This window comes from Salvelinus namaycush, chromosome 4, assembly GCF_016432855.1.
Source record: "Salvelinus namaycush isolate Seneca chromosome 4, SaNama_1.0, whole genome shotgun sequence".
Lineage (NCBI taxonomy): Eukaryota > Metazoa > Chordata > Actinopteri > Salmoniformes > Salmonidae > Salvelinus > Salvelinus namaycush.
In genome coordinates, this window is record NC_052310.1 from 27,300,637 (window position 1) to 27,372,725 (window position 72,089).

Sequence of the window (72,089 nt, forward strand, 5' to 3'; positions counted from 1 at the left end):
AAAAAGTAAAGTGACACTGCGTGAACATTTGTTAAAGTGGCAGGCAACAGAGTCATTTTCATCATTACGCCTTATGCTCACTAATTATTTGCTTAAGGCGCCTATAGGTCTTCCCAACATACAACATATCACATGGGTAACATAAGATGTAAATAACATGCATAGTGTTACATGTAATAAAACCTTGAATGTTAAACCTTTTACCAGAACAAAGTCAGAGCTTTTTACTGTAATATTACACTGTGCTTAATTGACACAGGGATGATTGCCATCTCTGAGAGGCGCAAGGAGGGTTTGTTTGGGACCAGAATTAAGGTCGCTCTAACAAGTTTTTTGTGGAAGTTCGGACCTTGTTTATAAAAAAAAAGGGGGGTCTTTAAATAGCTGGCTCAGCGTAGGATGCTAGTAGATGCTAGTGCTGCATCACATAATTATTTTATCAATCAGTGTCACGACCTCCGCCGAAGTCAATCCATCTCCTTGTTCGGGCGGTGTTCGGCGGTCGACTTCACCTATGTTCTAGCCATCGCTGATCCATTTTTCATTTTCCATTGGTTTTGTCTTGTCTTACATCACACCTGGTTCCAATCTCATCAATTACATGTTGTGTATTTAACCCTCTCTCTTTCACAAAGGCTGGGAGTTTGTGAACTAAAGGCTTAATTCAATTATCAACAAAATTAGACAAAGGCTCCAATAAAGCATCATTGCCAGCAACAATGGGTCTACCCTTAGGTTTGTTTAGGCTTTTGTTAATCTTAGGGAGTGTCTGAAAACAGGAATTTGCAATTGAGATAAAGAAATTCATGCTTGGATATCCAGTTTAGTTCAAGGGCAGATGTTAAATAATTAACAATCTTAGTCTGAAAATCACGGATAGGGTCGGCCTTAAGTTTCCTATAGAAATATGAATCATACAGCTGGCGATAGGCTTCTGTCTCATAGTCTGATAGATTCTGGATGACAATAGCGCCGCCTTTATAGGCAGGTTTAATCACAATTTGGTTATGCTTGGAAAGTTAATCAATAGCTTTCATCATTGCTGAGACTGTGAGGTACACTACACTATGATTCCATATGTGTTATTTCATAGTTTTGATGTCTTCACTATTATTCTACAATGTAGAAAATAGTAAAAATTAAGAAAAACCCTTGAATGAGTAGGTGTATCCAAACCTTTGACTGGTTCTGTAAATATTTACACCCCTGAGTCAATACTTTAAGGAAGCACCTTTGGCAGCGATTACAGCTGTGAGTATTTCTGGGTAAGTCTCTAAGAGCTTTCCACATCTGGATTGTGCAGCATTTGCCCATTTATTATTTAAAAAATTCTTGAAGCTCTGTCAAGTTGGTTGCTGATCATTGCTAGACAACCAATTTCAGGTCTTGCCATAGATTTTCAAGCAGATTTAAGTCAAAACTGTAACTCGGCCACACATTCACTGTCTTCTTGGTAAGCAACTCCAGTTTAGATTTGGACTTGTGTTTTAGGTTATTGTCCTGCTGAAAGGTGAATTCATCTCCCAGTGCCTGGTGGAAACAGACTGAACCAGGTTTTCCTCTAGGATTCTGTTTCTTTTTTATCCTGGAAAAATTCCCCATTACATTAACAATTACAAGCATACCCATCACCTGATGCAGCCACCACTATGCTTGAAAATATGGAGAGTGGTACTCAGTAATGTGTTGTTTTGGATTTTCCCAAAACATAACCCTTTGGGTAACAATTTACTTCACTCCTAGCGTCATAACACGTTATGCCACAGTTATAACTATGTCAAAATATGTCATAACAGCTGACATAACTTGTCATAACCTGGCATAATATGGTCATAACACTGTCATGACTTATATATTTAGACCTGTTGTGAGACATATTGCGTTATTTTACGGCTGGTTATGACACCTACATAAGAGTGTCAAAACACGTAAAACCTACCACAGGAGGCAAAACATTCCATTACATTATAGCCTACATTATAGCCTACTTGTCAACAGTATTTTTATTATATAACATTTTATGAAATTGACCATATTAAATTATCATTATCATTTTCTTAGTCCCAGCAAAGTGACACACGATGGTCATAATGCTTTATGACAGTGTCACGGAGTGTATTTTCAAGAGGTTATTCAAAATTAAATGAAAAAAAACCGACTGTAAAGAATTAATTACTTCAAAATCAAAGGATTTAAGAAACAAATGTTCAAACTAAAGGAAACTTCCTGGCAGATTTGAATAAATGTGGGTTTTGACATTCTTATGTAGGCATCATAACCAGACATAAAACAACACAATATACAGTATGTCACAACAAGTGTAAATATATGGGTCATGACAGTGTTATGTTCATATTATGACAGGTTATGACAAATTATGTCAGCTGTTATGACATATTATGACAGCGCTATAGCGAATTATGAAGCTACACTATACATACGAAAGTTTGTGGACACTTGCTGACAGGTGTATAAAATCGAGCACACAGCCATGCAATCTCCAGAGACAAACATTGGCAGAAGAATGGCCTTACTGAAGAGATCAGTTACTTTCAACCTGGCACCGTCGTAGGATGGAACTCAATTCTTCAAATTTTTGCCCTGCTAGAGCTGCCCCGGTCAACTATAAGTGCTGTTATTGTGAGCCTCAAAGTGGTAGGCCACACGAGCTCACAGAACAGGATCGCCGAGTGTTGAAGCGCATAAAAGTTGCCTGTCCTTGGTTGCAACACTCATGATCGAGTTTCAAACTGCCTTTGGAAGCAACGTCAGCACAAGAACTGTTCGTCGGCAGCTTCATGAAATGGGTTTCCATGACCGAACAGCCACACAAAAGCCAAAGATCAGTAAGCGCAACGCCAAGTGTCGGCTGGAGTGATGTGGAGCAGTGGAAATGCGTTCTCTGGAGTGATGAATCACGCTTCACCATCTGGCAGTCCGACAGATAAATCTGGGTTTGGCTGATGCCAGGAGAACGCTACCTGCCTCAATGCATAGTGTCCACTATAAAGTTCGGTGGAGGAGGAATAATGGTTTGGGGCTTTTTTTCTGGCTAAGCTCCTTAGTTCCAGTGAAGGAAAATCTTAATGCTACAGCATACAATGACATTCTAGATGATTCTTTGCTTCCAACTTTGTGGCAACAGATCTGAGAAGGCCCTTTCCTGTTTCAGCAAGACATTACCCCCGTGCAAAAAGCGAGGTCCATACAGAAATGGTTTGTCGAGATTGGTGTGGAAGAAATTGACTGGCCTGCACAGAGCCCTAACCTCAACCCCATCGAACACCTTTGGGATGAATTGGAATGTCGACTGCAAGCCAGGCCTAATCGCCCAACATCAGTGCCCGACCGCGCTAATGCTCTTGTGGCTGACTGAAAGCAAGTCCCCAGCACAATGTTCCAACATTTAGTAAAAAGCCTTCCCAAAAGAGTGGAGGCTGTTATAGCAGCATAGTGGTGGCCAACTCCATATTAATGCCCATGATTTTGGAATTAAATGTTTGACGAGCAGGTGTATACTTTTGGTGATGTAATGTAGGTGTCAAGTAAACCACATTTTGTATTCAGGACAAAAAGTTAATTGCTTTGACGCATTTTTTGCAGTTGTACTTTAGTGCCTTGTTGCAAACAGGATGCATGTTTTGGAATATTTTTATTCTGTACAGACTTCCTTCTTAGTATTTTGGAGTAACTGCAATATTGTTGATCCATCCTCAGTTTTCTTCTATAACTGTTTTAAAGTCACCATTGGCCTCTGGTGAAATCCCTGAGCGGTTTCCTTCCTCTCCGGCAACTGAGTTAAGAATGACTCCTGTATCTTTGTAGTGACTGAGTGTATTTTATATTTTTACCAATAGGTGCCCTTCTCTGCGAGGCAGTGGAAATCCTCCCTGGTCTTTGTGGTTGAATCTGTGTTCGACTGAGGGACTTTACAGATACTTGTATAAGTGCCGAATAGTTGAAGGCACTGTGTAAAACAGGTATATTTTCCAATCCTGGCCCCATGGCTGGACTGATAATTCAGGATCAGTTTTAGCTTTTACAGTGCCTTCAGAAAGTATTCACTGACTTTTTCCACATTTTGTTGTGTTACAGCCTGAATTAGACATTTATTAAATGTAGATGTTTTTGTCACTGGCCTACACACAATATCAGTGAAATTATGTTTTTCACATTTTTACAAATTGATAAAAAATGTAAAGCTGCATTGTCTTGAGTCAACTATTCAATCACTTTGTTATGGCAAGCCTACATAAGTTCAATAGTAAAATTAACAAAGTTTTGACCCTTAGGTCTTCATCAGGCATCCATATCCCAGGTGGGGGTGGAAGGTCCTATATATAGGGGCAGTACTCAGTGACATCACTTCCTGAAACAGGAGGTAAAAAAATGTATAACATGGTTTCACAATATTAACATTCAACGTATCAAAATGTATGATCATACACAGGGAATGTGATCAATATTTACAGTAATATACATACAATATTCAATTTCGATGGAAAACCCCCCCACAATTTAGACATATTGAAACTATAAAAACAGTTCCAAGTCAAACTCCTCATTAAGGCCAAGAGGAGACAGTGTGTTGAGCCTGTGGATCCAGAAAGATTCCCTTTGAAGAAGTTTCCTCTCAATGTCCCCTCCCCTGTGTGACATCTTGACAATTTCTATTCCAATTTATCTCAGAGAGCTAATAGGATGTCCAGCTTGTACAAAATGAGTAGCAACTGGATTTTTGTCTCACCTGTCCGTATATTGCTGCGGTGCTCACTGATCCGTGTCTTAAGGCTTCTATGGGTTTTCCCTATGTAAGACAGACCAAAAGGACATTTCAATATGTAAATAACATTGGTGGACATGCAGGTAATCAGGCCCTTGATCTTAAATCTTTGTCCTGTGTGGGGGGGGGGTAAATTAATTGCATTTGTACGTAAAGCTGCGTTGAGTACATTGGCCACATTTGTAATTACCCTCCGGAACCTTGTCCAAAAAGGTTTCCCTTTTCTCTGGTGGGTAATCAGATTAAACCACAATATCTCTCACGTTTGGGGGTCTTTTAAAACCCATACGTGGGGGATATTTAAAAATGGGTTTCAATTGAGGGTCAGAATCAATAATGTACCAGTGCTTTCTGATACTGTCACTAAATGCCTTCCAGAATGGTGAGTATTGGGTAAAGCATGATGGGACTTGTTCTGATTTTTCTTTGACTTTTGGTTGAAGGCTTTCCAACTGTAGTAAACATTCAAAAAGACAAACAAGCGGAAAAAGTTTGAGCGTGATACTGCTGACTACAAGGAGCAGAAGGTATATTTCTGGAGGGATGGCCGGAGGCAGCCAATTGGCACTCCCCCACGAGCAAGCTGGAAGGGTATACGCCAGCCCAGCCATAATCCTAGAGGGCCACTAATGTTGCGATCAACCATCTCCCTCACATCTGACTCCAGTGACCAATCCAGAGCCGGGGAATCCCGATGGACAACGTCATCGAATAGGCCGTCATCACGACCATCGCCCACCCTGTGTCCCCGCAAGAAATGCAGGAGAGGACTACGTACGAAGACGGTAACACTTCGAAATCCCCGCACCACACACGGAGCAAGACACGCACCTGTTGGACAGGTTTATTACCATATCTGATACATGTTCATCTGCCCTAGGTAAGGGACTATCATTTTCCCAACATCTCAGGCCAAGAACTTTGATACAGTTATAGACTTTCAAAAGTTTCCGCAGTTTGAGATTGACTGAGTTTTTTGGTAATGGGGTTCCTCCCTATGCACCTGCCAATGTTAATCTATTGAACTATATTAGTAACCAGACAGGAACCAATGCTAATGTTTTTCCCATTGATAACCTGAATGACAATGAACCTGACTCTCGCCCTGAGGACATGACAAGGGAAAATACATATTTTAAGAGGAAAAGCACATTTTTACCACCTAAAAGAAAACCCCCTGAGAAAGATGTACATAATCTCCTGGCTAAGAAAAAAAAGAAGGTATTCCACAATATGTCCAAAGCAGAGAAAGAATCTCTTATGGAACTGAAAAATAACTCCAGTATCATTATAAAACCTATCAACAAAGGAGGTGCAATAGTGATATTAAATGCAGCAGGCTATGAAAAAGACATTCTGAGACAACTTAGTGATGAGGAATTTTACAAAAAACTCAAAGGACCCAACTAATCAATTCAAGTCTCTGACAAATTTTTGAATGAAGGGGAAATTACAAAGACCAAATGAGTTTATGAAAGTTGACTGCCCAACCACACCTGTATTAATACGCTCTACCCAAAATTCACAAGAGCATGATAACACCTATACCAGGCAGGCCCATTGTGAGTAGTAATAGATCTTTGACAAAGAATATCTCTACCTTTGTAGACCATTTTGTGAAACCCTGGGCGATCTCCCTCCTCACATATACTAGAGACTATTGATTTGATACATTTTTGGAAATCTGTGGACCATATACCTGAAAATTATATTCTGTGTACTTTTGATGTTACCAGTCTATATACTAACATCCCTCATCAGGGCGGCCTAGAGGCCCTCATGTTCTACCTCAACGAACGTCCCCCTAATGCTCTACCCAGCACCAATTGTACCGTGGACATGGCTGAACTGGTACTAACCTCCAACTATTTACTTTTCAGGGGAGACTTTTTCCTCCAGACCAAAGGGACAGCAATGGGGAGCACTATGGCTCCTAATTATGCTCTCCTATATCTAGGAATGTTTGAAAAACAGGTGGTGCTGAATCCAGACCCCAATATTATCCTAATTCAGAGATATTTGGATGACATTTGTGATCTATACAGGCACCCAGGAAGAACTTTTGGAATTCCCAGATGCAGACCACATCAAATAAACAATAGTTTAATATTCCAACAGGGGCAGGCAATAGACAGGTCAAGGCGGGCAGGGGTCAGTAAACCAGAGGTGGGGCAACAGTACTTGGCGGCAGGCAGACTCAGCGTCAGGCAGAGGTCGGTAATCCAGAGGTGAGCAATGGTACAGGTCGGCAGGCAGGCTCAGGGGCAGGCAGAGTGGTCAGGCAGGCAGGCTCAGAGTCAGGACAGCAGACGGAACGTACAGACTCCCAGCTGGACACTGAGGGGGAGCGGGCTCTGCATGTGACGCCCGCTCAATGTCCGCGTCCAGCTCCCACACTACCGGCGCCACCAGGCAGGAGGCCGGGAGTATGGGAGTGGGATCCATGAGCCGATCCTCTGTGTCATACAGCCGGGACAATGTGTCTGCCTTAACATTTTGGGAGCCTGGTCTGTAAGAAAGAGTGAAAACAAAACGGGTGAAAAACATGGCCCACCGTGCCTGGCGAAAGTTCAGTCTCCTCGCCGCCCGGATGTATTCCAGATTGCGGTGGTCAGTCCAGATGAGAAAAGGGTGTTTATCCCCCTCAAGCCAATGTCTCCACGCCTTCAAAGCCTTGACAACAGCCAACAATTCCCGGTCCCCCCCGTTATAGTTTCGCTCCGCCGGGCTGAGCTTCCTCGAGAAGAAAGCACAGGGGCTTCGGTGGCGTACCCGAGCGCTGAGAGAGCACAGCTCCTATCCCAGCCTCGGACGCGTCCACCTCCACTATGAACGCCAAAGAGGGATCCGGATGAGCCAGCATGGGAGCCGAGGTAAACAGAGCCCTCAGGTGACTAAAAGCGCTGTCCGCCTCAACTGTCCTCTGCAAGCGCACCGGGCCCCCCTTCAGCAGTGAGGTAATGGGAGCCGCTACCTGACCAAAACCTCGGATAAACCTCTGGTAGTAGTTGGCAAACCCTAAGAACCACTGCACCTTCTTTACCGTGGTGGGAGTCGGCCAATTACACACGGCTGCAATGCGGTCACTCTCCATCTCCACCCCTGAGGTGGAAATGCGATACCCTAGAAAGGAGACGGACTGTTGAAAGAACAGGCATTTCTCAGCCTTGGCGTACAAGTCATGCTCCAACAGTCGACCAAGCACCTTGCGCACCAAGGACACATGCTTGGCGCGTGTAGCGGAGTATATCAGAATGTCATCAATGTACACCACTACACCCTGCCCGTGCAGGTCCCTGAAAATCTCGTCTACAAAGGCTTGGAAGACTGATGGAGCATTCATCAACCCGTACGGCATGACGAGGTACTCATAGTGCCCAGAGGTGGTACTGAAAGCCGTCTTCCACTCATCTCCCTCCCGGATACGCACCAGGTTATAAGCGCTCCTGAGATCTAGTTTGGTGAAGAAGCGTGCCCCGTGCATTGACTCTATCGCTCTGGCTATGAGCGGTAGCGGGTAACTATACCTCACAGTGATCTGATTCAGACCCCGATAGTCAATACACGGGTGCAGACCTCCCTCCTTCTTCTTCACAAAAAAGAAACTCGAGGAGGCGGGTGAAGTGGAGGACCGACTGTACCCCTGACGCAGGGATTCTGAGACATATGTTTCCATAGCCTCCATCTCCCCCTGTGAGAGGGGATACACGTGACTCCTGGGAAGTGCAGCGCCTACCAGGAGATCTATCGCACAATCGCCCCGTCGATGAGGTGGTAATTGAGTCGCCTTTTTTTTTAGAGAAGGCGAGAGCCAAATCGGCATATTCAGGGGGAATGCACGGTGGAGACCTGGTCTGGACTCTCCACCGTAGTGGCACCAACAGAAACCCCGAAACACTTACCTGAGCACTCTCGCGACCACCCTGTGAGAGCCCTCTGTGGCCAAGAAACAGTCGGGTTATGACAAGTTAACCAGCGTAGGCCCAGTACCACGGGAAACGCAGGAGAGTCAATAATAAAGAGACTAATTCTCTCCGTATGACCCCCCTGCGTCACCATGCCCAAAGGAGCGGTGACCTCCCTAATCAACCCTGACCCTAATGGTCGACTATCTAAGGCGTGAACGGGGAAGGGCACATCCACGGGAACGATGGGGATCCCTAAACTATGGGCAAATGATCTATCAAGGAAATTCCCAGCTGCGCCTGAATCGTCGAGCGCCTTATGCTGGGAATGCGGGGAAAACTCCGGAAAAGTAACAAACAAAAACATGTGTGCAACAGAGGGCTCTGGGTGAGAATGGTGCCTTCTCACCTGGGGTGACGCCAGAGTGCCCTGCCTGCGGCCTCGAACCCTAGAGGAGCCAACACGACACCGACCAGCAGTGTGGCCTCTGCGGCCACAGATGAAAGCCCCTCCTCCGGTCTCCCTGTGCGCAGCACCTCCCAGCTCCATAGGCACCGGAGCAGTGGTGCTGGGAAATGGAATCGACAGAGCCCTCTCTGGACGTCCGCGGGTGACCAGCAGGTTATCCAGCCGAATGGACATGTCCATCAGCTGGTCGAAGGTAAGAGTGGTATCCCTGCAGGCCAGCTCCCGACGGACATCCTTGCGCAGGCTGCAACGGTAGTGATCGATGAGGGCCCTGTCGCTCCATCCCGCTCCAAGGTATGAAATTCCAGTGCGAACTCCTGGGCGCTCCTCGTCCCCTGCCTCAGGTGGAACAGACGTTCACCCAACGCTCTACCCTCGTGTGGATGGTTGAAGACTGCCCGGAAGCGGCGGGTGAATTCCGTGAAGTCATCCAACGCCGCATCTCCTTCTCCCCACACGGCGTTGGCCCACTCCAGAGCTCTCCCTGAGAGGCACGAGACGAGGGTGGACACCCTCTCCCTTCCCGAAGGAGCTGGATAAACGGTGCCCAGGTAGAGGTCCAGCTGTAGCAGGAAGCCTTGGCACCGTGCTGCCGTCCCATCATACTCTCCGGGAAGGGCGAGACGCATCCCACTGGAACCGGGTACAGGAGGGACGGGTAGTAGGACCCCTGTTGTGCTGGAGGAGGTACTGGAGGACCTCCCTGTTTCTCCCAGCGATCCATCGTCTGACAGACGCGATCCATGGCGGTGCCGAGATGGTGAATCAACGCCGTGTGCTCCTGGACGCGCTCCTCGACTCCGCTACCATAGGTACCTGCTCCTGCTGACTTCATAATGGGTGTGGTATTCTGTCAGGTATGCGTAAATGGCTGTAAGAGAGTCAGGTGCAGGAGAGCAGATATTGGGTTGCCAACAGAGCCTTTTATTTAGGCGAATCAAAAGCACACGGCAAAATAACACGAAATAACAATTGGGGTTAACATAACCCAGCGCAACAGACTAACGTGCGCATAACATGAAACAGAATAAACAATACCACACAAAGACATGGGGGAAACAGAGGGTTAAATACACAACCCATAATGGGGGAAATGAGAACCAGGTGTGTGGGAAAACAAGTCAAGACAAATGGAAAATGAAAAATGGATCGGATGCTAACATTGAATGCTAATATTGTGAAAATATATATTTTTAAGAATTTACCTCCTGTTTCAGGAAGCGATGTCACTGAGTACTGCCCCTATAGATATATAGGACCTTCCACACCCACCGGGGATATGGATGCCTGATGAAGACCCAAGGGTCGAAACGTTGTTAATAAATATCACCTGGGAGCATGAGCAGCGGTGTTTTCCTTTCTGTTTTCCATGAGTTTGCCTACAAATCCAGCTCCTGCGGAAAGTACCTGGATGTGCGTATGTTCTTATTAAATACACTTTGGATGGTGTATCAATACACCCAGTCACTGCAAAGATACAGGCGTCCTTCCTAACTCAGTTGTCGGAGAGGAAGGAAACCGCCCAGGGATTTCGCTGTGAGGCCAATGGTGACTTTAAAACAGTTAGAGTTTAATGCCTGTGATAGGAAAAAACTGAGGATGGATCCACAACTTTGTAGTTACTCCACAATACTAACCTAATTGACTGAGTCAAAAGAAGGAAGCCTGTACAAATCACAATTATTCCGCAACATGCATCCTGTTTGTAACAAGGCACTAAAGTAATACTACACATTGTTTTGCAAAACAATAAACATTTTGTCCTGAATACAAAGTGTTATGTTTGGGGCAAATCCAATACAACACATTACTGAGTGCCACTCTCCATATTTTCAAGTATAGTGGTGCCTGCATCATGTTATGGGTATGCTTGTAATCGTTTTTCAGGATAAAAAAGAAACGGAATGGATTTGAGCACGGGCAAAATCCTAGAGGAAAATCTGGTTCAGTCTGCTTTCCACCAGACACTGGAAGATTAGTTCACCTTTCAGCAGGACAATAACTTAAAACACAAGGCCAAATCTACACTGGAGTTGCTTACCAAGAAGACAGTGATTGTTCCTGAGTGACCAAGTTACAGTTTTGACCTAAATCTGCTTGAAATCTATGGCAAGACCTGAAAATGGTTGTCTAGCATTGATCAACAACCAAATTTGACAGAGCTTGAAGAATTTTGAAAAGAATAATGAGCAAATGTTGCACAATCCAGGTGTAGAAATCTCTAAGACTCACTGCTGTATTCACCGTCAAAAGTGATTCTAACATGTATTGACTCATGAATGCTTATCTAACATGAATACTTATCTAATGAAGATATACTGTATAAGTGTTTTTTACAAATGTTAATGTTGTTAGTATTTTGTGTAGATCGTTGACAAAAAATGACAATTAAATCCATTTTAATCCCACTTTGTAACACAACAAAATGTGGAAACTTACACTGAATCGCTTGATTACGTACAACCCCAGGACTGAGTTGGAAAACACAAAGTGGTTAGATGGAAAAAGGATCAGATGTCATCAAAGACTAAGTACCACAACTGAATATATCCGCAAGGTCAATATCATGATTTGTGTCTATTTCCTGACTATAACAACTGTTTCTTTCCCCCTCCAGCCCTATGACTGTGCGAAAGGGAAACAAGCGCCTGACCATCTCCATCCAGGAACACATGGCCATTGACGTCTGTCCCGGGCCAATCCGCCCCATACGACAGATCTCTGCCTACTTTCCCCGCCTCTCGCCCACTTCCTCCGTCTCTGAGTTGAATCCAGCCAATCCATCTGGGTTTCCCGCCACACTCAGCCCCAGCAGCGGAGGAGGGGCAGTAGGTGGAGGAGGAGGGGGCAGCGGTGGCCTGTTGTCCCCACTGTTGGCGGGGGCAACAGGAGACGGCGGAGGGGGCACGTTGTCGGCCATGAGTAGCATGGACACATCAATCGAGATTGACAGCTGTGACAGCGATGACAGCAGTGAGTGGAAGGGTTGTGGAGTGGAGTATCAGAGTGGATTAACAGGGTAGAGTAAGACAGTACATACCCAGGGTGGAGTAAGTGGGTCGCACAGGGTGGAGTAAGTTGGTGTAGAAGCACAGTGGAGTAACAGAGTGGAGTAAGAGGGTAGAGTAATTGAGTGGAGTAATGGGGTGGACTAACAGGGTGACGTAACAGAGGGGAATAACAGAGGGAAGTAATAGGGGGGGAGTAATAAGGTAAAGTAACAGAGTGGAATAACGGGGTGATGTGACAGGGTGGAGTAACAGAGTGGAATAAAGGGGTGGAGTAACATGATGGAGTTAACAGGGCGAAATGACAGAGTGGAGTAACAGAGTGAAGTGACAGAGTAGAGTAACACAGGTGGAATAACACGGTGGCGTAACGGAGTAACAAGGATAAAGTATCAGGGTGTAAAAAAGTGAAGTAACGTGGTTGAGTAATGAAGTGAAGTAATGGGGTGGAGACCAGAACCATCACATAGATTTGTGGGATAAAGGAATCATACATGAACGTCTTATTTCTGTTACTGTCTTTCAGCCGCCTTGGGGACATTGGAGTTTGACCTGCTGTATGAGCGAGCCACCAGCTCCTTACACTGCACCGTAATCAAAGCCAAGGTAGCTACACTCAAACCCCCAGTCTCAGAGAAATTGTTCTCTCCAAGCTTCTCTCTCTCTATCCTCCACCTGCCACTAGTGGTGGAAAAAGTACCCAATTGTCATACTTGAGTAAAAGTAAAGATACCTGAATAGAAAATGACTCAAGTGAATTGAAAGTCACCCAGTAAAATACTACTGGAGTAAAAGTCTAAAAGTATTTGGTTTTAAATATACTTACTGTAAGTATCAAAAGTAAATGTAATTGCTCAAATATACTTAAGTATTATTCCAACCTCATAGCGTGGAAATATGTATAAACACAGGTAAATCAAGTTTTTGAATATACGAGCCTTTCATCTAACATGTTCAAGCAGGAATGCATGATTCCAGGTATTTTTATTTGAAACTTTAAACAGTGATCGTCATGAATGTTGGGTTTGACGATATTAGGCAAATGGTGCTACGATTTTATTATCGAAACAGGGTTCCAGACTTTTCTTATTTTTTAATTCACTAGATTAGTGTCTACATCTCTTTGGACACTAATATTCCATAGGTTGATTCATTTGGGGGCTAATTCACCACCTGAGGAAGTGGTTAGTTAGATAATATAGCCTAGCCCAGCTTTTCCCAAACCTGGTCCTGAAGACCCCGAAGGGGTGTACATTTAGTTTTTTGCCCTTAGCACTACATAGCTGATTAAAATAATCAAAGCTTTATGATGAGTTTATTATTTGTTTCAGCTGTGAAGAGTTAGGGACAAAAAAAACTTTGGGGTCACCAGGACATAGTTTGGGAAACGCTAGCCTAATATTTAGGCTACTAATAGTTAGCCGTGTAATTGATATCTGTAACGATTTTCTTCCTCTTCTGACGAGGAATATGAAGAATCGGACCAAAATGCAGCATGGTACGTGTCCATGTTAAATTTATTAAACTGAACACTGAAAATACAAAATAAAAAAACGAAACAGTCCTATCATGTGACACAACACAGAACAGGAAACAACTACCCACAAACACAGGTGGGAACAGGCTACCTAAGTATGGTTCTCAATCAGAGACAACGATTGACAGCTGCCTCTGATTGGGAACCATACCAGGCCAAACACAGAAATACAAAACATAGAAACAAAACATAGAATGCCCACCCCAACTCACGCCCTGACCAAACCAAAATAGAGACATAAAAAAGGAACTAAGGTCAGAACGTGACAATATCAGTAAATTTAATGAATAGGCCTATGCCCTCACTCACCTTGAATGGCTGACGTGAGTACCCTTTGCTCAATATTAAGAGTTGATCAATCAAATTCTGACCAAAAGAAAGCGGGGACCCTCTTCTCTTTTACAGTAACAACAGTTGTCGCTTTCAAGACCTTGCGCAATAAATAAATCGCAAGGAAAAACAATCACAACAAAAATGATCCCGCAACGGAGCACACGAAGGAGAGAGAGAGAGAGAGAGAGAGAGAGAGAGAGAGAGAGAGAGAGAGAGAGAGAGAGAGAGAGAGAGAGAGAGAGAGTGAAAGTGGACTGCTACAAAGCAGTCTGATTGACCAGAAGGCCAGGTGTAAATGTTTTGGAAGTCTTGCCTATTCATTCAACCCGTTTGAATACAAGAGAAGCCATCCACCATTGATGGGCAATCAGCAGAACACTATAATATTTGAGAGCATGTGAGAATCTTGAGGGTGCTCTAAATGACAGCAATGCTGACAAAGTTTGATCAATTTTCCCTCTTTGATACGAAGTAATCCCAAATGCAATCAGCTGTTTTTAAGAATGTAACTGTAATCAGATTTATTTTGTAACTGCGCTGATTACAGTTCCTTCAAATTTGTATTCTGATTACGCAATCCCCGTTACATGTAATCCTGCATTACCCTGTCCCCTCTACCATTATTATCCTCTACTATAGTAAGATAGATTTTTGGAGAGGTTTTATAATAAATTGTTCATATGCCCACCCGTGTAGGGCTTCGACTGTGCACAATCGATGTTGTCAGTTGGACTTGATATTCTCTCTCTCCTCCCCACCACATGCTCTATCCCCCTCTTTCTCCCTCTCTCTATCCTCTTTTTTTTCTTTCCCCATCCCCCTTCTACCTCCAAGGGTCTGAAGCCAATGGATTTCAATGGCCTGGCCGATCCTTACGTCAAGCTGCACCTGCTCCCAGGCGCCTGCAAGGTCCACTTTTGTTATTAGCACACATTACATACAGTATATTGATATAGCCTTATCATCAAAAGTCTCATTTATTTTGCACCTATAACGAGTTTTACACATAACCGTTGTTGGAGTCGGGAAATCCCTTGCCACTGGTTATTTATTATTGACAAGGTTATCCTGTGCCATGAAATGTTTCCCAAATAGGTTGGTACTTTGCCCGTTAGGGCCAATGTAAATCGGTATGGGTTTGCTGTTACTGTTTTAACCCTGCTTTGTTGTGATCTTCAACACTCCCAGGCGAACAAACTGAAGACCAAGATCGTGCACAACACCCTGAACCCTGTGTGGAATGAAAGACTCACCTACCTGGGCATCACAGAGGAGGACATGTACAGAAAGACACTCAGGTAAGTATTATACTTGGGAAGGGTTGAAAGTAGATTTCATTTATTTCTGGTACGGGACCTCCTATGTGTGCACACGCTTGCGCATGTACCAAAATAATGTAGGGGCCTAATCATGAAATTACATATAGAATCAATGCATTTAGTTGTCCAACTGACTAGGTATCCCCTTTCCCTTTCCCTATTAATTCAATAGGATCTCTGTGGGCCTAGTCGTAAAGATTTGTCATTTCACTTAGAAAGTGTTTTACCTTTTATTGTGGCAAAAACACAGCCAGTCATGATATTTTCATCTGATTGTCAAACAATCACTTCAAAGGGCTCCTTTACTAGGCTACCCACGCACATTCATCCACTCGCAACATATTTCCAGCCTCCAAAACAGTGGTGATTGGAAAGAGACATCTGATGCTGCTGGAGGACGGTCATGACCTGGAATATGAAATTTGAATGCAATTGGCCTAAAAGCATTTTTTACCTCTATTGGATGTAGAAACTAAGTGACTTGTTAGAATGAATTCTGAAAAGAATATCGTCACATTATTTTAGATTGACTCCCGAGTGGCACAGTGGCACTGCATCTCAGTGCTAGATGCGTCACTACAGACACCCTGGTTTGAATCCAGACTGTATCACAACCGACCATGATTGGGAGTCCCATAGGGCGGCACACAATTGGCCCAGCGTCGTCTGGATTTGGCCGGTGTAGGCCGTCATTGTAAATAATAATTAGTTCTTAACTGACTTGCCTAGTTAAATAAAGATTAAATAAAAAATGTAAAAATACTAGATACTTGAAACTGTCTGTCTGTCTGTCTGTCTGTCTGTCTGTCTGTCTGTCTGTCTGTCTGTCTGTCTGTCTGTCTGTCTGTCTGTCTGTCTGTCTGTCTGTCTGTCTGTGACACTCATCTTTTCCCATTGAATGAAATGCATTAACAAAAACATCAACCATGTGACAGTCATATTTTCCCAAGGACAAAACCATTAACCATTTGACACCTACCTATTCCCACTGAATGCAATGTATTAACAAAAACAATATATTGTGATGTTTTCCTTTTTCCAAAACATGCTATAACGATAAATAATGGTTTTATAGCCTACAGTTTTCTTGACCTATTGTGATAGGCTCATGTTTTACCGTTACGGTGTACCCCCACAATTTATTTTGCTGGGACGTCGTACCTGACGTACCGCCTTACTTTCACCCCTGTACTCTGGGCTCCCTTTCTATTTATGTCCTCTTTGTTCTCTCTCTCTCTGTCTCGCTCTCTCACACAGGCGCGAGACAGACACAGACAGACAGACACACACACACACACACACAAACAAACACACACTTTCTTTTTCATTTCTCAGTGTCTGTTTCACTCTCATCTGCATGTTTTGTCAACCCCTTTTCTGTCTTCCCCTCCTCTCTTTCTCTCCCCTCCCTCTCCTTCACCTCATCCTTCACTATCACTCACTCCCTCTCTCTCTCCTCTCAATCTCTCACCCTCCCTCCCTTCCCTGCTCCTCCCTCCCTATCTCCCTCTCTCCCTCACTCCCCCCTCCCTATCTCCCTATCTCCCTCTCTCCCACACTCCCTTCCGCCTTCCCTCTCTCTCTTCAGCTGCAGTGACAGATTGAGGTCGGAGTCATCACCAGGGGGTATTTATGTTAATCGACCCCTCCCCCAGAAGTGACGCAAGCCTCAGATTGTTCGTCTGGGCGACTTCAAAACTTTCTCTAAAGCCGCACGTGGGTGACGGAGTTGTATAGAATAGACTATCGATCTCCTGCGGGAAATTAGATTGTCACCAGCATGAGAGACAATGTCTGCATCAAAAAATAGTGCCCCATGTAGGGAATAGGGTGCCATTTTGGCACAGTAATAAATTATATACACTGCTCAAAAAAATAAAGGGAACACTTAAACAACACAATGTAACTCCAAGTCAATCTCACTTCTGTGAAATCAAACTGTCCACTTAGGAAGCAACACTGATTGACAATAAATTTCACATGCTGTTGTGCAAATGGAATAGACAAAAGGTGGAAATTATAGGCAATTAGCAAGACACCCCCAATAAAGGAGTGGTTCTGCAGGTGGTGACCACAGACCACTTCTCAGTTCCTATGCTTCCTGGCTGATGTTTTGGTCACTTTTGAATGCTGGCGGTGCTCTCACTCTAGTGGTAGCATGAGACGGAGTCTACAACCCACACAAGTGGCTCAGGTAGTGCAGCTCATCCAGGATGGCACATCAATGCGAGCTGTGGCAAGAAGGTTTGCTGTGTCTGTCAGCGTAGTGTCCAGAGCATGGAGGCGCTACCAGGAGACAGGCCAGTACATCAGGAGACGTGGAGGAGGCCGTAGGAGGGCAACAACCCAGCAGCAGGACCGCTACCTCCGCCTTTGAGCAGGAGGAGCACTGCCAGAGCCCTGCAAAATGACCTCCAGCAGGCCACAAATGTGCATGTGTCAGCATATGGTCTCACAAGGGCTCTGAGGATCTCATCTCGGTACCTAATGGCAGTCAGGCTACCTCTGGCGAGCACATGGAGGGCTGTGCGACCCCACAAAGAAATGCCACCCCACACCATGACTGACCTACCGCCAAACCGGTCATGCTGGAGGATGTTGCAGGCAGCAGAACGTTCTCCACGGCGTCTCCAGACTCTGTCACGTCTGTCACATGTGCTCATGTGCTCAGTGTGAACCTGCTTTCATCTGTGAAGAGCACAGGGCGCCAGTGGCGAATTTGCCAATCTTGGTGTTCTCTGGCAAATGCCAAACGTCCTGCACGGTGTTGGGCTGTAAGCTCAACCCCCACCTGTGGACGTCGGGCCCTCATACCACCCTCATGGAGTCTGTTTCTGACCGGTTGAGCAGACACATGCACATTTGTGGCCTGCTGGAGGTCATTTTGCAGGGCTCTGGCAGTGCTCCTCCTGCTCAAAGGCGGAGGTAGCGGTCCTGCTGCTGGGTTGTTGCCCTCCTACAGCCTCCTCCACGTCTCCTGATGTACTGGCCTGTCTCCTGGTAGCGCCTCCATGCTCTGGACACTACGCTGACAGACACAGCAAACCTTCTTGCCACAGCTCGCATTGATGTGCCATCCTAGATGAGCTGCACTACCTGAGCCACTTGTGTGGGTTGTAGACTCCGTCTCATGCTACCACTAGAGTGAGAGCACCGCCAGCATTCAAAAGTGACCAAAACATCAGCCAGGAAGCATAGGAACTGAGAAGTGGTCTGTGGTCACCACCTGCAGAATCACTCCTTTATTGGGGGTGTCTTGCTAATTGCCTATAATTTCCACCTTTTGTCTATTCCATTTGCACAACAGCATGTGAAATTTATTGTCAATCAGTGTTGCTTCCTAAGTGGACAGTTTGATTTCACAGAAGTGAGATTGACTTGGAGTTACATTGTGTTGTTTAAGTGTTCCCTTTATTTTTGTTGCTTAGTGTATATATATATATATATATATATATATATATATATATATATATATATATATATATACATACACTAAGCAACAAAAAAAAACATCCCTTTTTCAGGACCGTGTCTTTCAAATATAATTCATAAAAATCCAAATAACTTCACAGATCTTAATGGTAAAGGGTTTAAACTGTTTCTCATGCTTGTTTAATGAACCATGAACAATTAATGAACATACACCTGTGCAACTGTCGTTAAGACACAAATAGCTTACAGACGGTAGGCAATTAAGGTCACAGTTATGAAAACTTAGGACACTAAAGATGCCTTTCGACTGACTCTGAAAAACACCAAAAGAAAGATGCCCAGGGTCCCTGCTCATCTGCGTGAATGTGCCTTAGGCATGCTGAAAGGAGGCATGAGGACTGCAGATGTGGCCAGGGCAATACATTTCAATGTCCATACTGTGAGACGCCTAAGACAGCACTACAGGGAGAAAGGACAGACAGCTGATCGTCCTCGCAGTGGGAGACCATGTGTAACAACACCTGCACAGGATCGGTACATCCGAACATCACACCTGTTGGACAGGTACAGGATGGCAACAACTGCCCGAGTTACACCAGGAACGCACAATCCCTCCATCAGTGCTCAGACTGTCCGCAATAGGCTGACAGAGGCTGGACTGAGGACTTGTAGGCCTATTGTAAGGTATGTCCTCACCAGACATCACCGGCAACAACATCGCCTATGGGCACAAACCCACCGTCGCTGGACCAGACAGGACTGGCAAAAAGTGCTCTTCTCTGACGAGTCGCGGTTTTGTCTCACCAGGGGTGATGGTCGGATTCGCGTTTATCGTCGAAGGAATGAGCGTTACACCGAGGCCTGTACTCTGGAGCGGGATCGATTTGGAGGTGGAGGGTCCGTCATGGTCTGGGGCGGTGTGTCACAGAATCACCGGACTGAGCTTGTTGTCATTGCAGGCAATCTTAACGCTGTGCGTTACAGGGAAGACATCCTCCTCCCTCATGTGGTACCCTTCCTACAGGCTATATAATAGTCATTATAAACATCACAGAAGACTGAAATGTATTTTGAAAAACATAATTCCACTTTGACATTATGGGGTATTGTGTGTAAACCAGTGACAAAAAAATCTAAAATTAATATATTTTACACAGCAAAATGTGGAAAAAGTCAAGGGGTGTGAATACTTTCTGAAGGCACTGTATAGAGATTAATGAGATCTATTGAGATTCATGGCTCTCGGTGGGGAATGGAGGTGCTGTGATTGTGTGATATTCATCAGTGACAACTGTTCAGGAACTTTCTTGCTTTATCTCTTCATCTGTCCTCTCAAGAATCTTAATAATCTAGGGGCTTATCGAATTTAGTTTTACCGTCTCTACTTATCCATGACCTGCATACAAAATCTGTATCAGGGAATATATTGGAGTGGCTGACACCAAACCGATGTGTCAATTAATCTAAAATCACCCATTGATACACTAAATGACCAAAAGTATGTGGGCACCTGCTCGTTGAACATCTCATTCCAGATGCATGGACATTATGGAGTTGGTTCCCCTTTTTCTGTTATAACAGCCTCCACTCTTCTGGGAAGGCTTTCCACTCGATGTTGGAACATTGCTGCGGCCACAAGAACATTAGTGAGTTCGGCCACTGATGTTGGGAGATTAGGCCTGGCTCGCAGTCGACGTTCCAATTCACCCCAAAGGTGTTCGATGGGGTTGAGGTCAGGGCTCTGTGCAGGCCAGTCAAGTTCTTCCACACCGATCTCTACAAACCATTTCTGGACGGACCTCGCTTTGTGCACGGGGGCATTGTAATGCTGAAACAGGAAAGGACCTTCCCCAAACTGTTGCCACAAAGTTGGAAGCACAGAATCATCTAGAAAGTCATTATATGCTGTACCATTGTATGCTGCAGCCCCAGACCATTATTCCTCCTCCACCAAACTTTACAGTTGGCACTATGCATTCGGGCTTGTAGCGTTCTCCTGGCATTTGACAAACGTTGGACTGCCAGATGGTGAAGCGTGATTCATCACTTCAGAGAATGCATTTCCACTGAGTTCAATGGCGGCAAGCTTACTCCACTCCAGGCGACGCTTGGCATTGCGCATGATGATCTTAGGCTTGTGTGCGGCTGCTCGGCCATGGAAACCCATTTCATTAAGTTCCCGACAAACAGTTATTGTGCTGACGTTGCTTCCAGAGGCAGTTAGGAACTCGGTAGTGAGTGTTGCAGCCCAGGACAGACAATGTTTATTCAATTTGATTAACTGACTTGTTGGAAAGGTGGCATCCTATGACAGTGCCCCGTTGAAAGTCACTGAGTTCAATAAGGCCATTCTACTGACAATGTTTGTCTATGGAGATTGCATGGCTGTGTGCTTGATTTTATATACGTCAGCAACGGGTGTGGCTGAAATAGCTGAATCCACTAATTTTAAAGGGTGTCCACATACTTTTGGATATATAGTGTACGTTAATTTGCATGTTTGGATTGGCGTATTTCACTGATTGAAGTGTCTTCATTTAAATAAATTATTTCACTGATTGAAGCTTCGGTTTGTGCCACTCTCCCAGTGCGAGGATTAAATTCAAACAGCCTTTTATCACCGCTACAGCCATTGTGTTCGCCAAGGAGCTGAAAATGTCAGCCACCATCACGGTAATAGGAAATTGATAATGTATTCTGAGGGCAATAGAGTGCCGCTCCCTTCCTCCACCCTCCATTTTTTTCTGCTTCTCTCTCTCTGTCTCACTGACTCCCTATCTGCCTCCCCGCTATCTCTCTCTCTCTTTCCCTGCCTCCTCTCTCTCTCTGTGTCCCGGTCTGTGTCTCTCTGTCTCTATGTGTTTGTTTCGCTGGTTTTCTTCTAGAGGACATGAAGTAAAGGTTGCTTGTGTTCTGAGGGCTAATAAGACAATACAGTGTAAATTATCTCTGGAGCCTTCAACAGCTATCGAGTGGTTTCCCTGGGCAACTGGCCTCTCGCACCTGACCGCACATAAGCAAAGTCCTAAATGGCACCCTATTCCCTACATAGTGCACTACTTTTGACCAGAGCCATATGGGCCCTGGTCAAAAGTACTGCATTATATAGGGAATATGGTGCCATTTGGGACACAACCATATTTGTACAGTACATCCTTCCCAGTTCCAGGCGGCTGAAGACAGCCAGGCAATTTGGTCGTCTTGGTCCCTTGATCAAGGATTTAGTTAAAGAGGAAAATCAGACGATCGGGTCGGTGGACAGGCAGCACATTCTATTACACACTCTCTCTTACACACACACACACACACACACACACACACACACACACACACACACACACACACACACACACACACACACACACACACACACACACACACACACACACACACACACACACACACACACACACACACACAAATGCCTGTGCATACAAAACAGAAGGTAACACTTTATTTGGAGAGGCAGAAACATTTCAACTATCTACTAACCCTGACTCTAACCATAACCTTAACCTTAGCAAGCAGCTGCTTATCAACAGTAGTTTGTTGATAGTATGACCATCTGTACAGATGGACTATCCAGATTATCCAAATAGTGTCTCTCTCTCGTTTTCCTTTCTCACCCACATCTTTCCCTGGCTTTCATCACCTTCCACCCTCTCCCTTGATTTCACACGCACACCCTCTCGCTTTCTCTCCCACCCACTTCTTTCTCCATGTGTGTTTCTGTCTAATTTAGGTGACATAGTGGCAGGATATAAAAACAACTGCAGAGCCCATAAATATGGATTAGATTAGCCTAGCATGCTGCACTTTCACTCTATGAAATCCCAGTGGTGCCACATGCTAATTGTGTCTGCTATGTGTGCATGTATTATTCATTATATTTGCCTGTATCTTTATCAGACACAGCATACATGCATCATTTTCACTATTGCAAAAACATACTCTAAGCCAAAGCAGCAAATGTATGTTGTGTAACAGCGTTTTGACAATTTTTTTATTTAACTAGGCAAGTCAGTTAAGAACAAATTCTTATTTACAATGACGGCCTAACCCGGACGACGCTGGGCCAATTGTGCGCCGCCCTATAGGACTCCCAATCACGGCCGGTTGTGATACAGCCTGGAATCGATCCAGGGTCTGTAGTGTCGCCTCTAGCACTGAGATGCAGTTCCTAAGACCACTGCGCCACTCGGGAGCAGAATTATGATACAGTTGTAATGCATTTTAAGACTTGTCATGAGCATTTGAGCTTCATAATGTCTTATCATTATGATGACTAATGACAAAATAAGAGCCATTTGAGTCAGTTGAAATTTGGATACATAGAGACACATAACACGTTGTAAACCTTTATAATAAGACATTATAAAGGCTGATGCATGTTTATAACGAGTTAAAAAGCATTATACTTGCAGGTGTAACAGATGTGGATTTGTGAATCTCACTTCTCAGCCGGAAAACTTGCGACTGGTTAGAATGTATCAGGACAGCGATCACGTGTCTGCAAGGCAAATGTCCCGGGTTCTAGTCTTGGTGTGAGCTAGAGCAGAAGGAATTGGTACAGCTAAGCAATGCACAGTGACGTCCGCTACACAGGCTGTGTTTCTTTCGAATTCAGTGCATGTCAGTCCTGTCAATGGTTAGTCATCATAATTGAGTTAAGTTAGTCATGACCGACTTTGTTGAATGGTCATGTCTACTTGTATGCTCTCTCGCTCTCTCTGTCTCGCTCTCTGTCTCTGTGCCCTATTCCTCCCCCCTATACCTAGGGCTCTATTAAATCCGCATCGCGGAAGTTTAGCTTTCTGGATAGTTGTAATTTACAGTTTTTTACAATCACTTTGGCACTAATTTCAGAACCTTGTGGTCATTTTTCAAAACTCTAGACACAAAACTCAAAACGGTCATCACTTGTAACACAGGCTGTCCAATGTTCAAAACATTGCATTGTGCGTTCATATCTTTAAAGAAACCTTGCACTTGCAGAATCATTGGTTCAAATAACTAATTTGTTTATGAAATACCATAGGAACATTCATTTAGATCACCCACACACAAGATACCGATAGTTTCCCTGTGTAGTTGTTCGTACAATCATTAAATATTGTAGTACAAAATATGTGATACATGTTTCATTATGCTACTACACGTAAATACATCACTGTAAAAGGACTAGTAGAGAGAATACTACAGACACAGTGGAATCATTGAACAAAATATGAAGTGTATTGATGAAATACAATAAAATCACAACATAGGTTTCTTTGAATCAAAGCAAAAATAATTAGCTACAAAAAAATAAAAAAAACAGTTAAAGGTCAACTGCAGTGTTCCTCACCTGCCTTACTGTAAAAAGCTAAACAAAAGATTGATCACTGTACTTCTATATTCCATTAACCCTGTCTTGTGGATTTGGCCACAAGTTCTCATCCACATCACAATGGTTGTTTTCATTAGCTAAACATCTTGGGAAGAATCTTCAGGCATGGTGAATCCTGGCCTGACACTGGTCTGCCGTGATGTCATTGCATGCGTCATCCATGGCCTGGAGAAGGGTGGCTTGTTCGTGAGGGCGCCTATCATATACCTTCCACCTCCATGTGGAGAAAAATTCCTCAATTGGGTTAAGGAAAGGAGAGTATGGGGGTAAGTACAGGGTGGTAAATTGTGGATGGGCCTGAAACCATGCTTGCACCATTTGAGCATGGTGGAACCTGACATTATCCCACACAATGACATAGGTCACGCCATCAGCTCTACAGACCGGATTTAGCTCATCAAGGAAGGTTACATTCGAACAGCGAATCATGTGGCTGCCTGCAACTTAATATATAGAGTATATAGAGTAGAGAGCTTTAGATGTTGTTCGACCAAACATTAGAACGGACAAGATGCGTAATCTAAGCAACTTTGACCGTGGTATGATTGTTGATGCCACACATGGTGATTCCAGCATCTCAGAAACAGCTGCCTTCCTGGGATTTTTACGCACTACAGTCTCCAGAGTTTACAGAGAATGGTGCGATAAACAAAACACATTCAGTGAGCGGCAGTTCTGTGGGCAAAAACACCTTGTTAATGAGAGAGGTCAGAGGAGAATGTCCAGACTCATTCAAGCTAACAGAAATGCCACAAATGCTCAAATAACAGCTGTTTAAAACAGTGGTGTTCAGAAGGGCTTCTCTTAATGTACAACACCGTGAATAACCCAGGCTGTTGTGGAGGCAAAAAGGGGGTCCTACCCAGTACTAGATGGGTGTACCTAATAAAGTGGCCGGTGAGTGTACAGTAATGTCAAATCTGAAAACATGGTCTGGAAAAGTGGTACATGGGACCATAGAAACAGTGTCTGATAAAAAATGATGATGAAATATTACAGCCATAGATAATGTAGTCCAATTGGTTCATATTCCACGGTAATTGGTGTCAATGGATCTCGTTATCCTGAAACTTTCATGATCTAAACATGGAATATTGTTTGTCAGTTTCCATAAAACTATGCATTAAGAGTAATGCAACAGTTACTCATCATTTTGAGCAGTTGTATCAATTGATAGTTAGATCATTGTAATGAAATGAATAGACAGTCATCTCAGATTTAATGTGTGATTTGCATTTTGAAATGGTAATACTTTGATGTTAAGTTGTGTCATTTTGAACAGGTGATTTTAGTTCAATGAACAAATTATCTTAGCTTTATGTGTATTGTATCCAAGCAATTGGAAAAAGTGTTAGAGTTTTGAAAAATTTGCATTGTGATCATTGGTTGTGAGTTTTGTGTCTAGAGTTTTGAAAAATTACATCAAGGTTCTGAAATTAGTGCCAAGGTGATTCTAAAAAACTGTAAAGGCAATGTTACTGCTTTAGTGAAGACTGCATTCACGGTAAACGCTGCATGTCTGCTCAACCGGAAATTACAGATTGAATAGAGCCCTTAGTCATGACTGAGTTAGACACAAGTGACCAACTCTGCTTGACTTGTGTGTGTTCTCTCTCTCTCTCTCCTTCTGTCTCTCCTCCATCCATCCGTCAGGGTGTCTGTGTGTGACGAGGACAAGCTGACGCATAACGAGTTCATCGGAGAGTCGCGGGTGGCCCTGCGCCGCGTGAAGCCCGACCAAACCAAGCGCTTCAACATTTGTCTGGAACACCCACCGCCTGTGAGAAAGAGGGAGAGAGGGATGAGGGGGAGCGAGGGACGGAGGGGGGATGGAGTTCACTTTATTGGACTTTTTCAGGAATTTCTCTCACATCATAAGTTCTTCTTCTTGAGTCATCTCTTCCCCACCCCGTGCCAAACAAAACCAGACAGTCAAAATGTCAGATCCAATCCACCAGCGATGAGAAGATAGATAAACGCAGATTACAATAAAAAGGGATAAGGGAGTGAACGTTGTTTATAATAAGGGTTACAAGAGGAAAATCAGACCACTCTGAAATTAAAACGGATAGCCCCCTCTTCAGCAAAATATATTTGACCTAAACCCTCCCTGAACGTTTGGAAATAAAAAGTTTGCTAAACACAAAATAATAAAACTAATTGGAGGATAGCCGAGAACATGTCTACCGTTTACCCTCACTTCTTCAACAGACCAGAGTGTTAGATATGCATCCTGTAAGCATTACATGGCAATGCAGGAATTTTGATAGCGCCCAGGGCCGTGGGCCAGAAGGTTGTGGGTTCGCAGACCACTGTAGACAAGAGTAGGGGTGGCCTCCCTAGTGGTCTAAGGCATTGCATCGTAGTGCTAGCTGTGCCACTAGAGATTCTGGGTTCAAGTCCAGGCTCTGTTGCAGCCGGCCGCAACCGGTAGATCCATGGGGCGGCACAAAATTGTCCCAGCATCGTCTGGGTTAGGGAGGGTTTGGCTGGCAGGCATGTCCTTGTCCCATCACGCACTAGTGACTCTTATGGCAGGCCGGGCGCAGTGCACCCTGACACGGTCACGATGTGTACAGTGTTTCCTCTGACACATTGGTGCGGCTGGCTTCCGGGTTAAGTGGGCATTGTGTAAGAAGCAGTGCGGCTTGGTTGGGTTGTGTTTCGGAGGATGCGTGGCTCTTCGCCTCTCCCGAGTCCGTACGGGAGTTGCAGCGATGAGACAAGACTGTAACTATCAATTGGATACCACAAAATTGGGGAGAAAAAGTGGTAAAAAAAAGAGTAGTGGTGGAAAGATCTCCTTTATAGTAAAAGCATTGCCTGAATCAATCATCGTATTTGCTGGTCTGAGAAAAAAATGTTTTTATAAAACTTTCATGCAATTCTAAAACATTTTACAAATTGTCACGAACCGGCTCGAAGTTCGTAACAAAAAGGGAGACAACGTGGAGATAAGGAATAACAAAATATATTTATTAACTGAAGTAACTAAATACAATTAACAATGGTGTGTGTAATCAGTAGTGTAAGTGAGTGGTTGCGTGCATAAATGTGATGATGAAGGTGCCAACGCAAACAAAAACAGCCACAAAAAATGCCACAACCAAAATCTATCAGTGTCTGCATGGAGAGAGTCTCCCCAATGAATGGGGAAGAGGTGTATTTAGCCCGGGACACACCTGAACCCAGGTGTGTCCCATTTTGCTGACGACCCTCCTAGCTCCGCCCACCGACATCCTATTAAGGAAAACAAGAGCAAAGAGAGAATTCGGCAGACAGAGTGGGAGGGTCATCACAATATAAGCAGAATATTTTTTAATACCACACAAATTATCAGGTGTGACGGTAAAACAGTGATGCAGACAACGTCAAATTAAGAATGGTTTAATAATCCAACAGGGGCAGACAATAGACAGGTCAAGGCAGGCAGGGGTCAGTAAACCAGAGGTGGGGCAACGGTACCGGATGGCAGGCAGGCTCAGGGTAGGCAGAGGTCAATAATCGAGGTGGGGCAAATGTACAGATCGGCAGGCAGGCTCATGGCCAGGGGCAGGCAGAGTGGTCAGGCAGGCGGGCTAAGAGTCAAGACAGGCAAGGGTCAAAACCAGGAGGGTGAGAAAAAGAGAGACTAAGAAAAGCAGGAGCTGAGACACAAAAACGCTGGTTGACTTGACAAACAGGCAGCAGACAAACACAGGTATAAATACACAGAGGATAATGGGGAAGATGTGCAACACCTGGAGGGGGGTGGAGACAATTACAAAGACAGGTGAACCAGATCAGTGTGACAAATTATGGAAATTACAGGCTAAGAATAAACAGAGGCCGATGTGTTCATAATAATCATATTTATCCAAATGCCAAATCAGTGTGTCTTGTTTGCAACTAAATTGTCCCTGTTTGCAAATAATTCAATCTGAAACTATAACGGCACAAGGCGAGACCCAGATGCAGACACAGGAGGCAGATGGTTAGAGTCTTAGTTGTTTATTTATATCCAAAAGGAGTAGGCAAGAGAATGGTCGTGGACAGGCAAAAGGTCAAAACCAGATTCTGAGTCCAAGAGGAACAGAGTGGCAGACAGGCTTGATGTTAGGGCAGGCAGGTGGGTCAGGCAGGCGTGTCCAGAAAAAACAGGCAAGGGTCAAAACCGAGAAAACTAGAAAAAGAGAATAGAAAGGGTCAAAGGGTCAAAACCGAGAAAACTAGAAAAAGAGAATAGAAAACATACAAGACGAACTAGCACAGAGAGACAGGAAACACAAGGATAAATACACTGGGGAAAATAAGCGACACCTGGAGGAGGTGGAGACAATCACAAGAACAGGTGAAACAGATCAGGGCGTGACAGAAACGTAATTTGGAATCTGAGCATGGAACTTTCCAAAAGTTAGGCCTAACTTTCCACCCCATACAGAGTACGCCTACCGTTGCAGAAAAATGTAAGCTTTAATTGCTGGCTACACTTCTTCAGTTGCGTAACCCAATGAGAGAAGATCACAGGTGTTTCCCTAAAAGCTGTCTGGGTTTAAGCATCTTCTATTGTACATAAAGTGAATAGCTTAATCAGTTGATAGTGACAGAATTAGATTACTTCCAAGCAAAGTAAATGTTTTTGTCTCCTCGGCTATAGGACATTGTAGCTCAGCCTCTGAATGTCAAATAAACGAAACAATGATATCCCCATATGCATCAAAGTCACGTCTTTCCCGGGTATTTTACAGCTTGTTTCTAGAATAAAGCACTGCGGACCAAAGTGCTGTTATAGATCATTTTATATAATCAGATCTGTTTTATTTTCTTCAAAATCTTAAGCTAACAAGGGGTAGGCCTGTGCTTTTTGACATTTTATTTAAAATAAAGTAGGCCTATGGCATACCCTCTCATACCCCCTCAATTCGAGTCTTGGTTTTAACTTAACAGCCGTTCACTGACACAGAGGTAGGCTATTTTAAGAGTGAATAGTGGGTGGAGGAACTGACCGACAAATCTATGGTTATAGCAGCCTATTGCTTAATTTCATCTGTCACACAGTTAGGCTTACACAAAGCCCTCTTGTTGTTAGTAGTCTAATTAAAATGAAGACGGTTGAAATGCCTAGTCGAATTTGCGTTCTTTCAGCACTATGAGCTGTCCATTTCCGATTGCTGCTGCTTCAAGTTTCAGCACCGCAATGTAAATGATTCGAATCTGTCTTATTGTGAGGTCAATAACTCTGATAAATACATAATGGGCAAGAAACATATTGTTTTTAATCAAATCGATTATAGTAGTAGCAAGCTATCAAAGATGACCTCCGGTCCTCCCCTTCGCACTCTCTTTTCAAACTGAACAGAACATAAACTATAGGCCAGTCTTCACGCACGTTTTTGGACTAGGCTTAATAGCCACCAAAAATCAAAAGAAGCCTTTGACTCTCCTCCTGAACTGCCACCGTAGGTCTACACAGCACAGCCATTGGTTAGGCAGCACACAAAAACTTTTTTGATCAGTAAGAGCAGAGCAGCCCGGGGCTCAGGGTTGGAATATCCTTTGCAGTGTGTAATGCTGCCTAGTTTTATTTAGACCACCCCAGCAGATATCTTAGAAAGATAACTTTGTTCCGTGCTTCTCTGAGCACGCACTTCGTAGCCTATAGGCTATGGATCCTTATTGAGACCACATGAAATAGCCTATAGACACACTTGATATTGCGTGCCCAGCGAAGCTGTGAAACCTATTGTTATTCTTTGAATTATTATTTTCATTTTCCTTGACTTGGTCAAATAACTCAAGCAAAGATAGTAAAAAAAAATATATATTTGGCACACAGATACTAGAGGTCATGAGTAACTTGGTCAAAAATAATGGCACTGATTGGCCTATGAGGTGCTGTTATAAGCAGTCTCACTTAAACCTTCAAATCCGTCGGCTCTTTAGACCTAGAGACTTGAAATGCTGAACAAATTTGCCTCAAGGACCCAAAGGTCTCTCAGGATAGATTTTCCTACATCTTGAACATTTTTGAAAAAGTATTCTCATTGTTCTCTCAACTTAGTTTCAGAAAAGCTAAAGGATTGGTTAAGATATGGCTGAGTTATTTATAAATCAGATTTTACCTGTCCATTTAAATCCTTTGTAAATCCACTTCACAATGGCTTATCAACTTGAAACGTTTTAGGGTCACAGTTCTCTTTTTTGACTGTAACTGTAATGCTTAAAATAATCATAAAACATCATTAAAAGTCAGATTGACTCAAAATTTCACAGTAGTCACTAAAGAGTTCGAGAAAATAATGTTCAATAACATTCAAAGATGGCCACACAATACGAGTGGATTCATATTAGCACATACGTCTTCTCATGAACCATAGGAACAAAAGACACCAATTTGGAATGTAGGCCCATGGTACATGTCTTAACTTGGTTTAAGAAAATCTTGGTCAAAAGATGGTTGAGTTATTGACCTATCAAAAATCCGATTTGACATGTCCATTTAAACCAATGTTAATCCACTCCACAGTGTCCTATCAACTTGAAACTTATCATCGCTATCATGGATGTCTGAAAGTCAAACTGAATTTGGTATGGATGTCTAAAAAAACAAGGAAACTAGAAACAACTAATTGTTTGCATATGTAACGCTAATGCAAAGTCATCTGCAATCATCTTCTCCTCATTAACCATATGTCAGATTCCCTCCAGGTTTTGTATTTACTCATTACGTCAGTCTTTAATAGTTGCCGCATTCAAAACATAAGCTGTGTGAATAGTAAGTCACTGCTACCTTAGATGGCTGCACCAGACTAGATGGCGGCACTATAAATGTCATTGGCACCAGTGGCACCATAGGATACTAGAGCAATAACACTTGATCAAGTGGACTTTGTCTAATGCAAAGGATTGTTAAATTATGCTGACGAATAATGTGAAAAACAGGTTTTTAGAAATGTATTAATTTATAAAAAAATGGAAGTACCTTATTTACAAAGGTATTCAGACCCTTTGATATGAGACTTGAAATTGAGCTCAGGTGCATCCTGTTTCCATTGATCATCCTTGAGATGTTTCAACAACTTGATTGGAGTCCACCTGTGGTAAATTCAATTTATTGGACATGATTTGGAAAGGCACACACCTGTCTAAATAACTCCCCAAATACGGGTATCGCAAGCTTGTAGCGTCATACCCAAAAAGACCCGAGGCTATATTTGCTGCCAAACCTGCTCCAACAAAGTACTGAGTAAAGAGTCTGAATACTTATGTAAATTTGCAAACATTTCTAAAAACCTGTTTTTCTTTTTCATTATGGATTATTGTGTGTAGATTGATGAGGGGGGTAAAAAAAACTATTTAATCAATTTTAGTCTAAAGCTGAGACGTAACAAAATGTGTTAAAAGTGAAGGGGTCTGAATACTTTCCGAATGCACTATATGTGGTCTGAACGTAGTGAAAAGTGGATATTTTATTTGGGAAAATATGAAACCGGAAGTCCTGCCTCTTGCTCTGTCAGGATACGACAGTTGTGAGGGTATATTTAAGTATTTTGGAATGCTAATGTGGAGTGAACCGACTGAGATTGAAATCATTTACACAAGCAGAATTAAGTAATGACTTTAAGAATGATTACAAGCTGCATTATAAGATAACGAACCTACAGCACAGACTAAACTTCACTTGCGTCATTCACTTGTGATACTGAGAGATAAACATGCTAATGCTTTCACTGATTGCACATAAAGGAAGATAGTTGTGAACCGTGTTCATTGCTGCTCGCAGCTATATTTATCTTTATTTCTCTTTCTCTCTCTCTCCATCCCTCTCTCTCTCTCTCTCTCTCTCTCTCCAGCTTCCCTCCCCTTCTGCAATGAGCGCGGCACTGAGAGGCATTTCCTGCTACCTGAGAGAGGTACGCCAAAAACACCCCTTCGCCTCTGTCTGTCTGACCATGGTTCAAACAAACTGTGCTGTGCCGACATCGCACGGCGCTTGACTTTTAAAGGCAGTGTTGGCTTGAGCAACACCGGATTCAAAACTTTGAATTTTTCCATTTAAATTATTATACAAAATTCTTGCCACCAATAGAATGTTATATAAATGGGGGATAAAACCATCCCAGCTCTGCAGATTTTGCTACGAAGAGACAGAATCATTAGATCATTTGTTTTGGTACTGACCATATGTAGCTTGTTTTTGGTTGCAGGAATGGTTGAAGAAGTGAAACATTTACCTGGCGCTAACTCTGCAGATAGCACTACTGGGTGACTTGAAAAGTCATAGTCAATCGATCAAAAATATAATAATACTTTAAACAAAAATGTTTGTCTTTAATTTACAATCTGTAGAAACTATGACAATAGAAAGGTTCAGAACTTTCAAAACATAAAAAAATGTAAACTTAAATATGACATTCAGACCCTTTACTCAGTACTTTGTTGAAGCAAACTTTGGCAGAAATTACAACCTTGTGTCTTCTTGGGTATGACGCTACAAGCTTGGCACACCTGTAATTGGGGAGTTTCTCCCATTTTTCTCTGCAGATCCTCTCAAGCTCTGTTCAGTTGAATAGGTAGCGTCGCTGCACAGCTATTTTCAGGTCTCTCCAGAGATGTACGATTGGGTTCAAGCCCGGGCTGTAGCTGGACCCCTCAAGGACATTCAGAGACTTGACCCGAAGCTACTCCTGTGTTGTCTTGGCTGTGTGCTTCAGGTTGTTGAAAGGTGAACTTTCGCCCCAGTCTGAGGTCCTGAGCACTCTAAGCAGGTTTTCATCAAGAATATCTCTGTACTTTGCTCCGTACATCTTTCCCTTGATCCCGACTAGTCTCCCAGTCCCTGCCACTGAAAAACATCCCCACAGCATAATGCTGACACCACCATGCTTCATCGTAGGGATGGTGCCAGGTTTCCACCTGACGTGACCCTTGGCATTCAGGCCAAAGAGTTCAATCTTGGTTTCATCAAACTAGAGAATCTTGTTTCTCATGGTCTGAGAGTCCTTTAGGTGCCTTTTGGCAAACCAAACAGGATGTCATGTGCCTTTTACAGAGGAGTGGCTTCTGTCTGGCCACTCTACCATAAACGCCTGATTGGTGGAGTGATGCAGAGATGGTTATCCTGGAAGGTTCTCCCATCTCCACAGAGGAACTCTGGAGCTCTGTCAGAGTGACCACCGGGTTCTTGGTCACCTCCCTGACCAATGCCCTTCTCCACCGATTGCTCAGTTTGGCGGCCAGCTCTAGGAAGAGCCTTGGTGGTTTCTAATTTCTTCCATTGAAGAATGATGGAGGCCACTGTTTCTTGGGGACCTTCAATGCTGCAGACATTTTTTGGTATCCTTCCCCAGATCTGTGCCTCGACACAATCCTGTCTCAAAGCTCTTTCGACCTCATTGCTTGGTTTCTGCTCTGACATACACTGTCAACTGTGGGACCTTATATAGACAGGTGTGTGCCTTTCCAAATCATGTCCAGTCAATTGAACTTACCACAGGTGGACTCCAATCAAGTTGTAGAAACATCTCAAGGATGATCAATCGAAACAGGATGCACTGTATAAGCAGGAAGTAGAAGCCTAAGTGTTGTTGTCCATTAGTTTACTCCAATTAGGGGAGGGGTGTTCGGGTTAGTGGAAAATAATGAAGGAAAATATATTTTAAAAATATATATATACAGTACCAGTTAATAGTTTGGAATCACCTACTCGTTCAAGGGTTTTTCTTTATTTCACTATTTTCTACATTGTAGAATAATAGTGAAAACATCAAAACTGTGAAATAACACATATGGAATCATGTAGTAACCAAAAAAGTGTTAAACAAATAAAAAATATAATTTATATTTGAAATTCTTCAAAGTAGCCACCCTTTGCCTTAATGACAACTTTGCACACGCTTGGCATTCTCTCAACCAGCTTCATGAGGTAGTTACCTGGAATGCATTTCAATTAACAGCTGTCCCTTGTTAAAAGTTCATTTGTGGAATTTCTTTCCTTCTTAATGCGTTTGAGCCAATCAGTTGTGTTATGACAAGGTAGGGGTGGTATACAGAAGACAGCCCTATTTGGTAAAAAAAACAAGTCTATATTATGGCAAGAACAGCTCAAATAAGCAAAGAGAAATGACAGTCCATCATTACTTTAAAACATGAAGGTCAATCAATCCTGAAAATTTCAAGAACTTTGAAAGTTTCTTCAAGTGCAGTGGCAAAAACCATCAAGCACTATGATGAAACTGGCTCTCATGAGGACCGCCACAGGAAAGGAAGACCCAGAGTTACCCTTACTGCAGAGGATAAGTTCATTAGAGTTAACTGCACCTCAGATTGCAGCCCACATACTGTAAATGTTTGAGAGTTCAAGTAACAGACAGATCTCAACAACAACTGTTAAGAGGAGACTGCGTGAATCAGGCCTTCATGGTCGATTTGCTGAAAAGAAACCCCTACTAAAGGACACCAATAACAAGAAGAGACTTCTTGTCTGAAGTCCCTGCCACATACGTCACGTGTCTGAGCCGTTGACTTGCAATTCTACTTTATCTCTGTACTGATGTTGTGCTTGTTTGATTGCCTTACGGAGGGCATAACTGCACTGTTTGTATTCAACCATATTCCCAGTCACATTGCTGTGGTTAAATGCGATGGTTTGTGTTTTCAGTTTTGCGCGAATGCTGCCATCTATCCACAGTTTTTGGTTTGGGTAGGTTTTAATAGTCACGGTGGGAACACCATCCCCTATACACCTCCTTTCCGACTGTATGTAATAACACGTAAAACATTCTGGGCTAATAATGTAAGGAAAATACATCCTGCAAAGTTGCTTAGGAGCTAGAAGCAGAGCTGCCATTTCGAAATTATTTGTATTTTTTTTATATATATATATATATATATATATATATATATATAAAAAAGTAGTACTCACTCTTCAAACAAGTGATAGGCTAATATTGTCACCCATCAGACTATTCTGAATTGAATCTTGTCTTTACATATACTAAATATTATATGTATGACATTTGTTTTGATTTAGAATGGACCATTATCATGCACCTGTCTCAGAACAGGGGCAGGGGGAAAAAATGCATGTCATCTATATGCATTTTCCCATGGCTTATTTTTTTAAAATATATTTGCATTGATGTTGTTAGAGGGACAATTACTTACTTACTGACTTTATTGTCCCCATGGGGAAATTTTGTTGCAGTGTCATGTTGTCACGATCGTCTTCGGGAGAAAGAGAGGAGGACCAAGGCGCAGCGTGAAGTGAATACATTCTTCTATTTATTAAAGAAGAAACGAAGAACACTTGACAAACTTACTAAAACAACAAACGAACGTGACGCTATATATAAAACGTGCAGACACAAGCAACTAACATATAGACAATAACCCACAACCCACAATACAAAACAGGCTACCTAAATATGGTTCCCAATCAGAGCCAACGCAAAACACCTGTCTCTGATTGAGAACAATATCAGGCCAAACACATAGAAATAGACAAACCAGACATACAACATAGAATGCCCACTCAGATCACACCCTGACCAAACAAAACATAAAACATACAAAGCAAACTATGGTCAGGGCGTGACACATGTACACGTTTAAAGTGGCGTTTAAATACGAAACAAAATTGACAATACAACTTTCAACTAGCCTGCTGGTCTTACTGAGTCGATAGGAACTTTAGAACGAGCAATTTAGGAGAGATATCACACCTGGCACAAATGATGGTCTAGTTCTGTTTTTCCTGTTGAGTACCAGAGTGCTCAGAGTGCTGAGTACCAGGTAGGTAGCAAGTTTGGTATGTTACTAATAACCATCAGCAGCATCAGAACTTGGAGAAGCCTAGTTACCTTGACTAAAAGGTCATGTGGAATTTGACTGTGGTCATGACTCGTGAATGCCAGTGTGGTGGTAGTATGGTCACTGTAACAGCCCTAATCAAAGGTTGGCAAATTTATGCACTCACAAAAATAACATAAAATAGACATACATGTAAGGGGGTAAAAATGGATGTGGAATACAGACGAATGTATGCTTCACTATTAATACATGCATGTAGCTCGGCTCTGCCTGTGGCCATGGGAGTGACTCATGCTTCCCTGAGATGTTGCATCTCATCATTCTTAGCTTCTTTGAGTGGCTGCTCCCTCGCTTTTCTTTTCTATTCCTTCATCCGTCAATCTTAATGTGATGTGCCATGATGCGTACCGTGCTGTACTTGCGATCAGACTCTTCCATCACAATAGTCAGTCTATAAGACACACAAGAGGATGAATGAATAGATCAACTTTATTGATCCCCAGAGGGGAAATTGAGCTTGTCACTAGCATAAGATCGATCACTGGCGGACTTACCACTAGGCGGAAAAGGCAGTTGCCTCAGGCCTCGCATCATCAGGGGCCTTGTGAGCTGGGCATAATTAAAAAAAGAATAATACTAGTAGCCCCCCCACCATGCTCTGCCTGCTAGAGTGGCACCTCCTTTCCTTATTTTCCTTCTTCTTCGTCTGGTTTTCCGGCAGACTAGACGCTTTGTTGCGTATTGCTGTCATTCACAGTTCGGAAAATGCATTGCACATTTTGTTCACAAAAAAAGGGAAAAGGGAAATGGGCAACACCACCTTTCTGTTCCTTCTGTCCCTCATGCTTTTTCAGCTACGGTTAATAAAGTAGCTTAAAAATTGACTTTTCCGCTGCTTCCTTCACTCGGATCAGACCAGGTCTATACGGAACTGGTCTAGTTGGCCTCGGGTCCGTTCGGAATGAGTCGCTATATTAAACAAATACATTTATGCATATCGGGTCCGACATTTTGGACCCATGAAGAACTCTAACGTGACGTGCCATACTCTTTTTGGCCAGACAGCATCAGATACATGGCCTACATACACTGAGCGTACAAAACATTAGGAACAATATTGAGTTGCACGCCCTTTTCCCTCAGGACAGACTCAATTCATCGGGGCACGAACTCTACAAAGTTTTGAAAGCTTTCCACAGGGATACTGGCGCATGTTGACTCCAATGCTTCCCACAGTTGTGTCAAGTTGGCTGGATGTCCTTTGGGTGGTGGGCTATTCTTGATACACATGGGAAACTGTTGAGCGTGAAAAACCCAGCAGCATACTCAAACCAGTAAGCCTGGCACCTACTACCATACCCTGTTCAAAGGCACTTAAAAATGTTGTCTTGCCCATTCACCCTCTGAATGGCAAACATACAGAGTACATTTCTCAATTGTCTCAAGGCTTAAAAATCCTTCTTTAACTTGTCTCCTCCCCTTCATCTACACTGATTGAAGTGGATTTAACAAGTGACATCAACAAGGGATCATAGCTTTCACCTGGATTCACCTGGTCAGTCTATGTCATGGAAAGAGTAGGTGTTCTTACTGTTTTTTACAGTCAGTGTACAGTATAGTTAGACAGAGGGGCGCTGTTTCCCTCGTTTGGATGCTTTCTCTGGTAAGATAAACAAAGAAACATCCTCTCACTATCAACTGCATTTATTTTCAGGAAACTTAACTTCTTAGTGATCCTTTCGGGCAGTTGTTGTTGCCATCCTGTAAGGTGTGATGTTCGGATGTACCAATCCTGTGTAGGTGTTGTTACACATGGTCTGCCACTGCGAGGACAATCAGCTGTCCGTCCTGTCTCCCTGTAGCGCTGTCTTAGGCGTCTCACAGTATGGACATTGCAATTTATTGCCCTGGCCACATCTGCAGTCCTCATGCCTCCTTGCATGCCTAAGGCACGATCCCGCAGATGAGCAGGGACCCTGGGCATCTTTCTTTTGCTGTTTATCAGAGTCAGTAGAAAGGCCTCTTTAGTGTCCTAGGTTTTCATAACTGTGACCTTAATTGCCTACCGTCTGTAAGCTGTTAGTGTCTTAACGACAGTTCCACAGGTGCATGTTCATTAATTGTTCATGGTTCATTGAACAAGCATGGGAAACAGTGTTTAAACCCTTTACAATGAAGATCTGTGAAGTTAGTTGGATTTTTACAAATTATCTTTGAAAGACAGGGCCCTGAAAAGGGGACGTTTCTTTTATTGCTGAGTTTAGTTTCAGACACTTGCGAATTGAAGGAACGTTGGCGGGTGCACAGTGCACTGTTGCTGGAATTATTTTGGAGGAACGTGTGACCTACTTTTTGAAGTGATTTGGTAGTCAAAGGTAATACATGTTTACAGTTAAATCACGTCTTTACTATAAAACCCCCAAATCACTAAGTCTGTCCATGCATAAGATAGGACACGTACAGGGACAATATGTAATAAAAAAATATGGAATGAAGTTCAGAGAGACACTGTATTGAATGTACTGACGTGGACATGTTTCAACCCAAAGGCTATTGTCTTATGTCAGATAACGTGTTTGTCTGCACTAGCAACGCGTAGTAGTGGTGCACCTGTTGGAAGACAATGTCCCAATGCAGTAATTCAATAATGGCAACAACAAAGAAATGCTAATATGACACTGTATCCATAAGTATTAAATATACAGTGGGGCAAAAAAGTATTTAGTCAGCCACCAATTGTGCAAGTTCTCCCACTTAAAAAGATGAGAGAGGCCTGTAATTTTCATCATAGGTACACTTCAACTATGACAGACAAAATGAGAAAAAAAATCAAGAAAGTCACATTGTAGGATTTTTTATGAATTTATTTGCAAATTATGGTTGAAAATAAGTATTTGGTCAATAACAAAAGTTTATCTCAATACTTTGTTATATACCCTTTGTTGGCAATGACAGAGGTCAAACGTTTTCTGTAAGTCTTCACAAGGTTTTCACACACTGTTGCTGGTATTTTGGCCCATTCCTCCATGCAGATCTCCTCTAGAGCAGTGATGTTTTGGGGCTGTTGCTGGGCAACACAGACTTTCAACTCCCTCCAAAGATTTTCTATGGGGTTGAGATCTGGAGACTGGCTAGGTCACTCTAGGACCTTGAAATGCTTCTTACGAAGCCACTCCTTCGTTGCCCGGGCGGTGTGTTTGGGATCATTGTCATGCTGAAAGACCCAGCCACGTTTCATCTTCAATGCCCTTGCTGATGGAAGGAGGTTTTCACTCAAAATCTCACGATACATGGCCCCATTCATTCTTTCCTTTACACGGATCAGTCGTCCTGGTCCCTTTGCAGAAAAACAGCCCCAAAGCATGATGTTTCCACCCCCATGCTTCACAGTAGGTATGGTGTTCTTTGGATGCAACTCAGCATTCTTTGTCCTCAACACGAAGAGTTGAGTTTTTACCAAAAAGTTCTATTTTGGTTTCATCTGACCATATGACATTCTCCCAATCTTCTTCTGGATCATCCAAATGCTCTCTAGCAAACTTCAGACGGGCCTGGACATGTACTGGCTTAAGCAGGGGGACACGTCTGGCACTGCAGGATTTGAGTCCCTGGCGGCGTAGTGTGTTACTGATGGTAGGCTTTGTTACTTTGGTCCCAGCTCTCTGCAGGTCATTCACTAGGTCCCCCGTGTGGTTCTGGGATTTTTGCTCACCGTTCTTGTGATCATTTTGACCCCACGGGGTGAGATCTTGCGTGGAGCCCCAGATCGAGGGAGATTATCAATGGTCTTGTATGTCTTCCATTTCCTAATAATTGCTCCCACAGTTGATTTCTTCAAACCAAGCTGCTTACCTATTGCAGATTCAGTCTTCCCAGCCTGGTGCAGGTCTACAATTTTGTTTCTGGTGTCCTTTGACAGCTCTTTGGTCTTGGCCATAGTGGAGTTTGGAGTGTGACTGTTTGAGGTTGTGGACAGGTGTCTTTTATACTGATAATAAGTTCAAACAGGTGCCATTAATACAGGTAACGAGTGGAGGACAGAGGAGCCTCTTAAAGAAGAAGTTACAGGTCTGTGAGAGCCAGAAATCTTGCTTGTTTGTAGGTGACCAAATACTTATTTTCCACCATAATTTGCAAATAAATTCATTAAAAATCCTACAATGTGATTTTCTGGATTTTTTTTTCTCATTTTGTCTGTCATAGTTGAAGTGTACCTATGATGAAAATTACAGGCCTCTCTCATCTTTTTAAGTGGGAGAACTTGCACAATTGGTGGCTGACTAAATACTTTTTTGCCCCACTGTACTTTATGTAAGGGATAAACGCCGAAGTCATGTACATTACCTTGGAAATAATGGACAATGCAGAGTAAATTTTTCAAAGGTAATGTACAGAACAGAGCCGTTTATCCCGCTTATACCACCCACAGTTGCTAGAGAAAACAATTTGATGAAAGCACACATTTACCAGTAGGGGAAAAAATGATGTTTATATTTTCACTTTTATAAACTAATTCATACTTTCTCATCTTTTGGTTGCTAGAGTCGCGAACAAGTCATTTGTTCAGTTAGTTTGATACTTATGGACGCGATCCAGTCGTTCGTTCTTTATGTTCTGTGGCCATGCTCGCTGGCAACCTTCTTATCCCTTGCTTGCTAGCTAGCCAGCTAGCTACGGCTAACACAGTCACGACCTCTGCAGACAGAATAACAACAAAGTAGCTGTTTTCTAATGACGTTAATTTGGATACATCCATAACAATGAGCTGATAATGCCCAATTTTGCCTGGCACAGCCAGAAAAGTTTGCCTTCACTTCAGGACACTCAACACTGTTCATTACGAGGAGATCGCATTGCATATCAAACACAACTAGTTTGTTGCTAGCAAACCTGCCAATATGACAACCGAATTAAAAAAGATCAGTTTCTGAAAACAGCTGGTCAAAATGTGGGAGTATTTGACAGCATAGAGCCACTTGTACCATGACTGCAACAGTAGGGACCAGAGAAATTCATTTCCATCACTCACCACGTTAGGTCATCAGATGCTCCAAAAAAATATGTCTCTGCAAAAACAAATCAATGCTAGCTAGCTAAGTTCTTCCTCGTTGGACCTGCGTTTACAGTGTATCCAATTTTGGTTTGTTGGTTTAGCGCTCTGTTACTTTGTAGCAAGTATGGTCTAACCAATCAGAAACGAGTATTCAACAATGCTGTGGTATAATTCTCATTGACTGGTAGTTGCTAACTTTTTTTGACCTTGCACGTCCTTTTTCCCAAAAACGTGCTGCTAGGTCCTTTCAGCTAGTAGTTGCTATGTCAACATCGTGTCTGACAAATGCTGTCACTGCTAACTTAAGTGCCTTCAGTACAGACACAAAAGGTCAATACACAGTCATCCCAACAGACTGTTGGCCTAAATACTGAAGAGCACAACGTAAAAAGTTCAACAGTTCTTTGGCACTCGCTCATTTAAGAGGGAGATGATAGCAGCCCCTGGTTTGACTCTTTCCTTTTCTCTCTCACTCTATCCTTTATTTTTATTTTTCTCTGCTACTTTCTCTCTCATTCTCTATCCTTTTCTCTATATCTGTTCCTATCTCTCACTCTCTCCTTTTCTCTACCACTTTTTCCTCAATGTCCCCTTTCCCTCAGTGGGAGAGTGAACAGCAGAGGAGTCTGGAGGAGAGGGGTCGTCTGCTGCTCTGCCTGCAGTTCCTCCCCACGTCCAGTGTGGTCGATAAGGCCAAAGGGGAGGCCAAGGAGATGGCCCACGGAGGGCTTTGTGTGGGTGTGCGACGATGCGCCCACCTAGCCGCCATGGACGTCAACGGATTCTCGGACCCCTATGTCAAAACGTGAGTATAGACGTTGACCGTGATACCAATACTAGACCTGGGTTGTGTTCATTAGAGCACACGCGAAATGTTTTGCAACGGAAATGAAAATGAGTGTTTCTTATTGTACAAGTTCAGATGGTACCTCCCTGTTTCACACGTTTTCGGACCGTTTTTCTTGTTTATAAATGTTTTGTTTTCTTTTAAATACTTAAGCTGCGCTTGATTCAGCTTGAATGTTGAAACGGAGTGAATGGAATAGACCCAAAAGTGAAAACTCCTACCATTCGGCACTCCAGGCAGGCTCAATGAAAGGCTCAAAGTATCTGAAAGAAAACAAATACGTTATTATTTCCAGTGGGCAAGAGCGGTAGAAAGAGATGCAGTGTACAGAGAGTCATGGTTATTAAGATGACTATCTTACTGTATATGCCCTTCGAGTAACATACAGAGATTTACGGACTGGAGCTGTTGCACAATTGCATTTCAATAGTAAATTATTTGAAAGTAGAGAGAGAGTGTGTGTGTGTATGTATATGCGTGTGTGTGTGTGTGTGTGTGTGTGTGTGTGTGTGTGTGTGTGTGTGTGTGTGTGTGCAAGCCATGGCTAGTGAGAGGGGGAATTTTTCCCAGCGTGACTGATGCATCCTGACAGAAATCGTACAAGGAAATAAACATTTCATCCCTTGTCAATGTGTTCACTTCAATTCCGTCACTGGCCTTGAGTGCTGAGCTCACTTTACCTCCCTTTCACACGTACATAAACACACACATACACACTTTCTTGGAGAAATATGCCAAACCAGCTATTTCCCCCCTCAGGTTAACGTACAAGCAAGTCATACAAATAGACATGCCATTTTCCTACTGCCAGTTCACACAATAAAATGTCTCTCCTGCAGACGCTTTCTCTCTCACACACACACGATCATGCACACACACACACACACACACACACACACACACACACACACACACACACACACACACACACACACACACACACACACACACACACACACACACACAATCATGCACGCAGACACAAACTGATGCATGCAGACACACACAGGCATACACAGACACACAGCGTCTCGTTCTTTTTCTTCTCTCGCTCTCACTCTCTCTACCACGCTCTCTCTCACGTTGTTCTGTATTAGCACTCAGTACATTCCCCATCTGTTTTGTTGTGTCTGAGTGTGGGGGAGAACATCAGGTCTTCGTGCTGCGGGGTGGTGGGTGGAAAATGTGTGTGTGATGGAAATGCAGAACACTAGCTCTCTGTCGGTTTATATATTAGAGAATGTGTCAGAGCACAGAGAGAGATACATGGCACAGTTAAAGAGTCTGCTGTGTAGCTTAAGACTTCAAGTATCAGACCGTGAGATAATACGAGTTCACGTTCAGAACTGTCCTTGTTATGACACACGTAGCTAGAAACGTACTATACAATATAGATTCGGACATGGGAAACGTACCGAATAGCACCCTATTCTCTAGATAGTCCATTACTTTTGACCAGGGCCTATAGGATCTGGTCAAAAGTGAATAGGGTGCAATTGGGACACAACCATAGTTTCTTATGCTGTAAGATGACAGCATCATATCTGCCCCATAAATTATGGGGTCTTTACATTTGGAACGTAACAACATCACGCTCCGAAAGTTATGTTTGGGATTTCATGTGTTTCAGAAGACATTATAATTCTGCAAAAGTTTCAGTGGATGGGGATTTGCAATTACAATAGCAGCAAGAAATCATGCAGAATGTACAGTAGCTTTAAACAGGACCTTGCGTTAGGAACGACAATGGCAAATGGCAACCTATTCCCTAGATAATGTACTACTTTGGACTGCATAATAAATTGAGTTTTTGTTTTCTTAATGGAGCGTGACAGCCTCACATTTCTCTGTATCAGGTACCTCAAGCCAGACCTGCAGAAGAAATCCAAGCATAAAACAGCCGTCATAAAAAAGACTCTTAACCCCGAGTTTAATGAGGTGTGTGTGTGGTTCTTGTGCTTGTGTGCAAGTTATAATCTGCATGTTTGTGAATTGTGCGGTGTGTGTGTTTGTGTGCATGTTTGTATGTGTTATTGTGCTTGTGTGTGCTCTTGTGTTTGTGTGTTGGTGTGCATGTGTGTGTTTGTGTGCCTGTTAGAATCTGCATGTTTGTGAATCGTGTTTGTGTGTGGCGTATGCGTGTTCTTCTGCCTGTGTGTGTGTGTGTGTGCCTGTTGGAATCTGCATGTTTGTGAATCGTGCGGTGTGCACCATGAAGAAAGCTTATTAGGACTATAATCAGTCCTCGGAGACACAATGAGCCTTTTGTTTACACATCATTTCTCTAAAATGCCCAATTATATACAATTGTTTGTACAATACAGCACTTACATTTCACATTGTTGTCATTCATAGGATGCTCATACCCCGAGCCATTTGCACTGCGAACGTACTAATACACGTTTTCTGAGTTTCTCTGCTCCAGTCCTGGGGACAGCCACTGTTTGGGTTCTCATTTCTAACCAATCACTTCTACAGCCTGAGTGCCAATCTGTTTTTGTTATCATGCACAAACAGATCTGGGATCAGGCTATCAGTTATGCTGAGCATGCATTACACAACTTCTAAAAACACATTTTGCAAATTCCTTGTAGCAAATCTTTCATTCCGTCCATCCTCAAACCCAGGATGTAAAAAAATGCCAACATGCAAACAGTGGGCTAAAAAATGTAAATATTTTGGAATAATTTTACATTTAAATAAATGTATTAGTGTGCACATTATTATGTGCAGAAACATCAAAATAGATTTCACGGAGCTGCAGAATATAAGGCAGCCGCTTTCTTTCCACAGCTCCACCAATCTGTCTTCCATCACCTCCGTACACACGGTGCCTGTTCTTGTTGCTTTCCTCTTCACCATCATTGTTTTCGTCTCACATGCTGCATGCTCATTGGCTATTAGCAGCAGTCCTTGGCCAATCGCAACGTAGCACTGCTCATACTACAGCATGACCAACAATGAAAATTATTGAGACATCTGACAGGGATCTGGAGAATGGAACAGCCATCATCGATGTGTCCTTAACCCGCTCAAACTGCATGTGCCGAAGTATTGATCCTAGCCCAAATTCATTTTGGATTTCACCCCGATCATGAAAATTGTCATGTTTGATTTTCGGTTTAAGGACCGATTTTACGAGATCCAGATTAAGCTTAGTCCTGGACTAAAATGAAACCAGGACTATACATAGTATAGGCGATTGTAGGTGATTATCAATCTATTTTAGTGGATTGGTTTTGTTGAACTGTGCAGATACTAATTGTTTAACTCTGCTGGAGTCTTCACTGTAATGGCCATCGAGGATGCATCCTATGCACTGCTTTAAAAAAATCATGTAGCTATATATCTATATATAGATATCCGCTGCTTATATGTCTTGCATTCCCAAACAAATTCACAAAAGGGCAGTTTAGCCAAGCAGAAATAATGACAATGTAAAGCATGACCCAAAAGGACAAATAAAATAAATATATTTTGTCTTTCTTTTTCAAGGTGTCCCCCCACCTTTCAGAGCTAGTAGCTAGCTGGAAATTCAGAAGGCCGGGACAAAACCAGTATCGCGATACTTGTTATTATCATGGCAAGGAAACAAAACACAAAGCGAATTCAACTTCTTTAGGAAAAACAACCCTATTGTTAGAAACGAACATCATTTGTCACATGTATTTATTTTCAGGCTTTAGCATACAATATTTTACATACAGCAAGTTTTTAAAGGACCAAATAGTTCGGTCTGCTTCGTGTTTTCATTTTTGGTATCTTCCCAGCCCTCAAATTCAGGGTTGCAAAGTAATTTGAAAATTTCCGCAACAATTGCCACACAACACTAGCCAAAAGAACGCAATCGTGGAGCTGGCTAATCGTAATGCACACATGGCAACAACCACCCTGACCACCTGTACTCATTAGCAACAATGTGCTGGGATTCAATCCAAGGCACATTATAGAGCAGCTCACTGGACAACTGACAATGTGCCGTTTAAAGGCAATTTCACCTTTTAAAAGGAAATGGTTGGCATTGTTAGTATTTCCACTTGGCTAAACAGCTCTCTATTTGTGAATTTATTTGGGAATGCAAGTCTTACAAGCAGCAGATACACTACATATACAAAAGTATGTGGACCCCTTTCAATTTAGTGGATTCGGCTATTTCAGCCACACCTGTTGCTGACAGGTGTATAAAATCGAGCACCCAGCCATGCATAGACAAACATTGGCAGTAGAATGGCCTTCCTGAAAAGCTCAGTGACTTTCAACATGGCACCGTCATAGGATGCCACTTTTCCAACAAGTTAGTTCGTCAAATGTCTGCCCTGCTAGAGCTGCTTCGGTCAACTGTAAGTGCTGTTATTGTGAAGTGGAAACGTCTATGAGTAACAACGACAACAGTGTGTGTGCTGAAGTGCATAAAAATTGTCTCCTCGGTTGCAACACTCACTACCGAGTTCCAAACTGCCCCTGGAAGCAACGTCAACACAATAACTGTTCGTTGGGAGCTTAATGAAGTGGGTTTCCATGGCCGAGCAGCCGCACACAAGCCTTTAAGATCACAATGTGGAATGCCAAGTGTCGGCTGGAGTGGTGTAAAGCTCGCCGCCATTGGACTCTGGAGCAGAGGAAGTACGTTCTCTGGAGTAATGAATCACGCTTCACCATCTGGCAGTCCGATGGACGAATCTGGGTTTGGCGTATGCCAGGAGAACGCTACCTGACGAATGCATAGTGCCCACTGTAAAGTCTGGTGGAGAATGACTATTTCCCAGTGCACAAAGCGAGGTCCATACAGGAATGGTTTGTCGAGATCGGTGTGGAAGAAGTTGACCGGCCTGCACAACGCCCTGACCTCAACCCTATCGAACACCTTTGGGAAGAATTGGAACGCCGACTGCAAGCTAGGCCTAATCGCCCAACATCAGTACCCGACCTCACTAATACTCTTGTGAATGAATGGAAGCATGTCCCCGCAGTAATGTTCCAACGTCTAGTGGAAAGCCTTCCCAGAAGAGTGGAGGCTGTTATAGCAGCAAAGGGGGGACCAACTCCATACTAATGGCCATGATTTTGGAATTAGATGTTTGAAGAGCAGGTGTCCATATACTTTTGGTGTATGTAATGTGTTTAATGCAGCTACACACATTTTGAACGCAACTGCATAGGTCCTATGATGTAGGATCGACGACAATACAGCGAAGTACTGTATGCTGTCGATTTAAATTGGCTAAACTGGAGTGAAATTCAGCAAACACACTGGCTGCCACAGGACCAACAATGAGAAACTGAATCTGTTACCATTCTCATAAGGAAATTTAAGAAATCCTGTTCAACAGTGTGTTTCTATGTTTCTTTCATTGCTTTACATTTTCTACCCAAGTTACTAGACATGCATACACTATTTCTATATTAATTATCCTTATAGGGCCCATTTGTCTCTCTATCTCTCTATCTCTCGTTAATAATTGCCTTTTGACCCGCCATCCATCCCATGGGTCTCTGCAGGAGTTCTTCTATGAGATCTCCTTCACGGAGCTGTCCACCAAAACCCTGGAGGTCACCGTCTGGGACTACGACCTAGGGAAATCCAACGATTTTATTGGTGAGTTGGCGACTGCGCCACCCACAGTCATAAGGGGGATTCTAGTCGTGGGCGGTCTGGTTGCCCAATTGGGACAGTTTCTTCATTTTCTTCACCAAGGCGGTGGTTCATTCAAAGGCACAGTGGTGTAAAGTACTTAAGTAAAAATACTTTAAAGTACTACTTAAGTAGTTTTTGGGGGTATCTGTACTTTACTTTACTGTTTACATTTTTGACAACTTTTACTTCACTACATTCCTAAAGAAAAGAGTGTGCCCCTGGCTATCCGTAAATGTAAAAAACAAGAAAATTGTGCCATCTGGTTTGCTTGATACAAGGATTTCTTTTATTATTTGTACTTTTACTTTTGATACTTAAGTATATTTTAGCAATTACATTTACTTTTGATACTTGAGTATATTTAAAACCAAATACTTTTAGACTTGTGTCATTTTCTATTATGGTATCTTTACTTTTACTCAAGTATGACAATTGGGTACTTTTTCCACCACTGGTCAAAGCACTGATCTCATCAGTGCAATTGCTCCAGGTCTTCAACAGTGGTAAGCGCAGATGCAAGCAGCTGCGGCTTGGGTGGGGTACAAGAACACAACGGCACCCTTAAGCCTGTAGCTTTCTGCTCACGTACACACAGTAACGGCAAAAAGAGATCGAGAATGAGTGACTCGTAGGCTTGTGGGCATCAGCAAAGATTTACTAGCATTTGTGAGGGTTGGAGAACTATCGCTTGATCACAGATCACAAACCGCTGGTGACATTGATAAACAACAAAGACCTGGACAATGCACCCCTTTGATGTCAGTGGTCGCTGATTCGACTTGATGAAGTTCAACCCCATCGAGGGAAGAACGGAAGAACCTGGTCGTCGCCAATGCCTTGTCTAGGCACCCCAAACCAGAGATGGACGATACAAGGTTGGAAGCAGATGTCCAGGCTATGGAAAGGATCATACAGTGCCTTCAGAAAGTATTCATACTCCTTGACATTCCACATTTTGTTGTGTTACAGCCTGAATTCACCAATCTAGATATAATAGCCCATAATGGCAAAGTGAAATCATGTTTTTCGAAATTTTAGCAAATGTTATTGAAAATGAAATACAGAAATATCAAATTTACACCCCTGAGTCAACACATGTTAGAATCACCTTTGGCAGTGATTACAGCTGTAATCAGCTGAGTCTTTCTGGGTAAGTCTCTAAGAGCTTTGCACACCTGGATTGTACAATATTTGCTCATTATTCTTTTAAAAATAATTTAAGCTCTATCAAGTTAGTTGTTGATCATTGCTAGACAGCCATTTTCAAGTCTTGCCATAGATTTTCAAGCCGATTTAAGTCCAAACTGTAACTTGGTGACTCAGGAACATTCAGTGTTGTTTTGGTAAGCAAGTATATTTGGCTTTGTGTTTTAGGTTATTGTCCTGCTGAAAGGTACATTTGTGAAATTGGCAGCAGACCTCAGCGAGTTCAAGGGGAAAACGTTCCTAGTCTTCAAAGACTACTACTCTTGGTGGCTCAAGATCTTGAACTTCACAAAGACAACTAGTGAGGCAAAACTTCCAAGCATCTTCGCAAGGTTCAGAATACCTGAAGAAATGGTGACTGTAACGGCTTTCCTCCTCCTCTTCATCCGAAGAGGAGGAGCAGGGATTGAACCAAAATGCAGCGTTTGAATTCGACATAATATTTATTTACAAAACGGAAAAACACGACAACACTTTAACAAACTACAAAACAATAAACTACGTAGACAGACCTGGACGACGAACTTACATGAAACACGAAGAACGCATGAACAGGAAAAATGACTACATAAAAAAACGAACGTACAAACAAACCGAGACAGTCCCGTGTGGCGCGACAAACACAGACACAGGAGACAACCACCCACAAACAAACAGTGTGAAAACACCTACCTTAATATGACTCTCAATCAGAGGAAATGAAAACCACCTGCCTCTAATTGAGAGCCATATCAGGTCACCCTTTAAACCAACATAGAAACAGAAAACATAGACTGCCCACCCAAACTCACGTCCTGACCAACTAACACATACAAAACTAACAGAAAACAGGTCAGGAACGTGACATAACCCCCCCCTCAAGGTGCGAACTCCGGGCGCACCAGCACAAAGTCTAGGGGAGGGTCTGGGTGGGCATCTGACCACGGTGGTGGCTCAGGCTCTGGGCGAGGTCCCCACCCCACCATAGTCAATCCCAGCTTACGTCTCCCCCTTAGAATGACCACCCTCATCTTACACCCACTTAATTTAAATGTTAACCTTAAGATAAGGGGCAGCACCAGGACAAGGGGCAGCACCGGGATAGAGAGATAGCTCAAGACCGAGAGGTAGGTCAGGATAGAGAGGTAGCTCAGGATAGAGGGGCAACTCCGGACTGAAGGGCAGCTCCGGACAGAGAGACAGCTCTGGACTGAGGGACAGTTCTGGATCAATGGCAGCTCTGGGCTGAGGGGCAGCTCATGACTGGCTGACGGCTCTGGACGCTCATGGCTAGCTGACGGCTCTGGACGCTCATGGCTAGCTGACGGCTCTGGACGCTCATGGCTGGCTGACGGCTCTGGACGCTCATGGCTCGCTGGCGGCTCTGGACGCTCATGGCTCGCTGGCGGCTCTGGCAGATCCTGTCTGGTTGGCGGCTCTGGCAGATCCTGTCTGGTTGGCGGCTCTGGCAGATCCTGACTGACGAATGGCTCTAGCGGCTCCTGACTGACTAACGGCTCTGACGGCTCGGGACAGACGGGCGGCTCTAATGGCTCGGGACAGACGGATGGCTCTAATGGCTCGGGACAGACGGATGGCTCAGACGGCGCTGCGGAGACGGATGGCTCAGATGGCGCTGCGGAGACGGATGGCTCAGATGGCGCTGCGGAGACGGATGGCTCTGGCTGATCCTGTCTGGCGGAAGGCTCTAGCGGCTCCTGTCTGGCGGAAGGCTCTAGCGGCTCCTGTCTGGCGGAAGGCTCTGTAGGCTCATGGCAGACGGGCGGCTTTGCAGGCTCATGGCAGACGGGCGGCTTTGAAGGCTCAATACAGACGGGCAGTTCATGCGGCGCTTGGCAGACGGACAGTTCAGGCGCCGTTGGGCAGACGGCAGACTCTGGCCGGCTGAGACACACTGTAGGCCTGGTGCGTGGTGCCGGAACTGGAGGCACCGGACTGGAGACACGCACTTCAAGCCTAGTGCGGGGAGCAGGGACAGGGCACACTGGACTCTCAAAACGTACTATAAGCCTGGTGCGTGGTACCGGCACTGGTGGCACCGGGCTAAGGGCACGCACATCAGGACGAGTACGGGGAGAAGGAACAGTGCGTACAGGGCTCTGGAAACGCACAGGAGGCTTAGTGCGTGGTGCCGGAACTGGAGGCACTGGGCTGGAGACACGCACCATAGGAAGAGTGCGTGGAGGAGGAACAGGGCTCTGAAAACGCACTGGAAGCCTGGTGCGTGGTGTAGGCACTGGTGGTACTGGGCTGGGGCGGGGAGGTAGCGCCGGAAATACCGGACCGTGCAAGCGTACTGGCTCCCTTGAGCATTGAGCCTGCCCAACCTTACCTGGTTGAATGCTCCCCGTCGCCCGACCAGTGCGGGGGGTGGAATAACCCGCACCGGGCTATGTAGGCGAACCGGGGACACCATGCGTAAGGCTGGTGCCATGTATGCCGGCCCGAGGAGACGTACTGGTGGCCAGATATGTAGGGCCGGCTTCATGACATCCGGCTCAACGCTCAATCTAGCCCTACCAGTGCGGGGAGGTGGAATAACCCGCACCGGGCTATGCACACGTACAGGAGACACCGTGCGCTCTACTGCGTAACACGGTGTCTGCCCGTACTCCCGCTCTCCACGGTTAGCCTGGGAAGTGGGCGCAGGTCTCCTACCTGCCCTTGGCCCACTACCTCTTAGCCCCCCCCCAAGAAATTTTTGGGGTTTCTTCACGGGCTTCCGTGCTAGCCGCGTACCTTCATAAATCCGGTCTCTCTCTCCCGTTGCCTCCGCTCTCCTAATCGCCTCCAGCTGTTCCCATGGAAGGCGATCTCTTCCAGCTCGGATCTCCTCCCATGTGTAGCAACCTTTTCCATTTAACACGTCCTCCCATGTCCACTGCTCGAACTCACGCTGCTTGGTTCTGGATCGGTGGGTGGTTCTGTAACGGCTTTCCTCCTCCTCTTCATCCGAAGAGGAGGAGCAGGGATTGAACCAAAATGCAGCGTTTGAATTCGACATAATATTTATTTACAAAACGGAAAAACACGACAACACTTTAACAAACTACAAAACAATAAACTACGTAGACAGACCTGGACGACGAACTTACATGAAACACGAAGAACGCATGAACAGGAAAACTGACTACATAAAAAAACGAACGTACAAACAAACCGAGACAGTCCCGCGTGGCGCGACAAACACAGACACAGGAGACAACCACCCACAAACAAACAGTGTGAAAACACCTACCTTAATATGACTCTCAATCAGAGGAAATGAAAACCACCTGCCTCTAATTGAGAGCCATATCAGGTCACCCTTTAAACCAACATAGAAACAGAAAACATAGACTGCCCACCCAAACTCACGTCCTGACCAACTAACACATACAAAACTAACAGAAAACAGGTCAGGAACGTGACAGTGACAGATAATGGCCCACATTCTAAATCGCAGAAACTTTGAGATTTTACAGCCAAGTACGACTTCAAACGCACAACTTCAAGTCCATAATATCCCCAAGCAAACGGGATGGTGGAATGGGAAAATGGCAAAATATATCCTCAAACAGAAAGATTCACAGCTCGCACTAATGAGCTACAGGGACACTGCAAAGGAAGCAACACGAGAAAGTCCAGCCAGACTCCTTATGGGAAGGAGACTCCACACGACAGCTCCTACTCTGAAACAAAACTTGAAGCCAGCATGGCCAAACCTGGCCACCGTAAAGCACAATGATGCCAAAGCCAAACACTCCTATGAGAAAACGTGCAACAGGAGGTACTCTACCAGACCACTCTGTGCTCTGCAGATTGGCTACAAGGTTCGCTTGAAAACTGATGGAGAGAAAGAGTGGAAAATGACCTGAGTCATCCAAAGTAAGCGCTTCACACCATAGTCCTTTGTCGTACAAACATAGCATGGGGACTCGACAAGACGGAACCGCCAACACTTGCAACGTGGTCAGGACGCACAGAGCACAGGCAAAAGTAGGCAAAAGTAAATTGACCAAAGTTGCTAAGCTTGCTAGATAAACTCCTTCAACGAATGACAGAATATCGAGTTTATGATTATACAGATAGCTCATGAATAATGGGGAGATGAAGAGTGGAAATATACTGAACAAAAATATAAACGCAAAATGCAACAATTTCAAATATTTTACTGAATGACAGTTCAATTACAGGAAATCAGTCAATTGAAATAACTTAATTAGGTCATAATCTATGGATTTCACATGACTGAGCAGGGGCGCAGCCATGGGTGCACCCTCTTCGGAGCCAGGTCCACCAACTGGGGAGCCAGGCCCAACCAATCAGAATGAGTTTTTCCCCACAAAAGGGCTTTATTACAAATATAAATACTCCTTACAAACCCCTCCACCACCACCACCACCACCACCAAATTCTCTAAAAAGATGTGGAGGGGGCATATGTGGAGGGGGCAAATTAACATTTAATCATGTGGCAACAGCTCTGTTTGACATTCCTGCAATCAGCATGCCAATTGCACGCTCCCTCAAAACTTGAGACATCTGTGGCATTGTTGTGTCACAAAACTACACATTTTAGAGATGCCGTTCATTGTCCCCAGTACAAGGTGCACTTGTGTAATTATCATGCTGTTTAATCAGCTTCCCGGGATCCCGGTTACCCATGTTAATCCCTAGTGGTAACTAGTGCTACCTTTGAACTCTCTGGTCCCAGACCAACACCGATCAGCTTTGCCTCAGAAAAGTGTGATCCAGGACAAGCTCTTACCGGTCTGGAAGCATTGTGGAGCCTGCAACCAAGTTAACCTTTTAGTTAGGGAATGAGCAATATGGGGCAAAATAATCCCCTTTTCTTTTCATCTTGGTGTACCCATTACCCTGTAGTTTTGAAAGAGTGAAAAAGAAAAGAGAAATTGGTCAAATAAAATGACTTATTTTTATTTGACGAAAGAGTTCATGAAATACTTAGAGTTCCAGAGAAGAAAAAGAGAGAAAAGAAAGAAGTTATATCAAAACTATAGAAAAGCATGTCGTAAAAAGCTTTGCTATTAAAAACAGTGTAGTGCTTTAGCCTAAATACAGTTGAAGTCAGAAGTTTATATACACTTAGGTTGGAGTCATTAAAACTCATTTATCAACCACTCCACAAATTTCTTGTTAACACGCTATAGTTTTGGCAAGTAATTTTTCCAACAATTGTTTACAGACAGATTATTTCACTTATAATTCACTGTATCACAATTCCAGTGGGTCAGAAGTTAACATACACTAAGTTGACTGTGCCTTTAAACAGCTTGGAAAATTCCAGAAAATTATATCATGGCTTTAGAAGCTTCTGATAGGCTAATTGACATCATTTTAGTCAATTGGAGGTGAACCTGTGGATGTATTTCAAGCCTACCTTCAAACTCAGTGCCTCTTTGCTTGACATCATGGGAAAATCAAAAGAAATCAGCCAAGACCTCAGAAAAAAAATTGTAGACCTCCACAAGTCTGGTTCATCCTTGGGAGCAATTTTCAAATGCCTGAAGGCACCACGTTCATCTGTACAAACAATAGTACGCAAGTATTAACACCATGGGACCACGCAGCCGTCATACTGCTCAGGGAGGAGACGCGTTCTGTCTCCTAGAGATGAACGTACTTTGGTGAGAATAGTGCAAATCAATCCCAGAACAACAGCAAAGGACCTTGTGAAGATGCTGGAGGAAACAGGTACAAAGTATCTATATCCACGAGTCCTATATCGACATAACCTGAAAGGCCGCTCAGCAAGGAAGAAGCCACTGCTCCAAAACCGCTATAAAAAAGCCAGACTACGGTTTGCAACTGCACAGAACTGTTTGGCTACAATGACCATCGTTATGTTTGGAGGATAAAGGGGGAGGCTTGGAAGCCGAAGAACACCATCCCAACCGTGAAGCACGGCGGTGACAGCATCATGTTGTGGGGTGCTTTTCTGCAGGAGGCACTGGTGCACTTCACAAAATAGATGGCATCATGAGGATGGAAAATTATGTGGATATATTGAAGCAACATCTGGGTCTTCCAAATGGGTCTTCCAAATAGAAAATGACCCAAAGCATACTTCCAAAGTTGTGGCAAAATGGCTTAAGGACAACAAAGTCAAGGTATTGGAGTGGCCATCACAAAGCCCTGGCCTCAATTCTATAGAAAAGTTGTGGGCAGAATAATGGGGTCAACTTTGGGTCATGATAGGGGCTGCACCAAATGTTTTATGTATTATAATAATTGACTATGCTTATGTTATATTAATAGAAGGGGAAGGGCTGTAAGACCCCTACCCCACTACATTTATAGGGTCCTGGACTATAGATTAGCAATATATATATTCATTATAAGGTTTAATGTTGTTCCACAGTTCTTTTCTAGTCTCTGCTTCTTATAAGAAGCGGTCTGAGAGATGTGCGAGTTATTGCAGTCAAAATAGGGTGTCTGTGAGAAAGCGCCTCAAGGCTAAAAGAGATTCATAGCCACAGAACCCTGCAGGGGAGTGAAAAAGATAAGAGACTAGTCAGACATACCACTATAAAGCAACTTGGGGAGTGGAAAATAACTGCTGAGCCCTTAGAAAACACTGGAACTATTGTCTCACCTGCAAGTTTGTAAAACTGTATGTGCATGGGCTTGGTCTCATGGGTAGAAGGTATTGACATAGGCAGTTACATCGCTAGGAGTTGACTGCAAGCATATTAAAAGCAACTTGGACTTTTCCTATTTTGCAGAACTCAGGAGAGACATCAGTTGTATGTTTGATTTTTGATCTTTGACTTCTGTCTACAGCTGTATTTTGATTAAAATTGTTATGATTTATAAGTGCACATTTTGAGTATTCCTTATTTGTTTAGTAAATAACGGAGCCCAGAAAAGTGGAACCAACAAGAACTGAAAAAGCGTGTGCGAGCAAGGAAGCCTACATACCAACCTGACTCAGTTACACCAGCTCTGTCATGGAGGAATGAGCCAAAATTCACCCAACTTATTGTGGGAAGCTTGGTGAAGGCTACCTGAAACGTTTGACCCAATTTAAACAATTTAAAGGCAATGCTACCAAATACTAATTGAGTGTATGTAAACTTCTGACCCACTGGGAATGTGATGAAAGAAATAAAAGCTGAAATAAATCTTTCTCTCTAGTATTATTCTGACATTTCACATTCTTAAAATAAAGTGGTGATCCTAACTGACCTAAGACAGGACATTTTTACTAGGATTAAATGTCAGGAATTGTGAAAAACTGAGTTGAAATGTATTTGGCTAAGGTGTATGTAAACTTCCAACTTCAACTGTAGTTATACACGGTATGTTGTTTGTTTATATACTGTATGTGAACCTAGTTATTATGGGATCAGCCGTCTTGCTTAAAAACTTCTTAGGGATAGGCGTCCAACTAGCGGGACACCAGCCGACAACATCCGGTGAAATTGGAGGGCACGCAATTCAAATAAATAATTGTAATATTAAACATTCATGAACATTCAAGTATCTTATATAATTTAAAAGCTTAAATTCTTGTTAATCTAACTGTGTTGTCCGATTTCAAATAGGCTTTACGGCGAAAGCATACCATGAAATTGTCTGAGGACGGCGCCCCACGTCAACATATTTTTCAACCAGCACAGGCTTCATAAATTCACAAATAGCGATGAAATAAATCACTTACTTTTGAAGATCTTCCTCTGTTTGCAGTCCCAAGAGTCCCAGCTACAACATGAATTGTCGTTTTGTTGGATTTTATCTTTCTTTATTTCCCAAAAAGTCAGTTTAGTTGGTGCCATCGATTTCAGTAATCCACTCGTTCAACATGCAGACAAATGAGTCCAAAAAGCTACCACTAAACTTCGTCCAAACAAATGATGTTTCTATTCAGTAGGAAAGGAAAATTAGTAAGCGTGCCGAAAGACTGATATTGTTCCGGTGCTCGTCTCACCAAAACTCAAAATTCTTGCTTGTTTTCAAAAAACAAGCCTGAAACCTTGAATAAAGACTGTTGACATCTAGTAGAAGCCATAGGAATTGCAATCTGGGAGACGGATTTACATAGAAACAATAGGTTTCCATCATAAGAGCCTGGGAGCTAAAAAAAAAAAATCCTGTTGGATTTTCTTCTGAATTTTGCCTGCCATATCAGTTCTGTTATAGACTCAGACATTATTTTAACAGTTGTAGAAACTGCAAAGTGTTTTCTATCCAATGCGACCAATTATATGCATATCCTGGCTTCTGGGCTTGAGTAACAGGCAGTTTACTTTGGGCAGGTCAGTCAGGCGGAAATTCAGGAAACTAGACTATCCCTAAGAAGTTTAAGGGGGGAGATGTAGCGATATGCTGATAACCTAACATCATTAAATAGATTTTAGCCTAAGTTCAAGCACGCACTGCCAGACATGCGCAGTTAGACCAATGATGTTCAGCAATAAAGACCCATAAAGATAGCTCGGGGGTATATCGTTTCATTTATACATTTATACAAGTTAATACAGTTTACCAGTAAGACAGCCGAACTTTACAGTCCCTTTTATTGAATCCCGGGCCCAAGACTTGTTGGGCAACAACTAGAGGTTGCTGCAATGGTCACGTTCCAGGACGACTACATTGCAGTCACCTGCCAGAAATCTCAACTCCTGGATAAGTGTTTATCAGCTAATCCCATTATAAATAATCTGATGCTGACTGCAAAGTTAATAACTTGGAACGCATCAATGGATTGATCCACACAGTGCTACTATGATATAAGTTGCCTGGAATGCCATCTATTGCTACACAGATTGTTTTGTAACTTCATTTTTCTGTCTACGTCTTCTAGGAGGCGTGTCCTTAGGCTGTCACTCACAAGGAGAAACTCTCCAGCATTGGATAGACTGTCTGAAGAACAAGGGCACAAAGGTGGAGCGATGGCACACGTTGACCAATGAGCTGCCTGGATCCACATTCCATGAATGAAAATGGGCCAATAATGATATCTCACCACTGTACTGTTTTTGGCCAAAATGTTTGGCTAAAATGGGATTATCGATGAAAAGGTGTTCATCATCGCATGTTATGAAGATGTATTCTGAATGACTTGAACATTTGAGTTCAGAAAGAAATGGTAGGGGTGTGGTGTTAATTGAGCCAAAGGGGTAAGTTAAGGCATCCTTGTTTCTAAGAAACCATACACAAAATGTATAATTTGGCCAAATACTTAGGAAGCGGTCATCATTTCATGGAGTCTGTGCAGTGCTAGGGACCGAGTTTCCTAAACTCGGTCCCTAGCACTACACAGCTGATTCAAATAATCAACTAATCATCAAGCTTTGCTCATTTTAATTAGCTGTGTAGTGTTCAGGCAGTAAAACAAAACGTGCACCCCTTGGGGTCCCGAGGACCGAATTTGTGAAACGCTGCTGTGAAGGAAGAAACCAGGAAAAAGTGGGAAGCAAGTCAGGTCCCCAAAAATGATTTTCACCAAGTCAGATGAATATGTGTTAGAGGTTTCATGATGCTTGTATTTTAACCAAAGTAGATAATTTTAAGATTGTTCTATACATCAGTTGGGGTCTTTATGAGCTTCAATATGAGGTCCTAAACCTAGCATGAAGTTCATCCTTGTAGCTGTGTGGGCTAATATAGTCAAAATGTTAGCATTTTGGGTAAGTGTTTTCTTCCCAGGCATCATGCAAGGCATTATCGCTGGGACATGAGGTAATAACAGGGCATGGCCTATGTTAAAAATGCTTAAAATGATTCAAAGACAAAAAGTGCTTCTGATTGTGTTGAATTGTGTTTGGAAAATAAAGATAGACATGGTTTTAATAAGGTAGTGGTAATATTTCATTCAGTACAGAAATGTGCAGCCAAGTTTGTCCCGCAGCTCAACTTACCCCATACCCAATGTAAGTTGTGCCAAGAGATCACTTTTTTGGGACAAACTAGGCTTTCAATATTTACATGAATTCTGATTATTTCCAGGGATACACATCATCCTGAAATATGTATAGATATCTTTGTTAGAAAGAATACTATACTGTATGTCCCTTGATGGAATGAGGCTGAATGTAAAAAATGGCACAACTTACACCACTCTCTCCTAAGTAGAGAATATTTCCTTATACTTAGGTTGTACATAATTCTATTTTACGTTACAGAGTGCCATATCCATTCTGTATATTTAATTTGTTCAGAAACATAGCTCCCTAGGCTACTGAATAGACCTCCTGTGAAAAAGGGAAATTAAAATCATGTAAACCACGTCTAAGGAAGAGAAAAAAACTAATTATTTTGTCAATTTACTCCTCATTATTCATACTGTTTCGTTTGTTTATTCTTCTAAAATTAGATTTCGTTCTTTCATTAACTTCTGATTCGTCCTGACCTGGAAAATATCCCCCCGTATTTCCATTCTCACTGCCTGAATACCTCTCCCACAGCAATAACGTCTTGCCTAATGCTTCCAAAGAATTCTCAATGGGTCTCATTAGTAACAAACATTTTTTATCAACTGATGTAATTGCCATTAAATGATCTGCAAATTATAATTCATTTGATTAAATAGTGCAAAGTAATAAGACAGTTGGTTCTTTGCATGTTTGATGTAATAAAAAAAAAATGTGACTGACTTACGTCTCCTCCATCTTTGGTTGAACAGACACAAATGCTCGAAGAGCATCATTTCAAGATGTAGGCCTACATCTCTGTGCTGTTCCAGATTTTCTCGAGTCACATTGGGATGACTACCCTTGTAAAATAAATATGTACTTTGTTCAAGTAAAGCATTGTGGAAAGGTTTTTCTGCTTTTTGGACGGTCTAGGGCTGTGGCGGTCATGACATTTTGGCAGCCGGTAACTGTCACGCAATTGACCATTAATTGTAGAATAAAAAACATGAGCTGGTGCACACCCAGCAAAATGTGTTCGCGTGGAGGTGCTGACTAACGGCGAATAAACTATCAAAATAAAGAGAGTCACACACTTCATACATAAACTCCCAGTCATTTATTGGGTATTATGCCAAAACGTTGGTATATGGAGTGTGCAACTTTCTCTATTTTGATAGTTTATAATTGACCGTTAATTAACATAAACATGTTTAGCATCTCCAGGCTTCCACACATTGGAACATCTACATTTTAAATATGGCCTATATCATCACAATAAATCCATTATTTATTTTAGGCAGGTCTAAATAAACATAATAGGAAGAAAATGTAGCCTATTTCAGAACAACAGAATAATAGCATATTCTAAGTCATCCTTTTGTTTGGCCCTGATCTGGCTATGCCATATGGATGTGGGCTGAAATAGTTAATTTAGCAGATAAGATTTGCTTATAATTCTCGTGGCATTCTTTTTATTTTATAGTAAGAAGAATACATTTGAAAATTGCTGAGTAAAATAGAAAGGATATTTTTCCCAAACGATTTCCAAAGGAGTGCGGACATGTGGCTATTCTGTGTTGAGCGGTTAACAAAGTAATCATTTGAAACAGGTCCTCTTATATGCTTAATATAGAGTTATTTATGCAAATTTAGTTGTGATACAAACCTTAGGCTATACACTGAGCGTAGAAAACATTATGAACACCTGCTCTTTCCATGAAGTAGACTGACCAGGTGAATCCAGGTGAAACTGTTGGTTAAGGGCTTGTAAGTAAGCATTTCACGGTAAGGTCTACACTTGTATTCGGCACATGTGACAAATAAAGTTTGATTTGATTAGCTTTGATTTTGAAAGCTATGATCCCTTATTGATATCACTTGTTAAATCCACTTCAATCAGTGTAGATGAAGGGGAGGAGATAGGTTAAAGGAGGATTTTTAAGACTGCAGACAATTGAGACAGGGATTGTGTATGTCTGCCATTCAGAGGATGAATGGGCAAGACAAAAGATATGTGCCTTTGAACAAGGTATGGTAGTAAGTGCCAGACGCACCGGTTTATCAAGAACTACAATGCTGCGCTCAACAGTTTCCCGTGTGTATGAAGAATGGTCCACCACCCAAAGGACATCCAGCCAACTTGACACAACTGTGGGAAGCATTGGAGTCAACATGGGCCAGCATCCCTGTGGAATGCTTTCAACACCTTGTAGAGTCCGTGCCCTGATGAATTGATGCTGTTCTGAGGGCAAAAGGGGTGGTGCAACTCAATATTAGGAAAGTGTTCTTAATGTTTTATATACTCAGAGTATGTTTCGATTTCTAACACATTCTAAGGCTGGATGATGCGACTCTCATGATGATTTGAAAAAAGTTGCACGAAAGGCAAAGGCTCTGCTCTGTTTCTTGCGCAGGTGGGACACACTTCGTTAGTCTCTGATTATCAATTTGACAAGCACTTAATAATATTCTCACCCATTAGGCTATTCTCAATTTAATCTGGTCTTTATATATAGCCTACTAATATATGTGTATTAAGGTAAAATAGAGACATAAGAATGTAAAGTATGATTTGCACATGTAAAATATGAGTTGACCTGTATAATCAGTTTTGTAGTTGCAAACATGTAACTTCTTTTGAGAATCAGTGCAACAACACTTGCAAGCAGGTAATGTGATGTGTGAATAAATACCAACAACACTTGCAAACATGTAACATGATGTAACATGTAATCTTCTTTGAATCAAAACTAAATTTGCCGATGTCAAATCTGTGCGCTCTGAGTTTTGTCACTAGTTCTGTGCTTTTAAGAGCTGCTCTGCAGGAAAGCAGCAGAGAAAACATTACAGCTCTGGTGGGCAGGGTTTTCTCTTCAGATCAATCAGGTGAGGTGTTGTCATTCTGGAACGTGCTTTCACATTTCACAAGGTTCCGATCTGGAAGCAAGTTTGTTAAAATTACTAGCTAAATGATATTCACAGAATTTGAAAGCTACAGCAAGGGGATGGCGAAGAAGAATTAAAATGAGTATTTGGACGTTCCCTTTCAGTCCTTATATACTGCTACACAGACAAGTTATATAAGCATGATTTACATGATTCATGATTCATTATTAACGTTGGTTCCTGCATGTGACTGATTGATACCTCACAAGGCTTCTTCTGTCAAAGCTGAGACCTTAAAACTGAGATACTCCTTTTGGTTCCCAGAGCAATGTTGTACTGCCAAATTGCTTATCAGTCATAGTGTGGATTCCTCCCTTGTACAATCAATCAGTCACTCGCATGAACCCAACCAAGTTGGTTAAAGAAAAGCAGCATTATGCTAAACATATGATCTGATACACGGAGAAACTTCCATCACACTCCCTCCTTTTATCACTCTGTGACAACTATTGTTACATTTTAAGCTAAGCATTAGATTAAACATTTATATTACAAGTAAAACCAGACACTTTATCCTTTCAAACCCTTCATTCTGGGTTGTACAATCTAACTAGTAACTGATCATTATTCCATAGCCCTTACACTTGTAAAACCATTGCAATAGAATGGTTTAACTTAACTTCTCTTGGATATGTGGGACGCTAACGTCCCACTTGGCCAAAAGCCAGTAAAAATGCAGAGCGCCATATTCAAATAAATTACTATAAAAATCTAACTTTCATGAAATCACACATGCAATACACCAAATTAAAGCTACACTTGTTGTGAATCCAGCCAACATGTCAGATTTCAAATAGGCTTTTCGGCGAAAGCAAACAATGCTATTATCTGAGGATAGCACCATAGTAAACAGAGAAAAGCATATTTCAACCCTGCAGGCGCGACACAAAACTCAGAAATAAAAATATAATTCATGCCTTACCTTTGACGAACTTCTGTTGTTGGCACTCCAATATGTCCCATAAACATCACAAATGGTCCTTTTGTTCGATTAATTCCGTCGATATATATCCAAAATGTCCATTTATTTGGCGCGATTGATCCAGAAAAACACCGGTTCCAACTTGTGCAACGTGACTACAAAATATCTCAAAAGTTACCTGTAAACTTTGCCAAAACATTTCAAACTACTTTTGTAATAGAACTTTAGGTATTTTTTAATGTAAATAATCGATAAAATTGAAGACGGGATGATCTGTGTTCAATACAGGATTAAAACAAACTGTAGCTAGCTTTCTGGTCATGCGCCTCTATCTAACAGTACACTTCAAGTTACCCTCGTTCTGGATGGCCGTACTTCTTCATTACACAAAGGAAAAAACCTCAACCAATTTCTCAAGACTGTTGACATCCAGTGGAAGTGGCAGGAACTGCAAGAAGGTCAATTAGAAATCTGGATTCCCAATGAAAACCCGTTGAAAAGAGAGTGACCTCAAAAAAAGAAAATCTGAATGGTTTGTCCTCGGGGTTTCGCCTGCTAAATAAGTTCTGTTATACTCACAGACATGATTCAAACAGTTTTAGAAACTTCAGAGTTTTTTCTATCGAAATGTACTAATAATATGCATATATTATCTTCTGGGGATGAGTAGCTGGCAGTTGAATTTGGGTATGCTTTTCATCCAAACGTTAAAATGCTGCCCCCTATCCTAGAAAAGTTAAGACCTTTATTTCATAGTGTTACACACATGCTTTATTACACAATCTCATTCATGTAAATTATATCATCATGAGCAGCACCTTCATTGAGTTCCTTATAGTCCTCATTATCTTCATTATTCTCATTAGCAAATGGCATTTATTTTAGGCCAATCAAATGAACAGTCTCTCCTGCAGTTGCAGAAGTGAACATAATAGTTGCTGAGACCTGTGAGACAAAAGAAGAGCACAGAGCTTTACAACACAAAATCAATGTTATAACACACAAGGACAAATACTCCCAACATGTCCCATTTTGCAAGGTTCCAGACTATGATTCAAACATAGCTGACAGCCATAGCTGTCACCTCCCACTCGGTATCTTCATTGCCAGAGTAGCTTCTAGCGGTTTCTGATAATGACATTTCAGCTGGAGCTTTTGACTCTCTCTACTTCCTTCGGGTTCTTAAGAGAGTGACAGTAAAACACTTGAAAAGAAAAAGAAAACACAAAATATAAAGTATTAGTAATGTATTGTGTATATAGCCAATTAGTAATAATTGAAAAGAAAAAGAAAACACAAAATATAAAGTATTAGTAATAATTGTGTATATAGCCTTGTGTTACTTTTATTTTATTTTTAACTTTAGTTAATTTAGTTAACATTTTCTTAACTCTATTTATTGAACTGCATTGTTGGTTAAGGGCTTGTAAGTAAGCATTTCACGGTAAGGTCTTCACCTGTTGTATTCGGCACGTGACAAGTGTAAGACAGGGACAAATGGGGGCCGTGATGAGAAAAGTTAATGCTAGAAATATAAGATGAATATACTGTATGTCAATGTTAGCAGTACATACTGTATATTTGTTTCCTGTATGTAAATGTACATTCTGCCTTTATCGGTGTGTGCTAAATTGAAGGTCTTCAGAAACCACCTGCAGGATGAGCAGTGGACCCTCCCCTCACTTAGTGCTCTCCTCACAGTTTAGGAGCAGCACTCTGTCTCTCCGAATCATAATTAGAACTATTAAAAAATTATCCAACCCAAATTGAGAATGACAGTCCTTAGTGCTTCACGTTGAGTCTATCACTCAAATTTAAATAGTTGTAGAATCCAGTGAGTTTAGGGAGGGTTCCTCTCAGGGAAACCTTATCTTTTCGTGTCTTCTGAGAGGGAAGTTATCAGAAAGCCCACTAGATTGTAGCTTGGGCTAACCATATTTGGGACATTGATAGTAGGGGCTTTGTGGTCCTTGTCCCAATCTCATTCTCATTCTCATTAAGGGTGGTGTGAAATGATTGTGTATACATGTATTCTCTCTCTTCCCTGTTCAAGTCAATATGTTTTCTAAGTGGCATGGACATTTGAGTGATCATTGTTCCAGATGAGTGATTGTTGGAAACTGACTAATTGACTTGAGCACGTTTTATGATGTTTATAACTATATAATTGGTCTAGAAGTAGTAATTAATGTGTTATGGGTTAAATGGAATGATTTCTGTGCAAATGTATTTGTGGCCGGAGGCATAGTACAAAGGGGGCCTGTCTCTGAAACTAGTGGACTGTGGCAGGCTGCAAGAATGTGCACTTCCTAATCTGAAGGTTTCTCCTGACTGATAAGAAGACCGGGAGATGTGTGGAGGAATACAAAGGTTCTGGATTTGGGCTTGTTACGATAACACCACCTGCCTAGCCACCGAGATCCATTGTACATCCTAGACTCAGGAGGGAGAAGAGATTGTTTGGGAAAACATTCATTATACTAGCTGACTGCACATAGCATGCAAATAGAGGGTGAAGTGAGAGGGACATGGCGTGGGAACACCTCTCACACAACTGTAGCCTGACAGGGAAGCCTGGGTAAAAACATGAGTAGGTGTTTTTAGAGCCTTAATTTTTGTGGATCCCAGCAGAACAGTATCCCAAAGGTAAAGAGTCAGGCGAAGGGAGAGTGGGAATCGTCATGTTATGATATATGATTATGGATAGCTTAGGGTACTAGTACCAAGTCAATGTGTGGGGGTACAGGTTAGTCGAGGTAATTTGTACATGTAGGTAGGGGTAAAGTGACTATGCATAGATAATAAATAGCGAGTAGCAGCAGTGTAAAAACAAAGGGGGGGGGGGTCAATGTAAATAGTCCAGGTGGCAATTTAATTAATTGTTCAGCAGTCTTATGATTTGGGGGTAGAAGCTGTTAATGAGTGGTCTAAGACACTGCATCGCAGTGCTAACTGTGCCACTAGAGATCCTGGTTTGAGTCCGGGCTCTGTCGCAGCCGGCCGTGACCGGGAGACCCATGAGGCGGCGCACAATTGGCCCAGCGTCGTCCGGGTTAGGGGAGGGTTTGGCCGACAGGGATGTTCTTGTCCCAGCAACTCCTGTGGCGCACGCTGACACAGTCGCCAGGTGTACAGGGTTTCCTCCGACACATTGGTGCGGCTGGCTTCTGGGTTAAGGGGGCATTGTGTCAAAGAAGCAGTGCGGGTTGGCTGGGTTGTGTTTCAGAGGATGCACAACTCCCGACCTTTGTCTCTCCCGAGTCTGTACAGGAGTTGCAGCGATGGGACAAGACTGTAAAAACAACCAATTGGATACCACGAAATTGGGGGGAAAAAGTGGTATAAAAAAAGGAGCCTTTTGGACCTAGACTTGGCGCTCCGGTACCACTTGCCATGCGGTAGCAGAGAGAACAGTCTATGACTTAGGTGACTGGAATCTTTGACAATTTTTTGGGCCTTCCTCTGACATAGCCTAGTATATAGGTCCTGGATGGCAGGAAGCTTAGCCCCAGTGATGTACTGGGCCATACGCACTACCCTCTATAGTGCCTTACGGTCGGATGCCGAGCATTTGCCATACCATGTGGTGATGCAACCGGTCAGGATGCTCTCGATGGTGCAGCTGTAGAACTTTTTGAGGATCTGGGGATCCATGCCAAATCTTTTCAGTCTCCTGAGGGGGAAAAGGTGTTGTCATGCCCTCTTCATGACTGTCTTGGTCATGTTTGGACCATTATAGTTTGTTGGTGATGTGGAGACCAAGGAACTTGAAACTCTCAACCCACTCCACTACAGCCCCGTCGATGTGAATGGGGGCCTGTTTCGGCCCTCCTTTTCTTGTAGTCCACGATCATCTCCTTTATCTTGCTCACATTGACGGAGAGGTTGTTGTCCTGGCACCACACTGCCAGGTCTCTGACCTCCTCCCTATAGGTTGTCTCATCGTTGTCAGTGATCAGGCCTACAGTCAGCAAACTTAATGACGGTGTTGGAGTCGTGCTTGGCCACTCAGTCGTGGGTGAACAGGGAGTACAGAAGGGGACTAAGCATGCACACCTGAGGGGCCCCAGTGTTGAGGATCAGCGTGGCATATGTGTTGTTGCCTACCCTTACCACCAGGGGAGCAGCCCGTCAGGAAGTCCAGGATCCAGTTGCAGAGGGTGGTGTTCAGTCCCAGGGTACTTAGCTTAGTGATGAGCACTGTGGTGTTGAATGCTGAGCTGTAGTCAATGAATAGTATTCTAACATAGGTGTCCCTTTTGTCCAGGTGGGAAAGGGCAGTGTGGCGTGCGATTGAGATTCTGTGGATCTGTTGGGGCAGTATGCAAAGTACTTCATGGCTACTGACATGAGTGCTACGGGGTGGTAGTCATTTAGGCAGGTTATCTTTGCTTTCTTGGCCACAGGGACTATGGTAGTCTGCTTGAAACATGTAGATATTACAGACTTGGTCAGGGAGAGGTTGAAAATGTCAGTGAAGACACTTGCCAGTTGGTCAGCACATGCTCTGAGTACAAGTCCTGGTTTCCCTTTGTAGTCCATAATAGTTTGCAAGCCCTGCCACATACGGCGAGCGTCAGAGGCGGTGTAGTAGGATTCAATCTTAGTCCTGTATTGACACTTTACCTGTTTAATGGTTCGTCTGAAGGCATTAGGGGATTTCTTATAAGCATCCGGATTAGTGTCCCGCTCCTTGAAAGTGGCAGCTCTAGTTTTTAGCTCGGTGAGGATGTTGCCTGTAATCCATGGCTTCTGGTTGGGATATGTACGCACGGTCACTGTTGGGACGACATCGTCGATGCACTTATTTATGAAGCCAGTGATTGAGGTGTTATAACCCTATAATTTTCCAATGATTGCACTTTGGCCAATAGAACAGATGGTTTACCCACTCTAACGTATTCTGCCCTCTGTATTTCCATTTTTTTTAGAATATTATGAACACATTTTCAGTGAATCAGCCATATGATATGTCCACCCTGTTAATTACTTTCACTTGACTATTTAATAATATTTACATTTTCATTAAGCTATTGTCCATTGTCCATGCTATCCTGTCCATTTGTTCTGGTCAAATTATAAAGAAATAACAGATTTTGTGTACAATGTGTGGTTTTATACAGAACTTCATCTAATTTGCACCTTATCTTTCTAAATTGACGTCCCGCTAGCGGGACAACTTCCGGTAAAACTGGAGGGCACGCAATTCAAATAAAGAATCATAAAAATTATGGATATTAAACATTTAGGTAAATATAAGTGTCTTATATCGGTTGACAGCTTAAATTCTTGTTAATCTAACTACACTGTCCGATTTACAGTAGGCTTTACAGCGAAAGCATGCCATGCGATTGTTTGAGGACGGCGCCACACATCAAAATATTTTTCCACCGGCACAGGTTTCATAAATTCACAAATTAGTGATTAAATATTCACTTACTTTTTGAAAATCGTCCTCTGATTTGTCATCCAAAGGGTCCCAGCTATAACATGTAGTGTCGTTTTGTTAGATAAAATCCTTCTTTATATCCCAAAAAGTCTGTTTAGTTGGCGTCATCGATTTGAGTAATCCACTCATTCAACATGCCAAGATAGGAATCCAAAAATCTACCACTAAACTTTGTTTCAACAAGTCAAAATACATTTCTATTTAATCCTCAGATACCCTAAAATGTAATCAAACTATAATATTTAATACGGAAAGAAGTATGTTCAATAGGAAAGCAATATTAGCAGGTGAGCGTTGTCTTCATGGCACACGCACACACAAATTTCCAAGCAGATGTCTTGTACTAAAACTTATTCTTACTCGTTTTGGAAGAAACAAAACTGAAACCTTGAACAAAGACTACTGACACCCAGTGGAAGCCATATGAATTGCATTCTGGGAGCTAGATTTAATTATTTCCCTATACGTTCCATTGTAAGAGCATGGGCTCTCAAAAAATATATACACTGCTCAAAAAAATAAAGGGAACACTTAAACAACACAATGTAACTCCAAGTCAATCACACTTCTGTGAAATCAAACTGTCCACATAGGAAGCAACACTGATTGACAATACATTTCACATGCTGTTGTGCAAATGGAATAGACAAAAGGTGGAAATTATAGGCAATTAGGGCCAACCCCCACCTGTGGACGTCGGGCCCTCATACCACCCTCATGGAGTCTGTTTCTGACCGTTTGAGCAGACACATGCACATTTGTGGCCTGCTGGAGGTCATTTTGCAAGGCTCTGGCAGTGCTCCTCCTGCTCAAAGGCGGAGGTAGCGGTCCTGCTGCTGGGTTGTTGCCCTCCTACGGCCTCCTCCACATCTCCTGATGTACTGGCCTGTCTCCTGGTAGCGCCTCCATGCTCTGGACACTACGCTGACAGACACAGCAAACCTTCTTGCCACAGCTCGCATTGATGTGCCATCCTGGATGAGCTGCACTACCTGAGCCACTTGTGTGGGTTGTAGACTCCGTCTCATGCTACCACTAGAGTGAGAGCACCGCCAGCATTCAAAAGTGACCAAAACATCAGCCAGGAAGCATAGGAACTGAGAAGTGGTCTGTGGTCACCACCTGCAGAATCACTCCTTTATTGGGGGTGTCTTGCTAATTGCCTATAATTTCCACCTTTTGTCTATTCCATTTGCACAACAGCATGTGAAATTTATTGTCAATCAGTGTTGCTTCCTAAGTGGACAGTTTGATTTCACAGAAGTGTGATTGACTTGGAGTTACATTGTGTTGTTTAAGTGTTCCCTTTATTTTTTTGAGCAGTGTATTTCAGGTTGGTTTATCTTTGGATTTTCTCTTACCATATCTATTGTGTTATAGTCTCCTACATTATTTTAACATTTTAACACTTCAAAGTGTCTTCTTTCCAATGGTACCAATTTTATGCATATACTGGCTTCAGGGCCTGAGCAACAGGCAGTTTACTTTTAGCATGTCAGTCAGGCAGAAATTGAGAAAAAAGGATCTCTATGGGATCGATGTCCCTATACCGGGATGGTTGAGCTAACGTGTGCTAACGTGATTAGCATGACAGTAACAGCAAACTTTCCAGGACGTAGACATGTCTTATATGGGCAGAAAGTTTGAATTCTTGTTAATCTAACTGCACTGTCCAATTTACAGTAGCTATTATAGTGAAAAATACCATGCTATTGTTTGAGGAGAGTGCACAACAACAAAACTTTTATCGCGGCAACTGGATTGATTCATTCATACATTCACCTCTGAAGGTAAATAATGTACTTTACATTCAGTAATCTTGCTCTGATTTGTCCTCCTTAGGGTCCCAGAGATAAAATGTAGCATAGTTTTGTTTGATAAAGTCTATTTGTATATTCAAATGTAGGGAATTGGGTTTTACAGTTTGAACCCCTGCTATCTCTGTCTCCACACCCACCCCGCCATCTAGATGTGTGAAAGTTAGTGTATTAACTAATGATCCATCATGCATGACATTCCTGGGAGTGTGTAAATTTACATTTTGTATTACCATATAATTTGTGTATGTTCTCTATAGTTATGTACTTGAAAATGTATCATTTGACCATTTTGGGCAGGCTTGATACAAAATATTGTCCAGTATTGTAATGCTTCACTAGATCAATCTGAAACTTTGCACACACACTGCTGCCATCTAGTGGCCAAAATCTAAATTGTGCCAAAACTACAATAGTATATCATGGCCTTTCTCTTGCATTTCAAAAATGATGGGGGAAATTTTTTGAAAATGCATGTTTTTTTGTTTGTATTACCTTTTACTAGATCTAATGTGTAATATTATCCTACATTAATTCCACATTTCCACAAACTTCAAAGTGTTTCCTTCCAAATGGTATCAAGAATATGCATATCCTTGTTTCAGGTCCTGAGCTACACGCATTTTTGGGTATGTCATTTTAGGCAAAAGTTTTAAAAAAGGGTCCGATCCCTGAGAAGTTTTATTACATTTTTGATAATTTATTAACATTAAAAAACAGAAATACCTGATTTACGTAAGTATACAGACCCTTTGATATGAGACTCCAAATTGAGCTCAGGTGCATCCTATTTCCATTGATGATCCTTGAGATGTTTCTACAACTTGATTGGAGTCCACCTGTGGTAAATTCAATTGATTGGACATGATTTGGAAAGGCATACACCTGTCTATATAAAGTCCCACAGTTGACAGTGCATGTCAAAGCAAAAACCAGGCCATGAGGTCGAAGGAATTGTCCGTAGAGCCCCGAGACAGGATTGTGTCGAGGCACGGATCTGGAGAAGGGTACCAAAAAATGTCTGCAGCATTGAAGTGGCCTCCATCATACTTATTTTTTATTTAACCTTTATTTAACTAGGCAAGTCAGTTAAGAACAAATTGTTATTTACAATGACAGCCTACACTGACCAAACCCGGAACAAACACGGCCAGTTGTGATACAGCCTGGATTCAAACCAGGGTGTCTGTAGTGATGCCTCTAGCACTCAGATGCAGTGTCTTAGACAGCTGCCCCACTCGAGAGCCCTTAAATGGAAGATGTTTGCAACCACCAAGACTCTTCCTAGAGCTGAACCCGATGGTCATTCTGACAGAACTCCAGAGTTCCTCTGTGGAGATGGGAGAACCTTCCAAAAGGACAATCATCTCTGCAGCACTCCACCAGTCAGGCCTTTATGGTAGAGTGGCCAGATGGAAGCCACTCCTCAGTAAAAAGGACATGATAGCCCACTTGGAGTTTGCCAAAAGGCACGTAAAGGATTCTCAGACTATGAGAAACAAGATTTTCTGGTCTGATGAAACCAAGTTTGAACTCTTTGGCCTGAATGCCAAGCGTCACGTCTGGAGGAAATCTGGCACCATCCCTACGGTTAAGTGTTGGCAGCACTCAGGATTCAGGATTGAGAGAAAGATGAATGGAGCAAAGTAGAGAGAGATCCTTGATGAAAACCTGCTCCAGAGCGCTCAGGACCTCAGACTGGGGCGAAGGTTCACCTTCTAACAGGACAATGGCCCTAAGCACACGGCCAAGACAACTCAGGAGTGGCTTTTGCGTCTTTGAATGACCTTGAGTGGCCCAGCTAGAGCCTGGACTTGAACCCAATTTGAACATCTCTGGAGAGACCTGAAAATAGTTGTGCAGTGATGCTACCCATCCAACCTGACAGAGCTTGAGAGGATGTGCAGAGAAAAATGGGAGAAACTCCTCAAATACAGGTGTGCCAAGCTAGTAACGTTATACCGAAGAAGACACGAGGCTGTAATTGCTGCCAAATGTATTTCACAAAGTACTGTGTAAAGGGTCTGAATACTTTCAGTTTTTTATCTTTAATACATGTGCAAAATATTCTAAAAACCTGTTTTTGCTTTGTCAATATGGGTTATTGTGTGTAGATTGATGAGAAAAACAATTTAATCAATTTTAGAATAAGGCTGTAACGTAATAAAATGTGGAAAAGGTCAAGGGGTGTGAATACTTTCCAAACACACTGTAGGTTATCATGATTAAAATGGTGTAGAACTTCATTACATTTTGAGATATTTGGTGAAATAGACAGACATGTCCCTATTTCCCCAAAACAATGGCAGTCGAAAGGTTTTAAGAGCAGTATTTTTTTTAACCAGCTTACTGTCTCTGCTACCATTTGCCTTATTTGTGTTTAAAATGTT

The 72,089-nt window shown here is 42.8% G+C and overlaps 1 protein-coding gene across 1 annotated transcript; it reads left to right on the plus strand.

Annotated features, from left to right (window-relative positions):
* Positions 1-11,778: 11,778 nt before the first annotated feature.
* On the plus strand, positions 11,779-57,910 carry LOC120045564 (double C2-like domain-containing protein alpha). Its single transcript, XM_038990468.1, has 10 exons — positions 11,779-12,130; positions 12,692-12,771; positions 14,870-14,944; positions 15,224-15,333; positions 25,829-25,955; positions 32,008-32,067; positions 41,621-41,823; positions 43,722-43,803; positions 47,365-47,461; positions 57,515-57,910. Exons 1-10 carry the CDS (start codon positions 11,779-11,781, stop codon positions 57,649-57,651), a joined length of 1,323 nt encoding a protein of 440 aa, XP_038846396.1. The 3' UTR covers positions 57,652-57,910.
* Positions 57,911-72,089: the final 14,179 nt, after the last annotated feature.

Excerpts from the sequence above, each read along its gene's own strand:
- LOC120045564 (XM_038990468.1), top strand. The coding sequence starts at position 11,779 with ATGACTGTGCGAAAGGGAAACAAGCGCCTGACCATCTCCATCCAGGAA. Across the intron at positions 12,772-14,869 it reads GCACCGTAATCAAAGCCAAG|GGTCTGAAGCCAATGGATTT; the intron begins GTAGCTACACTC and ends TCTACCTCCAAG. Across the intron at positions 47,462-57,514 it reads GAAATCCAACGATTTTATTG|GAGGCGTGTCCTTAGGCTGT; the intron begins GTGAGTTGGCGA and ends TACGTCTTCTAG.